Below are 60,948 nucleotides of genomic sequence, written 5' to 3'. Positions count from 1 at the left end.
CTTTCAGAGTGGCCTTTTATTGTGGGCAGTCTAAGGCACACCTGTGCACTAATCATGGTGTCTAATCAGCATCTTGATATGGCACATCTGTGAGGTGGGATGGATTATCTCAGCAAAGGAGAAGTGCTCACTATCACAGATTTAGACTGGTTTGTGAACAATATTTGAGGGACATGGTGATATTGTGTATGTGGAAAAAGTTTTATATCTTTGAGGTCATCTCATACAAAATGGGAGCAAAACCAAAAGTGTTGCGTTTGTTTTTGTTGAGTGTATAATATATATATATATATATATATATATATATATATATATATATATATATATATATATATATATATATATATAGCCCAAATGTTGGAGAAAAAGACCGAGAACTTGTTACCTATTTTTCCTGTGTGGGAATGGAAGTAGAGCACAGACAGCAAAAGAAAATGAGTGGGTGAGTGAGTTATTCTCACCCTCCCACAGGTTCCACACGTAAAAAGAACACGGTACAGTATTCAGTGAATCCGTAAAAAAGAAAATTGTAGCATTTGTGGAATAAGAGGACCTCTGTGTCAGACACAGGTGCTGAACTAACAGTCACTGCGTTAGGCGAGTGCGCACCAACGAGCACGTGGGATGAGGACTTTCTGTGGAGTGAACTGTTCAAACATCTGGTCCATTCGTCTAAAAGCATCCGTCAACAAGACGGAGAAAACAACAGGTGTTGATTTTAATCCATGAAGGAAAACTACCACCTTCGTCCTGAGAACCTACAACAAACTGTTTGTGATGCCTGAAAGGAAAAGAAAAAAAAAAAACCTTGGCTCAGTCTGCTGTGGATAAAAAGCTCCTGATGCGTCTCCACCTGCTGCACATGATGCACGGACACATGATCACTGTGAAGATAACGTGGCATGACGGGCTTGTCTCAGTCAGCCACAAATGATCTATGTTCAGAACGTTGGGTCTGAATGCAGCTTCAGATGTCTGACAGTGTGACGCGCAGACAGTCTGCAGAGCTCTCCATTGCCAGCGTGAAGGTGTCCTCATTAGAGTAATGCTGAATTATGTTGTCGTCCATGTTCACCAGCACTCTGAGGAAGAACACAACACAAAGATAATGTGTCATCTTCAAAAAAAAAAAAAAAAGAGTCTGCACTGACCCGCGGCGATTATCAGTGCTCAAGCCTTGTTAATCTCACCACTGACAAGTGCCACTTTTCTGCAGAATGCTTTTACAACGTACGTATAGTTTGACCTTTTGATCCCACAGACAGTAGGCTTCTTAGAGTCCACATGCCCATCACACAAACCCAGTTTGGTGACAATCAGGCAGTTTCAAAAATTACTGCACTCAGACTTTTACAATGTATGCTCCAGTGAACTTGACCTATTGACCCCAAACTTAATGGGCTTCTTGGGGTCCATATTCCCAACATATACCACATTTGGTGACAATTTGGGTAGTATAAAAGAAGTTATTGGGTTCATAACATTTTTACAAATTATGTCCATGACCTTGACCTTTGACCCCCAACGCATCAGGCTTCTCAGGGTCATTATCCGTAATGCATACACCAGGTTTGGTGACAATTACAAGTACAACTGAAGTTATTACACTCACAAGTGAAATACTGACTGACACCCCACACATAGGGACATCCAGCATGTGTGTAGACACACACACAGCCTTCAGCCCTGTTTTCCATCTTATGCAGATCTTAAAGTGCTTTCAAATGATGCCTCTCACACACACACACACACACACACAAAGAGAACAAGAAGAAACACCAATATGTCCTGTACAATTTTCTCCAAGGTCAAGCTCATGTTTAAGAATAGGAAAAGCTATTTTTGTCACTGATCTCCAAATAAGATGACTGCACCAGAGTGAATGAAACTGTCAATGTCCAAATACTTATGGACCTCACTGAATGATGCTCGGCACATTGATCTCGAATCTCACTCACCCTTTTTTGCTCTTTTGGTAAACTTTGGACATTTTCTCAACAGGCACAGAATACTTCTCTGAGATCTGTGGGGAAAGAGTGAAGAAACGAAACAGTTTTTGTTTGATTGATTACAACACATTCTGTCTGACACAGTGAATCCAGTGTGTTTGTTCTGTGATTTCACCTGACAGCAGATAAAAAAAAAAAAAAACACTTACGGCCTCCATCAGTGCCTTGAGGGTTGGAGATCGAAGCATTAAGGCATCAAACACTTCGTCGCCTTCCTTCCTCACATATAGCAGGACTGCAGGGGTCCAAACAAAAGACGAAAGAGAAAATCAATCGTGGGCATCGTAAGCTTTGAGTAGAAATTCTACATACAGTTGTGCTCAAAGGGCAGAATTTTAGACTTTTTTTTTTTTTTTGCCATTTTTCAGAGAATAGGAATAATAAAAACATTTTTCCATTCATGGTTAGTGGTTGTGTGAAGCCATTTATTGTCAAACAACTGTGTTTACTCTTTAAATCACAACAACAGAAACTACCCAAATGACCCTGATTAATAGTTTACATCCCCCTGTTCGTAATACTGTGTGTTGCCCCCTTTAACATTTTTGACAGCTTGGAGTCTTTTGTGGTAGTTGTGGGTGAGGCTCTTTATTTTATTTAACCAGGTTAGTCCCACTGAGATCAAGACCTCTTTTGCAAGGGAGACCTGGGCAATTATAAAGTTTCCAATTCACCTAACCTGCATGTCTTTAAGTGTGGGAGGAAACCAAAACACCCAGAGGAAACCCAAGCAAACACAGGAGAACATGCAAATTCCACACAGAAAAGCCACAGGTGGAAATTGGTCACATGACATTCTTGCTGTGAGGCAACAGTGCTAACCACTAAGCCACCATGCTGCCAGATGTTTATCTTCGCTGATGGTAAAGTTGCCCATTCTTCTGGGTAAAAACCCTCCATTTCCTATAGATTCCTGGCCTGTCTTGAAAGTTTGAGATCTCCCCATAGTGGCTCAATGATATTGAGGTCAGGAGACTGAGTTGGCTATTCCAGAACCTTCACTTTATTCTGCTGTAGCCAATGACAAGTTTTGGATTGTTGTCATGTTGGAACATCTAAGTACATCCCATGTGCAGCTTCTGGGCTGATGAATGCAACTTTTCCTCCAGTATTTTCTGATAACATGCTGCATTCATCCTGCCATCAATTCTGACCAAGTTTCCTGTGCCTTTGTAGCTCACACATCCCCGAAACATCAGTGATCCCTCCGTGCTTCACAGTAGGAAGGGCATACCTTGTTGACTCCCCTCCAAATGTAACGTTTATGGTTGTGGCCAAAGAGTTACATTTTGGTTTCATCACTCCAAATGTCTTTGTTCTCTGTGCTGTTTGGTGTATTGTACGCAAGATACAGTAGTGTTCAGAATAATAGTAGTGCTATGTGACTAAAAAGATTAATCCAGGTTTTGAGTATATTTCTTATTGTTACATGGGAAACAAGGTACCAGTAGATGCAGTAGATTCTCACAAATCCAACAAGACCAAGCAGTCATGATATGCACACTCTTAAGGCTATGAAATTGGGCTATTAGTAAAAAAGAAAAAAGTAGAAAAGGGGGTGTTCACAATAATAGTAGTGTGGTATTCAGTTAGTGAGTTCGTCAATTTTGTGGAACAAACAGGTGTGAATCAGGTGTCCCCTATGTAAGGATGAAGCCAGCACCTGTTGAACATGCTTTTCTCTTTGAAAGCTTGAGGAAAATGGGATGTTCAAGTCATTGTTCAGAAGAACAGCGTAGTTTGATTAAAAAGTTGATTGGAGAGGGGAAAACTTATCCGCAGGTGCAAAAAATCATAGGCTGTTCATCTACAATGATTTCCAATGCTTTAAAATGGACAAAAAAACCAGAGACGCGTGGAAGAAAACAACCATCAAAATGGATAGAAGAATAACCAGAATTGCAAAGGCTCACCCATTTATCAGCTCCAGGATGATCAAAGACAGTCTGGAGTTACCTGTAAGTGCTGTGACAGTAAGAAGACGCCTGTGTGAAGCTAATTTATTTGCAAGAATCCCCCGCAAAGTCACTCTGTTAAATAAAAGACGTGCAGAAGAGGTTACAATTTGCCAAAGAACACATCAACTGGCCTAAAGAGAAATGGAGGAATATTTTGTGGACTGATGAGAGTAAAATTGTTCTTTTTGGGTCTAAAGGCTGCAGACAGTCTGTGAGATGACCCCCAAACTCTGAATTCAAGCCACAGTTCACAGTGAAGACAGTGAAGCATGGTGGTGCAAGCATCATGATATGGGCATGTTTGTCCTACTGTGGTGTTGGGCCTATATATCGCATACCAGGTATCATGGATCAGTTTGGATATGTCAAAATACTTGAAGCACACTAGTAAACGAGCAAAATCTTGGTTCCAAACCAACAAAATTATTGCCTTGCAGATGTGAAGAAATCATGAAAAACTGTGGTTATACAACTAAATACTAGTTTAATGATTCACAGGATTGCTAAAAAAGCAGTTTGAACATACAACCCCTGGCAAAAATTATGGAATCACCGGCCTCGGAGGATGTTCATTCAGTTGTTTAATTTTGTAGAAAAAAAAGCAGATCACAGACATGACACAAAACTAAAGTCATTTCAAATGGCAACTTTCTGGCTTTAAGAAACACTATACGAAATCAGGAAAAAAAATTGTGGCAGTCAGTAACGGTTACTTTTTTAGACCAAGCAGAGGGAAAAAAAAATATGGACTCACTCAATTCTGAGGAATAAATTATGGATTCACCCTGTAAATTTTCATCCCCAAAACTAACACCTGCATCAAATCAGATCTGCTCATTAGTCTGCATCTAAAAAGCAGTGATCACACCTTGGAGAGCTGTTGCACCAAGTGGACTGACATGAATCATGGCTCCAACAGGAGAGATGTCAATTGAAACGAAGGAGAGGATTATCAAACTCTTAAAAGAGGGTAAATCATCACGCAATGTTGCAAAAGATGTTGGTTGTTCACAGTCAGCTGTGTCTAAACTCTGGACCAAATACAAACAACATGGGAAGGTTATTAAAGGCAAACATACTGGTAGACCAAGGAAGACATCAAAGTGTCAAGACAGAAAACTTAAAGCAATATGTCTCAAAAATCGAAAATGCACAACAAAACAAATGAGGAACGAATGGGAGGAAACTGCAGTCAACGTCTGTGACGGAACTGTAAGAAACCGCCTAAAGGAAATGGGTTTTACATACAGAAAAGCTAAATGAAAGCCATCATTAACACCTAAACAGAAAAAAAACAAGGTTACAATGGGCTAAGGAAAAGCAATCGTGGACTGTGGATGACTGGATAAAAGTCATATTCAGTGATGAATCTTGAATCTGCATTGGGCAAGGTGATGATGCTGGAACTTTTGTTTGGTGCCGTTCAAATGAGATTTATAAAGATGACTGCCTGAAGAGGACATGTAAATTTCCACAGTCATTGATGATATGGGGCTGCATGTCAGGTAAAGGCACTGGGGAGATGGCTGTCATTACATCATCAATAAATGCACAAGTTTACATTGATATTTTGGACACTTTTCTTATCCCATCAATTTAAAGGATGTTTGGGATGATGAAATCATTTTTCAAGATAATGCATCTTGCCATAGAGCAAAAACTGTAAAAACACAGAGAAAGTTGGAGCCAGATTGATGAAGAGTACTGTTTGTCACTCATTAAGTCCATGCCTCAGAGACTGCAAGCTGTTATAAAAGCCAGAGGTGGTGCAACAAAATACTAGTTGTTGGGAAAGTGTAAGTACACGGACCCACAACAGGGGGCGCAAATGAACGGACAATGGAATAGGTCAAATAACACACTTTACTGTTGTGAATATGCACAACAAGGACAACAGATTACAATAAAGGACAAAGTCAAATTCACACAGGTGTCGTGTGGGCAGGCTCGAAGATAGGAGACGCCTCTCCAAAGTAGAACCGGAACCACACGGTTTCCTCCGCCACCAGACCCCGGGAATACTGGAGCCGCCAAGTCCCGAACTCCCAGGTGGCCACTGCCTCCGCGTGTCGGACCTGGTACTGCTGGCGAGGAATAAAGAACAGTTAAAGGAGGGCGCGTTCGCACCCAGGAATCCGAACGGCAGGTAAGCTACCTCCACCTCTCGTTGGGAAGTTCTCTCAGAGAAATGCACAAAGTCACAAAGATCACTGTCAAACAGTTAGCTGAGTACGTTACCTTCTCGGTAGAAACGATATCTCGGCAAAGAGGTGGAGACGTCGTCCTGCTGATATACTCCTGCCGATCAGATGATTGGTAACAGCTGTTGCAGGTGATGCGTGACAGCTGTCACCCTGGCTGCTCCTCTGAGGCGGCTGCGCCCTCTGGTGCCTGGAGCCCGCACTCCAGACAGGGCGCCCTCTGGTGGTGGGCCAGCAGTACCTCCTCTTCTGGCGGCCCACACAACAACTAGTGATGTGTTGGAGCGTTCTTTTGTTTTTCATGATTCCATCATTTTTTCCTCAGAATTGAGTGATATTTTTTTTCCTTCTGCTTGGTCTAAAAAAGTAACCGTTACCGACTGCCACAATTTTTTTTCCTGATTTCTTATAGTGTTTCTTGAAGCCAGAAAGTTGCCATTTGAAATGACTTTAGTTTTGTGTCATGTCTGTGATCTGCTTTTTTCTACAAAATTAAACAACTGAATGAACATCCTCCGAGGCCAGTGATTCCATAATTTTTGCCAGGGGTTGTAACAGTTTTGAGTTTGTAGCTTCAACAGCATATGCTACTATTACTGTGAACACTCCCTTTTCTACTTTCTTTTTTTTTTTTTTTTTACTAATAGCCCAATTTCATAGCCTTAAGAGTGTGCATATCATGAATGCTTGGTCTTGTTAGATTTGTTGGATTCCTGTTTTTGGTGTTGTCTCGTTGCCCCTCAAGTGCACCGGTTGTTAATCTCAGCAACAGTAAAGCAGCTGAAACTAATTAACACCCCATCCCCTGGCTGACCAACATCCCAGAAGTTGAATTGATGCTATACTCTGATTGAAAAGGGTTCCTTTAATTTTTTGAGCAGTGTATTATATATATAAATAAAACTTGTATGGCATCCCTACAGTAATAGCATATTAATAAACTTTAGGGGAACAAGTGTGTTCAGAAGAATCTGAAACAGGTTTCAGCTCAACAGGATCACCAGGTGATCAAGGTGCAGATTTGTGAGGGGGAACAAAAAGATATACTGATAGTTTTAATTTCCTGCCACTTTTTGGACTGGACAGACATGTATTAAGACATTCTAGAACTAGTTTGACAATTAAAATGTTAGGCTCTTGGTCAAATTTGACTAACTGACTCAAAACATAATTTGACGTGGTTATTGGAGAACTATAAACCATCCATCCATCCATCTTCTATACCCGCTTACTCCATTTAAGGGTATCCCACCAGTCACAGGGTGTGAGGCGGGGTTCACCCTGGACAGGGCGCCAGTCTGTCACAGGGCTACATATAGACAAACATATTCACACCTGCACACACACCAATGGACAATTTAAAGTTTCCAATCCACCTAACTTGCATGTTTTTGGATGTGGGAGGAAGCCGGAGCACCCGGGGAGAACCCACGCAAATACAGGGAGAACATGTAAACTCCACACAGAAAGGCTGCAGGTGGGAATCGATCTCATCACCTTCTTGCTGTAAGGCAACAGTGGTAACCACTAAGCCAGTGTGCTGAGAACTATAAACCATTTTTAGAAAAGTTTGATTTGATTTCAGTCAGGGAGACCAGTTGGTGCAAATTACCGGTGCTGTGTTTTCATTATATTCCATCATTAATCAATAAACCATGTTGTCAAGCTGAAAGACCAGATTCTTTAACAACCACAGAGGAAAAAACAAACTTGTGATATTTACACCATGAAGTGATTCAAGAGAGGTGAGGAGAGAAAACTAAAGCCTACAGACCTTTCCTTTCCTGTTCTGCTTTGGACTTCTTTGGAAGAGGTGGACAAACCTCTTCCTCGGCGGAACAGGAAACCTTCTTCATCATCACACTGCTAACACACACACACACACATCATTTAAGGGAAATCAACCATTACCTTTAACAATGGGTGGATAATCAAAGGGACTGAGCAGGCACAAGGTCAGGGGGCCCAGGAGATTTTTTTTTTTTTTAAATCTATCATATGCTCAAAATAGCAACAAAATAATAGTGTAGCTGGCATTAGAGAACATATGTATAACTTTTGTCTGGTGCTGCACAGAGTTTCATTTACGGTGGCACCACACAGACCAGAACCTCGAGACACTCACCCATCCCTGTTGGCCTCCTCCGTGTTGAATGCAAACACCTGTAAAAGCAGTGACATGAATGAAACCTGTCGTCACGGCAGCAGGTTAATCTGATGTTTACTCTGCGATCGAGTCCCGACCTGTCCGGATCTCTGCAGGTTTCCAAAGTGGACATCGGGAATGAAGAGGACCGGCTGCAAGTCCAGATCCACCATGGCCTTAAACAGAGTGCTGTCGGCCCTCTCGAAGGGAGGAGTCGTCCCCAAGCTGCTGCTTTTTCCTGATCCAGAAACACGAGCATGAACTCAGTATGTGCATGTTACTGATCGACTGCTTTGATTCAGTTGATCTGATGTCACTGTCTGTGGTTACTGCAGAAATCAGCTTAACATTGGAGAAAAACAAACCTTTTTTTGCAGAGGACAGTAACATGTATGTCAATGGTAAAATGGACTTCAGCCCTGTTTTCCATCTTATGCAGATCCTAAAGTGCTTTCAAATGATGCCTCTCACTCACACACACACACACAAACACACAGCAGCGTGGACCCGCCCCCACCCCCACCCCCGTGTCCTCTGCTCACAAGCCCGCCTCTCTGACCTCGAGGCCAGCGATTCCCTCTGGTGGGCCATGAAGGTACTGCGGGTGAACCATGGAAGTATTTGATTTCCAATTTTGTAATAAACTTTAAAATTACTTTTAAAATACTGACTAGTTTTAAGTTTAATCAGAAGTAATAAAACAAAGACACAGGATACAAGTCACGTTATTTATCTGATCTAGACTGACATATATGTCATCTTAGTCTGGGATATTGATCAAAATTGTGATTAAAGGGGTTTGGGGGTGGGGTTGGATGATGTTCAGACTTCAAAGTGGGCCCCGGGGCCCCTGTCATGGATGAGGTCTGAAGGTCTGGGGGCGGGTCTATGTCAGAGGTTAGTAAATTAGTAGGAATAAATGAATTGTAATAGCAAGTATTGGCCAACAGAGGTCAGTAATTAATATCTTAATTGTAAAAAAAAAAAAAAAAAAAACCCACTGGTAACTTCATAATAAATCTTTTCCAGGCAGTGACGTTTTGTCAGTCACACATGTGTTTAACAGTTTCTTGAATTATTATATTATTCTAGATTTTATACATGTCCAGCTCCACAGTGATAAGTGAGTGACATTGCAGTAGTGGGAGGAGCTTGCAGTCTGACAGTAGAGTGCACTTCAATGAGTGCCTCTCTCATTATTTTGAAGCTTCATCTTTTTAATATCTTGGTGAAAGGTGTGAGGCGATGATCACCACTGGTGTTTAGCTGGTTCACTCAAACAATTAAATCGGATCTAATCAGGATGGGAAACCCTTTAAAATTTGGGGTGGGTTAAGGGCGGAGCCAAAACATGTTTTAACTATTGTAAAATGCAGGCATGATTTTATGATTTTCAGTATCAGGTGTTGTGATGCGGGTTAAAAAAAAAAAAAAAAAAAAACACACAGTCACTGACCTCGTGTCTTCTTTCTGAACTGTTTCTTCTCCTCGTCGCGGAGCTTCCTCTCAGCGCCCTGAAGAACAAACGACACTTTAAGCAGCAGAAGTTGTGAAGAAGGCCTGGTGGTGACGCTGCCTCACCTTGTCACAGAAGACTTTGATCTGGGTGAAGGCCCTGTGGATGGGCCTGCTGCTGCAGCTGTTGTAGCTGTACGTGTCGATCTGGATGATCAGAGGCATTCCCTTCACGCCCTTCTGCGAGGAGAAGTCTGTGCTCAGACAGTTGACTGACACATAGACCTGAGCCACAAAAACCACAAGACAAAGCTGTCACACCAGATTTGTTTTTCTTTGTTTTTCCCCAAGATGCAGATATTTTCAAGGTGCAGACAAAAAGCATCAGCCGTAACTGTCAGGTATCTGCACACTAAAAAAAAAGGGGGTGTTTAAAAAGAAGACTGCAAATTATTTGGTTCCTTCTTTGGTGCTGAAGAAAATTCAAAGTCTGGATGCACAAATAGTGCAAGATGCTCATCCTTACTGATGGTCCAGGTGCCCACCCGCCTGAACCACCTGTGCTGCACCAAGTGCTGCTATGCAGTGGACAACCTCTCAAAACTGCACCGACCTCCATCCTCCAAAGACAAGGCCGCTGGTGCTCTCCTGTGGTTTCTAAATTCAACCATCAGGATGGGAAAACCCTTTATCTGTGCAAGTACTCACAGAACACAAGTGTGAATATCAGTGGTGCCACTTGACAGCCTACAGTACATCTAGAAAGTATTCACAGCGCTTCGCTTTATCCACATTTTGTTATGTTACAGCCTTATTCTAAAATGGAGTAAATTAATTTTTTTTCCCCACAAAAGTTATTCACAACACCCCGTAATGACAACATGAAAAAAGTTTATTATTATTGTAAATTTATTAAAAATAAAAAATGAAGAATTCACATGTACATAAGTATTCACGCCCTTTGCTCAATACTTTGTTGATGCACCTTTGTCAGCAATTACAGCCTCAAGTCCTCTTGAGGCTACATGATGCCACAATCTTGGTGCACCTATCTTTGGACAGTTTTGTCCATTCCTCTGCAGCACCTCTCAAGCTCCATCAGGTTGGATGGGGAGTGTCGCTGCACAGACATTTTCAGATCTCTCCAGAGATGTTCAATCAGATTCAGTTCTGGACTCTGGCTGGGCCACTCAAGGACATTCACAGAGTTGTCCTGAAGCCACTCCTTTGATATCTTGGCTGTGTGTTTAGGGTCATTGTCCTGCTGAAAGATGAACCGTCGGCCCGTCTGAGGTCAAGAGCACTCTGGAGCAGGTTTCCATCTAGGATGTCTCTGTACATTCCTACATTCATCTTTCCCTCAATCCTGACTAGTCTCCCAGTTCCTGCTGCTGACAAACATCCTCACAGCATGATGCTGCCACCACCATGCTTCACTGTAGGCAGGGCTGGACTGGCATCTGAAAAGGGCCCGGGCACTTTTTTGATCACCTGAGGGCCCAGCGCTGTTATATATATATATATATATATATATATATATATATATATATATATATATATATATATATATATATATATATATATGATGTCTGGAAGCATATGCTAAAGAAGGTATGTGAAGTTCTGTGTATGTATGTTTTTGAGGGTGAGAGATAGAGAGAGAGGAGGATAAGGTCACTAACTTTTTTTTTCCTGATTATGAGCCCTGGCCAGTGAATCGCAATGTGAAAATATATATATATATATATATTCATACCATTTTCCTTAAGCAAAAACTGAAAATGGGTCCCACAGATCCAAACACCTCACGAGGGTTAAGCAAAGCAATATTTCACTAACACACACAACACTGTAAGTTGGACGCCAAATCTAGTCAGAGCATTATTTGACACCAAAGCTAAGGCACCACACACACACACACACACACACAGGTGCTCCAACTCCTAATTCCCTAATGTATTATGTCCTTAAATATAGTCATATGAATAACATGGAAACAGTAGGGAAATTGTGCTGCATAGGCCATGAGGTAAATATGATTTCTGTTAATATACAGTAAGGAAAGGGCTGTGTTGTGCACAACTCCATCTGGGCCACTATTCTAAGTCTTACTGAATAATTTCCTAGGTTAAACATTTTCATACTTTCAGCTTATAATTGCTCCAGTCGAGAGATACTGTGAGTGACCTTACTGAATGGAATGTTAATAACAACCAAAAATATTTTATGCCAATTCCACAGCGTATCACACGTCTTTCTGCCCCTTCTCACCAGGCTGGCAGTAGCTACTCCACCTTGGAACGGCTACCAGCAATTGCTAAACAGTAGCACAGCTAGTCGGCTTCTTACCTATCCATCTACCACGCCACGAGGCAGCTAATACTTAATATAAGATGTCTTGATAATGACATGGCATGCCATTACAGAAGGAAAAGATTACAAAAATACATTTTGTATAAAATCATAGTTGCACAACACACGACAAGCAGTAGAGTAGAAATAAGATAATTGGATTTGAGAAAGTGAAAGGGGGGGATGCCATAACTAACACACACTAGCAATGACTCTAGACACACAGCACAGGTCGTCCTTGTGACAGCTCAAGACAAATGGAAGAGTTCTATATGCTGGAGCAACAATACAAGAAAAGTCAAAGTGTATGAAAATAAATCAAATAGGTACATGTTTGTGACTGATTTGAGAAAGTCAGGATGACGACTTAGTCTTAGTGTCAGGCAATAAATGGGAGCCGAAACGCCGAAGCGGTGAATAGCTACACTGCATTGGCTAGCTACTAGCAAGTGTTGAGATGAATTCTAACCTCAATCTCTCCCTGCTGGGTCACGTTTCTCTCCGTCTCCGTCTCCTCCTCCTGCTCACTCTCCACCACCTGTGCTCTCGACGCTGGTCCCGGGCTAGTTTGAAATGACGGACCGGCGGCCCCACTACCCGAACCCGAGGTCGAGCTTGTGGTTTTAAACATATCTGTGATTTTGGCACATTTTGCTGCGTCGTCTTTTAATTTCTGTTTTCTTTTTTCCTTTCGCTTCTCAGCTCCACTCTTTTGCTTCTCCATTTTGTGCACAACTCTCCGCTCTCCACTCGAGCTCAGACCAAATAGCCAAAACTTTGAGTGATGACTTGGGTCAGGTGGGGGTCTGTAGGGAGGGGCGGGCCTTCGAGAACCAAGGAATTTCATTGGACTAGCCCAATGTGCCTCAGGAGAAGCATCCAATGGGCCACTATGTGTTATTTTTTACCATCGCAATCAATAAAAAAAATATAATTATATACATATATTTTTTAATGACAGACCTGAGGGGGCCCAAAATGCACGAGGGCCCTGCGCGATTTGCCCGGTACGCCAGATAAACCAGTCCAGCCGTGACTGTAGGCATGGTGCCTGGACACTCTACCATACAGGCCTGATTGGTGGATTGCTGCAGAGATGGCTGTCCTTCTGAAGGTTCTCCTCTCTCCACAGAGGAATGCTGGAGCTCTGATAGAGTGACCATCAGGCAGAGGTGGGATGATGTCACTGTTAAGTCATTCTCAAGTTATGAACCACTCAGTTTAGAGGTGCGGCCAGCTCGAGGAAGAGTCCTGCTGGATCTGAACTTCTTCCATTTACAGATGATGGAGGTCACTGTGCTCATTGGAACCTTCACAGCAGCAGAAATGTTTCTGTACCCTTCCCCAGATTAGTGCCTCAAGACAATCTCAAGTCTCAGAGGTCTACAGACAATTCCTTTGACTTCATGCTTGGTTTGTGCTCTGAAAACTGTGGGACCTTATATGTAGACAGGTGTGCGTCTTTCCAAATCATGTCCAATCAACTGTATTTACACCAGGTGGACTCCAATTAAGCTGTAGAAACATCTCAAGGATTATCAGTGGAACCAGGATGCACATGAGCTCAATTTTGAGCTTCATGGCAGAGGCTGTGAATACTTATGTAAGCGTGATTTCTTAGTTTTTTAATTATTATTTTTAATAAATTTGCAAGAAAAAAATCTTTTCACATTATGGGGTTTTGTGTGTAGAATTTTCAGGGAAAAAAAAAATTTCATCCATTCTGAAATAAGCCTGTAACATAGCAAAATGTGGGAAAAGGGAAACGCTGTGAATACTTATGGATGCACCGTATATTCATACACATATACATACATATACACACTTGTCGTGGGTGAGAACCTGAATAATCAAAGCAGTGATTCATGATGGCTTAACTGTTCGTGTCTTTAAAAGTCACTAGTGTCACATAACGCAGTGGTAATTGGCATCACTTAATGCAATGCTAATGAGCTAACGTTAGCATGAAAAATCGTGAGTGGTGACACAGTGGTTAGTGCACTTGGTTTCAATGTGGAAGGTTTCCTGTTCAAACCCCACCTCCCACATTTCTCCATGTAATGTGGAGATGTGTCAGGTAGGGCATCTGCCGTAAAATCTGTGCCAAATCAACATGTAGACCCACCTTGGATCTGCTGTGGTGACCCCAAGTCACAATGTGATAGTAACAGGTGAACAGCCTCATAAGAACTCTCTTGCATCACATAGCGTAATGCTAACAATAGCATGAAAAAAAAAACCTTCTGGTATCACGCAATGCTAATGGACGAATATTAGCATGAGATAAGTGCATCCATTGTGTGTGTGGTATTGGAGTTTTTCACTTGACAAACTAATATAATAGGCACACAGATTTTGGCCTTAGAGAATCATTATTGTGTGATAAATTAGAGATTACTATTGTGTCCTGATCATGATAGGGTTTTTTTTGTGTGTGTGTGTCATATCACAATATTTTGTTGACAAAATATTTTATTAAAAAAAAATAAATCACAACTCTTTGTGACATCATGAAGGCTGAATGTTTAAAGGAGGATATATCTGGATTGGCATTAAAATTTGCTCAGCTCTTCCCTGACAGAACATCTCTCCATAAACTGTTCTTTGAATTCCTCCAGCTATAAGCTCACATACTGTATCTTGTACACAAACAGGGATGGTCATATAACCTCCGCCCTCCTCTGAAGATCACACACGTATGATGGGAGCTGCTGGTGAAGTTTTTACATTTCTTAAGATTTTTGAACCGCGCTAACTGCACAGCTGGTGGTGGTTCTTTAGTGGAGGAATCACCAAATTTTTATTTTGGGAGCAAGTCGGAGCATAACTGGCTTTTTTTTTTTTTAAAGCCGGCACCAGGCCCGCGGCATCGACGGGGGCCGCCACCGGGCACGCGGCGTTGTCTGAGGCCACCACCAGGCCTGTAGCAACAGCTAGCTCTTACTAGCCCCTCAGCTACCGGCTAGCCGATGGAGCTAGCCACTGACAAAATGCCACCCAAACAGAGAAATACTGAGGAGGAGTATGTGTCTTTGACTCAGGTAAATGAATTGCTGCATCAACAGAAGGACATGTTTACTGCTACTACAGCAGCAGCAAATTTTTAATGAATTTGTTTAAGTTATCATGGACTTAATCAACATCAGAGTCAATGCTTTAACTAAAGAAATTCATGATTTGAAAGCCAGCATCCAATACACTCAGAAGGATGTAGACGATCTTAAAATCAATCAAGCCAAACAGTCTGAACATCTTAAGATCATTGAAAATGAAATGGTTAAAATGTGTGAGAGTCAACAGGTCATTCTTGACTAGGGTTGCCAACTCTCTGAAAAATAAATAAGGGACACCTCACTGGCAGGGCTGACCGGCCCATGGAAATATAGACTGGAATGGACATGTGCGCCTCTATCTATTAGCGTCACTCGGGACAGGAAGGCCCCATTACTAAGGGTGGAAATGTGCAGCTCATCAATAATAAACTGACCGCTTTTTTTGCACTAGCGTCACTATTTAATGGATTTTAATAAATGTAGGCTTCTTTCAAAGCCCTTTGAAAGCTCTTTCCAATGAACCTATGCATGTGTGGGTGAAAAAAACTTTTATGTAAATTGCAGAAATTTGGGGAAATTACGACAAACTGTGCTGCTTTTCTCGCTCTATTGTCGCTATTTGTTAACAGATTTTAATAAAAGTAGGCTTGTTTTAAAGCCCTTTCATTGCTCTTTATAATGAACCCATACATGTCTAGGTAGAAAAAAATGTTTTATGTAAAGTGTGGAAATTTGTGGAAAATATTCCATTCTGTTCATTTACTGTGATTTTTTTTTCCTGTCATCATAATTCTCGATGGATTTTTATAAATGACGCTTGTAAGTTGTATTCATGCTAATTAAAAGGTCTAATGAACCCATACATGTCTGGATAAACAATCCTTATGTATTAAAATATAAATCTGAAGTCTTGCCATTGTGCTCATTTATCTTGCTGTTTTTTCCACTGTAATATTACTGCTAGTCTTTTAATGACAACAACATATATATGATTTTTACTAACATTTTATTGCAAGTAGATATAAAGCCATTCAGAATTTATGACTTTTGACCCTCAGTCAGGATAAAAAGTACCTCCTCCATCCCCTCCAACCACAGTTAAAATTTAAATGCCTCCTGTGACCACCACGTATATATCTATTAAACAACAGCTACAAGTATATATATATATATATAGACATAAATATATTTAAACATTTTTGTTTCCGCATGTGAACGCAGCTTAATGAAAAGAACTTATGGCGTTGAGTTATAGTCTCAGTATATTGACATTAAATTGCGGCATAACGACTTTAAAATAGACATTTGTTTTACATAATTACATTAAGGCTCTTGTACAGTTCATTTTAGTATTGGAGAATTTGTTTTTGTGGTTCGTGCAGTTGATGGTGAAGCACTGGCTGCCTTTTTTCTCCTCATATCGCTTCTGTTTAACAGGATCAAGGTCTCTCTCCACCCTCAGTAATGGCCGCCGTGCAGCACGCCGCTAGTCACGTGACGTCCATTCCAGTCTCTATTTCCATGGACCGGCCAACTGACCATTGCCTTCACCCTTCCCAGCGTGTGTGTGAAATGATTTTTAACCATTTGACTATTGACTTGACCCTGAATTTAAGTAGATGCACACATGCATTTGTTATGATATGAACATGCAGAAAACAAATTATTTAGCAATTTATTTTTAGTGCAAAATAAATTTTCACTCACAATTTCAATATGAGCATCCTGTCCTGCTTCAAAGTATTAAAAAAGTGTCTTTAAAAATAAATCTTTCTCTGTTGTGTTATTGTTATACAAGTGTATAAATTAACAAAAAAAAAAATCATCCAAAACAATGTAACAGTGAAAGTCTGAAAAAGTAAACAATACAATACTTATAGCTGTTGTCGCGCACCTTTTCCCATTTGCCCATGTATTTTTGCTTTCTTTTTTGTTTTTTTCGAGGAGTAACGACGTTACAGACATTGCTGTTCGTAGGCGTATCTGCAGTGCCAGTGTCGGTATCAGCCATGCTACTATGGTCGTCCGACGACCGTCGTCGGCTCATGATTCTCGTCCGGGATCTTCTTGCGAGCAGATGTCCCTCGACCAATGAGATAAGAGTGATTCTGTATCGTCAACTCGTGTCTGTCAGCTCACTGGTGAAGAACAGGAGAGAGGCTGGGATAAAATTTACCGTAAGTTTCCATATAAAGCACCAGACTTTTTGATTCTCACAGAAATACGGGACAAACTGCGTCCCGTTTCAGGTCAATACGGAACGCACACTTTTATTTCCAAATAAGGGACGATTCCGTTTTTCAAGGGACGGTTGGCAACCCTATTCTTGACAAGCAGGATTACCATGAAGGTCAATCTAGGCGAAATAGCATTGTCATCGAAAGCATCCCTGAATCGCTGGGTGACTCCTGGATGGATTCACAGGTAAAAGTAAGAGACAATTTTAAGCAGAAACTGCAATTACAGAGGGAGATGGAGGTGGAGCGTGCACATTGCACTGGTAAAACAGGAGTCTCTGGAGACAGACCACGTTCTATCGTCGTCAAATTCCTGCATTACAAGGACAAAGCTGCAGTTTTACAGCGTGCAAAGAATCTTAAAGGTACAAAGATATTTATTAATGAAATTAAAGAAAAGAACTAATGCCAAAACTGAAAGCTGCATGCGAGAGAGGTGATATTGCTTATCTCAGACATGATAAGCTTATCATCCGTCCTTGTTCCAGCACTCAAAAGTAATCTCGGAACTTTAAGGTTATGACATCATAAAGGCCTTTTTGGTGTTTTTTTATTATTATTTTTAGATGACTTACACAATCACATCACAACATGTATTACCGAAGGGGGGGCTCAGAATTGCGCATATTAACATTAACAGTCTGAGGAACAAAATCTGTGAGGTTGATAATCTGCTGCATAAATATAAACTACACATACTTCCTATTTCAGAAACTCATCTGGATTCTTCTTTTGATGACACTGAGCTATATATTGATGGCTATAATATTTATAGAAACGATAGAAATAGATTTGGTGGTGGAGTTACTTCTTATATTCAAGATCATTTACCAACACAAATCAGAAATGATATGATGAAATTTAATATTGAAGTGTTATGGCTGCATGTTTATTTACTTCACCGTAAGCCGATTTTGCTGGGTTGTTGTTACCGACCACCAAATGCTAATTGTGAATATTTAGATACAATCTGTGAAATGTTTGATACCTATACTGCTGTGGGTCAGGATACGTACGTTATGGGTGATTTCAACATCGACTGGTTTGCTAAGTTGTTTACTGTCTACTACATCTGGATTTACTCAGGTTATTAATCAACCTACAAGAATACATGTTAAGAATGATGGTGACAGAATATCAACATGTATTGATCACATTTTTACTAATTCCCCTGAGCGGTGTAGTAAAGCAATTTGTTACCATTGGCTGTAGTGATCATAACCTGATGGTAGGTAGACCTGGATCCACAGTTATATTCAAGAGATCATATAAAATGTTTAATAATGAGAAATTTGTTGATGATGTGAACGCCATTTGCTGGTGTGCGGTGTTGTCTATTCATAATCCTGAAAGTGCGCTTGCAAGATTTAATAGCTTATTCCTGCCTTTAGTTGAAATTCATGCTCCTTTGAAGTTTACTGTCAAGAACATCGTCACACTCTGGTTAGATGATGAAATTAAAGACTATTAAAATGAGAGATCAGATGAAAAAGACAGCAACTATAACAAGAAATAAATCTGACTGGGACCTTTAAAATGAGGAACTCTGTCACCAAACTCAATAAAAAGAAAGGGGTTTTTTTTGAGGGTCGAGTTCAGAAAGCAGGAACTGACAGTAAAAAGATATGGAATGTTTTAAATCAGCTGACAGGTAAGAAAAACAAAATCAATCTGTCCTTTCTTGAGGTAGATAAATTCATAACAAAGCCTGTAGATATCGCTCATTATATTAATGAAAATTCAGTAAGGTATATCTTATGTATTATATTCCAATTCTAAGGTGGAACTATGCTAGTATACTAAGGTATATTTGAATATCTAAAAAGGAAGAGTAAAATAGAAGAGTAGAGTAGAGCCACTTAGGTGCCTGGTCTTAAGAACCAGGGATGGTAGGTCTGAGTAATGTAATGTTATGTATATATAGTAATGTTAAATCTTATCTATTGATAAGAAATAAAATTATGAAAAATAAAAACATTAGGTTTAAATTTGAAAAAGTAAGTACAAATAAGGTAAAGGAATTCCTGAAATCCTGTAAAGACAAGCCCCCGGGTGCTGACAGTCTTGATAGTAGGCTTCTCAAACTAGCGGCTGATTGCATTGCTCCCGTTTTAGCTCATATAATAAACCTCAGCTTTACTTGTCTGCAAGCATGGAAACAGACTAAAATTATCCCACTACCGAAAAATAAGAAACGACTTTAAATAGTCGACCCATGAGTATTCTACCTGTGTTAGGAAAAATTATGGAGTCTATTGTATATGAGCAAATTAGTAACTATTTTTCTTCGAATAACTTAATCTCGGATTTCCAACATGCGTATAGAAAGAGTCACTCCACTGCCACGGCGCTGACTCATATGTCCGATGATTAGCTCACAGGTTGAAAAAAAGAATATAGTCGGTGCTGTGTTTCTCGATTTCTCTGCTGCTTTTGATATTATTGATCATGATTTGTTATTGGGAAAAACTCACTAGTTATGGTTTTGAGCTATCAGCTCTTACCTGGTTTTATAGCTATCTAACAGAACACAGACAGTGCTTTTTAATGGCAGCTTCTCTAGCACCAGGAGTGTAGTATGTGGTGTGTCACAAGGGAGTTGTCTCGGTCCATTATTATTTACTGTTTTAACGAATGATTTACCATATATTTATTTATTATTTATTTATTTATTTATATATTTATTTAATATTATTTGTTTGTTTGTTTTAGATTTTTTATCAAGTTAATATAGTGATGTATGCAGATGATTCTACCATTTATGCATCAGCACGGTCACATAATGATTTAGAAACTGTTTTAAATATGGAACTGCACAAGGTAGTTGACTGGGTAAACTCTAATAAGTTAGTGTTAAATACAGTAAAGACTAATTATATAATTATTGGCTATAGTTGCGTTCTTCTGAAAAACCCTGCATTAAACATCAAAATTAATAATACGATGATAAATCATTACATGAGACTAAGCTTCTGGGTGTAATGGTAGACTCAAAACTATCATGGAAAAAACATGTAAATAATATTTTTGTAAAAATGGGCAGGGGTGTCTTGGTTATGAGAAGACATGCAAGGTTTTTAAGTTGTACTACATTGATTCATGCTATTAAAGCATTATTATTAGTATACCTGGACTATTGCCCAGTAGTTTGGTCAAATGCTACTGGGGAAATATATTGCAGATTATTCAAAATGGGGCTGCTCGTATAGCAATTGAGTGCAGTTATAGGACAAATATCATCACAATGCACAAGAATTTAAACTGGCTGTTTGTTAAAGACAGACTTTTGTATTCACTTATCTTTACCAGAAAGATTATTGTCACTAAGTTACCTTATATTTTGTTTAGGAATTTTTCTTTCAGTTCAGAAAATCATAGATCCAGAACCAGACATGCTGTGGTGTGAAACCTTACGCTACCTGTTGATAGAACTAATGCCATTAAGAACACTATCATATTTAGGGGTATGAAGGAATGGAATTTATTACCAGATTACATTAAACTCACTTCTAATGAATGTCTTTTTAAAAATCTTCTGAAACTGCATCTGTTGGTATAACGAGCAATCTGGGTCAAACCTTTAAACATATATATTTAATGCTTCGATCTTAAATATGATCAATCTATCTTTGTTAGTTGGCTATGTACCACAGGCTTTTAAGGTGGCAGTAATTAAACCATTACTTAAAAAGCCATCACTTGACCCAGCTATCTTAGCTAATTATAGGCCAATCTCCAACCTTCCTTTTCTCTCAAAAATTCTTGAAAGGGTAGTTGTAAAACAGCTAACTGATCATCTGCAGAGGAATGGTCTATTTGAAGAGTTTCAGTCAGGTTTTAGAATTCATCATAGTACAGAAACAGCATTAGTGAAGGTTACAAATGATCTTCTTATGGCCTCGGACAGTGGACTCATCTCTGTGCTTGTTCTGTTAGACCTCAGTGCTGCTTTTGATACTGTTGACCATAAAATTTTATTACAGAGATTAGAGCATGCCATAGGTATTAAAGGCACTGCGCTGCGGTGGTTTGAATCATATTTGTCTAATAGATTACAATTTGTTCATGTAAATGGGGAATCTTCTTCACAGACTAAAGTTAATTATGGAGTTCCACAAGGTTCTGTGCTAGGACCAATTTTATTTACTTTATACATGCTTCCCTTAGGCAGTATTATTAGACGGTATTGCTTAAATTTTCATTGTTATGCAGATGATACCCAGCTTTATCTATCCATGAAGCCAGAGGACACACACCAATTAGCTAAACTGCAGGATTGTCTTACAGACATAAAGACATGGATGACCTCTAATTTCCTGCTTTTAAACTCAGATAAAACTGAAGTTATTGTACTTGGCCCCACAAATCTTAGAAACATGGTGTCTAACCAGATCCTTACTCTGGATGGCATTACCCTGACCTCTAGTAATACTGTGAGAAATCTTGGAGTCATTTTTGATCAGGATATGTCATTCAAAGCGCATATTAAACAAATATGTAGGACTGCTTTTTTGCATTTACGCAATATCTCTAAAATCAGAAAGGTCTTGTCTCAGAGTGATGCTGAAAAACTAATTCATGCATTTATTTCCTCTAGGCTGGACTATTGTAATTCATTATTATCAGGTTGTCCTAAAAGTTCCCTAAAAAGCCTTCAGTTAATTCAAAATGCTGCAGCTAGAGTACTGACGGGGACTAGAAGGAGAGAGCATATCTCACCCATATTGGCCTCTCTTCATTGGCTTCCTGTTAATTCTAGAATAGAATTTAAAATTCTTCTTCTTACTTATAAGGTTTTGAATAATCAGGTCCCATCTTATCTTAGGGACCTCGTAGTACCATATCACCCCAATAGAGCGCTTCGCTCTCAGACTGCAGGCTTACTTGTAGTTCCTAGGGTTTGTAAGAGTAGAATGGGAGGCAGAGCCTTCAGCTTTCAGGCTCCTCTCCTGTGGAACCAGCTCCCAATTCAGATCAGGGAGACAGACACCCTCTCTACTTTTAAGATTAGGCTTAAAACTTTCCTTTTTGCTAAAGCTTATAGTTAGGGCTGGATCAGGTGACCCTGAACCATCCCTTAGTTATGCTGCTATAGACGTAGACTGCTGGGGGGTTCCCATGATGCACTGTTTCTTTCTCTTTTTGCTCTGTATGCACCACTCTGCATTTAATCATTAGTGATCGATCTCTGCTCCCCTCCACAGCATGTCTTTTTCTTGGTTCTCTCCCTCAGCCCCAACCAGTCCCAGCAGAAGACTGCCCCTCCCTGAGCCTGGTTCTGCTGGAGGTTTCTTCCTGTTAAAAGGGAGTTTTTCCTTCCCACTGTAGCCAAGTGCTTGCTCACAGGGGGTCGTTTTGACCGTTGGGGTTTTACATAATTATTGTATGGCCTTGCCTTACAATATAGAGCGCCTTGGGGCAACTGTTTGTTGTGATTTGGCGCTATATAAAAAAATTGATTGATTGATATAGACAATTTTCTTTGCCCATGTGTGACGATGTCTTTTGTTTTGATTTCTTTTTTTTTTTTTGCTTATATATTTTTTTAATGTATTTTTGATATATTGTGTTTGTGAATTTGGCTGGACCCCAGGAAGAATAGTAAACAAATAAACAAATCTTGTACACAAACAGGGATGGTCATATAACCTCCGCCCTCCTCTGAAGATCAGTGTGTTGACTGAGAAGCCAAAAAAATACAAATTCACAAGCTTTACCAATTCCTCCTCACTCATTCACCCAGGATTCATGTGTTAGATGGATGTTAAATGTGAGACCCTCCCGGGCCACTCCTAACCACTGTCAACTTCCAAACTCAGTTTTTCCGGTTAAACAGGATGAGCAGGCGGATAACGGTAGAGATTCCTGACTGTGGATCAGGAGAAATTTTCCCACTGTTCAACATCGATGGCGTCATGTCTGAACCTGCAGAGGTGATGAGGCTTTGCGGGAAAAGGCCTGCAGCTCCTGCACACCTCTGCAAATTAAACCTCCACTTTTCACTGCTGGTGCTGCCTGTGGAGCGGCGAGCGTGAGTGTGCATGTGGGAGGCATGTTACACATTAGCGCGAGCACTGAAAATAAAATAAAATATAAAGTTACAAAAATGGTTATTCAATGCCGTCCGATCTGCCTGTTCCACAGTCAGAGTGCAGAATGCAGACCATCGTCCCCACCAACACATTTCACATCATCACTGTTGCCTAGCAACTGCAGTTATGTGCCAAAGCAAAAGCTAATGTTTGATATAATTACTGTAAAACCACAAGTTGATATAAACATATTGTTGTCACACGTCTGTCCTGTCTGTTGCACTTCCTGTGTTGTTTGGTGTTCCTTGTCCGTCTCTTGAGCATTATCAGGGCTTTCTTCCTGTGTCTCCCCAGGTGTGTCTCAGTGTCATTTTGTCTCTGTCTATTTAACCTCCCTCTCCTCCTGTGCTTCCTGCTAGACTTATGTCGAGCTTTGCCGAGTTCTTTGTGTTGTTGTTGTACTCCCTGGTTACCGAACCCTGCCTGACCTCCTGGACTTCGAGCTTTTGCCTGCCCGTCTGGACACTGGCACCTGGTCGGACTGCCTCCTTGGTTTTGAACCCCTGCCTGTTTTTTGGACTGTCCCGTGCTCCCCTGTTCACTGTGTGTCCCACTGTACTGTTACCATTCTCAATTAAAAAACAGCATTTTCACGTACCTGTGTTTTTCCCTGCGAAGGCATCCTGGGTTGTGCTTAAATTGTGAGGAAAATGTGTAAATGTTATGTACTTATGATGGCGATATGATTTTTTTTTTTTATGTAAAAACTACTGATACTGCAGCATCTGCAGAGAGGATGACATAAACATGTGAGAATCCTGTGAAATTATACTGCAACGGTTTCAAAATATAATCTTTACACAGAATTCATGTTTATTACCAAGAATAAGGAGACAGTGTTTTCTGGTCTGTTGGTTAAACATAGAAAGTGTTTTTGATGAAAGTTGTATAAACTTGATGAACTCTATCAGTGTAAAGGATCTATTAGTGTTGATTGATTTGATATAATGCTAACAGGGTTCATTTAACACCAGGCGTGCACATAACTGCTGCTCATGGTGTGCACTAAAAACAAATGATATGCATCAGAAAACACAGAGGGAAGCACTTTTTTTACGATCTGTGGTCATCATTTTCCTCCTGTGAAGTGGTTACTGTCACCTTCTGCCGCGCATCATTCATTTTTAGCATGCACCAGCACCAGTGTGCACTTCTGTTTAACACTATTATGAATGTGTTAATTTAATTTAACACTGCATAACTTAGTTTTGAGCAAGATTTTTGGATGTTGTAGCCCAATAGGATAGGCGGTTACTCCAAAATAAATTTGTTTTAGACAGTGTTGTATAGTAACGAAGTAAAAATACTTCACTACTGTACTTAAGTACGTTTTGGGAGACTTTGTACTTTACTTAACTTTTTTAAATTCAGCTTACTTTCACTTTTACTTCACTACATTTCTGACCTTAATTGCAACTTCTACTCCGATACATTTTCTATGCGCCATGTCGTTACTCATTACAAAAAAATATATATATATATATATAACACACACACACACACGAAAAAAGTTGTGTTTTCACCCAGAGACACCACTGATTACTAGTGACTACAACGAAGTCAGGCCGATTTGTCATGATGCATGTCCTGTAGGCTTTTTTGCAGTTGCCCACTTGGGTTTGTCAGGAAAATGATCATTTCTCTACATTGATTACAGACCTGCAGCGGGTCTGTAATCAACTTTTCTGCAGCGCGGCTTTGCTTTGAACCTTGAACCAATCGAAGCAGTGATTCGCAGGTTGAAGCAGTGCTTCGATCTACGATTCATGGATTTTATTTTGCTTTATCCTAATTTTTTCCCGCTAAAACCCTGAAGAGCATATGTCTGTGAGTAATATTTAATATTTTTATGTTAAACTGACCTGTTATGGTCTTCTGAAACAGTTGAAAGATGTATTTTATAACTTAAAAACGGGACCGATGCTAACGCGTTAGCATGTCTATGGCGTTTTCAGTGTTAAAGTTAGCATTAAGCTGTTCGCATCAGCACGTTTGTGTTGATTTGTTTTCTGTATAATTAATGGTTCAGCGTTCGTTTTCGTAAAAGAGTTAAATTGTAATTTTTTTAATTTATTTTTATTCATATATTATAGCAACAACAATAACAGTCTACATAATAGACAATAATAATAGACTAATAATATTACAATACAATTTTAGAGAAAGACAAAAAGAACCTAATGAAACAAAACAAAAAAGATAAAACCATGTAACAATGAAAATAAATAAATACATATAGAAATAAATAACTGTTTCCTGTGAACACCTAGTGAGTAGCCTACTCTCGTTTAGGTTTTGAAACCTTGTTTCTGAAGTGTGTTATGTGATGTGCACAGTTTTCAGTATTTTGACTAATACTACCAGTCATTTACAAGCCTAGATAAACTTTTATTTTTTAAAAAATCAGTCCGTTTTTGATTATTAACATTTACTTGTACTTTTACTTTCAATACTTGAGTACATTTAGTTGTACATTACTTGTCATACTTAAGTACAATAAATACTAGATACTTTAAGACTTTTACTTGAGTAGCATTTCAATCGGTGACTTGAACTTCTACCAAAGTCATTTTTTTAATGGGTATCTGTACTTTTACTTAAGTGTGATTTTCCTGTACTTTATACAACACTGGTTTTAGATATTTAAATAAAGTTAATCCCTTTAAGTTTTTTTTTTTTTTTTTTTTTTTTAAGGTATTTTCTGGATAATGTCACATTTATTTTTGAAGCATATTTCAAAAGATTTTTTTTTTGGGGGGGGGGGGGGGGCAACAAACCAAAAACAAAGAACATGGTGTAAAGAATACAGGATAAATATTTTAATTTTGTGTTTACTGTTTCCACTGTACTGAGAACACACCTAACAGTGATTTGTGTGGACTGTTACACCTCTATTTTTGATATATAAGTCACAGGGCTTTGCAAACTAGTTAACAACAACATCATTATGAAGACTAACAGTTGGCAGTTAACAGAATTAGGTCCAGGGTCAGCTGGATCTCCATCAGGCGCTCTGGGTCATCATGACATCATGAGTGTGAGATGATACGATCCAAACAGAGGTGACTATTAAGCGTTTCCATGACCTTTAAAATATGAGATGCAAATGATATCATGACTTGAGTCAGTAACCATAAGTATGTTCTGTTCACCGAAAGAAAACCTGAATCAGGATTCTCCAACCACCGGAGCAGCTAAGTGACCAATCACCGGAATGTAGCACCTCACCTCCGAGGACCCAGAACTCCCCCGAGGGCTGGATGGATGCGAGGACTTGTTAGTTTTGTGGATAGTTTACTCATCACTCACCTCAGGAGGAACAAACAGGCAAAAATCACAACTTCATTTGTTTCTTCCACATCTCTTATTACCTTTGCTTCTTCGGTGACGTCCCATGTGAAGGACACAGCGTTGTAAGCGATCTCCTCGATGTTCCCAATGGTGTTGAAGCTCTCTTTGTAATCAGCTGTACAGATAAATGGTAAATGGAATACATTTATATAGTGCTTTTCCATCTGCATCAGACGCTCAAAGTGCTTTACAAATAATGCCTCACATTCACCCCGATGTCAGGGTGCTGCCATGCAAGGTGCTCACGACACACCAGGAGCACCTCGGGGATTAAAGACATTGCCTCTTAGTGATTTTCCAGTCAGGCTGGGATTTGAACTAAGGATCCTCTGGTCTCAAGCCCAACGCTTAACCACTAGACCGTTACCTCCCCTCCCCCAGATGAGAAAAACTCTCTCAGTGGGTGTTAAACTTTAACATTTGGCTTCTGTCCTGTAATGATTCCCAGCTGCAGCACAAACACGACTGACAGAAAAACAAAAAATAACTGGGTGTTGGTATTTATAGGAGCAGATTCGTTCTCAAACATCAGATTCCAATGTTGAGTGATTTTTCAACATATCTGTATCGTACTCACATTTTCTTTAAATAGTTTTGCCAAAAATCAAGTCCTGAACAAAGCCAGAGATTGCATATAGAGCCCCCCTTCAAAATATAGATATTATAAAACTACAACCCCAATTCCAATGAAGTTGGGACGTTGTGTAAAATGCAAATAAAAAAACAATACAATGATTTGCAAATCCTCTTCAACCTATATTCAATTGAATACACCACAAAGACAAGATATCTAATGTTCAAACTGATAAACCCTATTGTTTTTGTGCAAATATTTGCTCATTTTGAAATAGATGCCTGCAGCACGTTTCAAAAAAGTTGGGACGGGGCAACAAAAAACTGGGAAAGTTGATGAATGCACAAAGAACACCTAATTAGAAACAGGTGAGTGTCATGATTGGGTATAAAAGGAGCATCCCCAAAAGGCTCAGCCATTCACAAGCAAAGATGGGGCGAGGATCACAACTGTGTGAAAAAATAGTCCAACAGTTGCAAGGAATTTAAGGATTCCATCATCTACAGCCCATAATATAATCAGAAGATTCAGAGAAACTGGAGAACTTTCTACACGTAAGCGGCAAGGCCGAAAACCAACAAACCAAACCATTGTCAGTTAACACAGTTCATCGTTACATCTACAAGTGCAAGTTAAAACTCTGCCATGCAAAGTGCAAGCCATACATCAACAACATCCAGAAACGCCGCCGCCTTCTCTGGGCCCGAGCTCATTTTAAATGGACAGACGCAAAGTGGAAAAGTGTGCTATGGTCTGATGAGTCCACATTTTAAATTGTTTTTGGAAATCATGGACAAGAGAGGAAAAAGACCATCCAGATTGTTACCAGCGCAAAGTTCATAAGCCAGCATCTGTGATGGTATGGGGGTGTGTTCGTGCCCATGGCATGGGCAACTTACACATCTGTGATGGCACATCAATGCTGAAAGGCACATCCAGGCTTTGGAGCAACACATGCTGCCATCCAAGCAACGTCTTTTTCAGGGATGTCCCTGGTTATTTCAGCAAGACAATGCCAAGCCACATTCTGCACGTGTTACAACAGCGTGGCTTCGTAGTCAAAGAGTGCAGGTACTAGACTGGTCTGCCTGCAGTCCAGACCTGTCACCCAGTGAAAATGTGTGAGGCATTATGAAGCACAAAATAAAGCAACGGAGACCCCAGACTGTTGAACAACTGAATTTGTACATCAAGCAAGAATGTGAAAAAATTCCATCTACAAAGCTTTGTAGCTACAAAGCATCTACAAAGCTAAACAATTAGTGTCCTTAGTTCCCAAATGCGTGGCGCATTATGGAAGCGCACAATACAACAACGGAGACCCCGTTGAACATCTGAAGTCATACATCAAGCAAGAATGTTAAAGAATTCCACCTGCAAAGCTTCAACAATTAGTGTCCTCAGTTCCAAAACACTTATTGAGTGTTGTTGGAAGGAAAGGTGATGTAACACAGTAGTAAACATACCACTGTCCCAGCTTTTTTGAAACATGTTGCAAGCATCCATTTCAAAATAAGCAAATATTTGCACAAAAACAATAAAGTTTATCAGTTTGAACATTAAATATCTTGTCTTTGTGGTGTATTCAACTGAATATAGGTTGAAGACAATTTGCAATTTGCGTGGCTTAGTGGTTAGCACTGTTGCCTCACAGCGAAAAGGTTGTGGGTTCAATTCCCGTGGCCTTTCTGTGTGGAGTTTGCATGTTCTCCCCGTGTTTGCGTGGGTTTCCTCCGGGTGCTCCGGTTTCCTCCCACATCCAAAGACATGCGGGTTAGGTGGATTGGAATCTTTAAAATTGTCCGTAGGTGTGTGTGTGTGGGTGTGTCTGTGTTTGTTTGTCTATTTGTGGCCCTGCGACAGACTAGCGTCCTGTTCTGGGTGTACCCCGCCTCGTGCTCTATGACTGCTGGGATAGGCTCGAGCCCCCCGCGACCCTTAATTGGACTAAGCGGTGGAAGATGGATGGATGGATGGATGTATTCTGTTTTTATTTACATTTTACACAACGTCCCAACTTCATTGGAATTGGGGTTGTAAAATGATGGGCTATTTTTTTTTTTCACGCAGTTGTTCACAAAGTGGTGATCCTCACCTTATCTTTGCTTGTGAACGGCTGAGCCTGTTGGGGATGCTCCTTTATACCCAATCATGACACTCACCTGCTTCCAATTAATCTATTCACCTGTGGAATGTTCCACACAGGTGTTCTTTCAGCATTCATCAACTTTCCCAATCTTTTGTTGCCCCTGTCCCAGCTTTTTTGAAATGTGTTAATTGGAATTGGGGTTGTATATATGTATGTACAGTGACAATAAAAGGCACTTCAACAAAAGTAATAATATACAAGAGCAATCCGAGATTTTTGACGTCCACCAAGGGTTGAAGAAGACTCAAAAAACCAGATATGTGGTTTCCATCGTGACTTGGACTTTACCTGGATCCAGATTCCACAACACAATGTAATAATTGCATACTGATCCACAATGATCTGACTGATCAAGATGTTGCAATCTGATATTTAATTCACAAGCTGAAACAAAATAGTGTCTTCCTGATCTTGGTTTTATATCGTGATGTTGTATCCATGAAGAAGTTTTGACGTAATCCTCCAAAGCCTTTATAAAGTGAAATCTTGATCCAGAATCCAGATCACCTCCAAAATTTAATGGGTGTGTTCCATGGCCTAATATCTATCTGTGGCGGAAATTCTGTCAAAATCTGTGAAGTAGTTTTGATGTTTTGCTGAGGACGGAGTCATCGCAAGAATTTTTTGTTCAAAAAGAAAAAAAAATGTGCAGACTTTGAGCTCGTATGTCACAGTTTCTAAATTAATTCATGCAATATCACTAAAACATTAACAGACCATTTTCGACAAACCGTTAGGAATCTTTTTAGAATGTGGATCTGGACCCAGATGTGGCTGATCTTGGAGGAGGGTCAAACCCCCATTAGACTGTAACATACCGTGTAAAACAGATACCAGACGTTTGTCATTTTCTTAGTTTTTTCCCCCCCATCACTGTTCATATCTTTGGCAAATTTCTTATATGATCTGTGTGACCCTAGACGAGGTCCTTCCAAGACTGTGGCCTGGCTGATTCCGGAGGAGGATCAAGCTTCTGTGACACCCTCATTTGTGTCAAATTTTCATGTGAGTTGCCAGGTAACCAGCTCTCCTCCTGTTTGCTTTCCTCCGTGTACAGTAGGTGCTAAACTCCACCACAGTGTGAGGATGAGTGTGCACAGGTAAAAACACAACACATTCATACACAGGTTGAGGCCTGTCTCCTGCTTAACATAATACATATGGCCTCAGTCCAGGCCCCCGCCTCTTTCTCCTCTTAACGACTATTCAGCTCATGACGCATTGGCTGTCTGTGCACAGAGCCGCTGTGGGAATCAGGAAATGACTGTTATACAAATTGTGTCGGGTTTCACGCCAGCAAATGTGATTTTGACATTTAAACTTGAAGCGTGTTGTGAGTTACACCGCTGGAATAACGTGACGGTTGAGTGTCGCTTGGAGTCAACACACTTGGGAAAGGCCACCTATTCACAAAGCATCAAACCTAAGGGGTTTTATTTGATTTTTCTGAACACAATGAGCCCTGTCCTTTCTGTGTGGAGTGTGCATGTTCTTCCCGTGTCTGCATGGGTTCCTTCCATGACATGCAGGTTAGGTGAAAAGGAATCTCTGAATTTACTGTAGGTGTGTGTGCAGGTGTGAGTGGGTTTGTCTGTCCTTATGTGGTCCTACCATAGACTGGCGTCCTGTCCAGGGTGTACCCACCTCATGCCTTATGACTGCTGGGATAGTCTCCACTAGAGTTATTCAGAGTAATGCAACTCAAGGTGTTAACAGAAGAGACAGAAATTAGTTCACCCTAAGGACAGGATCCCTAGTTACAAACAGAGCAATGTAGTATATTCTATCAGGAATGTCAGGAAAACTGTAACGAACACTACATAGGCGAGACTAAGCAACCTTTACACAAAAGGCTATACCAGCACCGCAGAGAGGGCTCCGGTGGACCTCAGTCTGCAGTTCATCTCCACCTTAAAGACACTAACCACACGTTTGAGGACAAGGAAGTTAAAATGTTAGCCAGAGAGAAGAAATGGCTTGAGAGAGGGGTGAAAGAGGCATTCTATGTGAAACACTTGAAACCCAGCCTTAACCGGGGAGGGGGTCTGAGACACGCTTTGTCCCCTGTTTACAATGGGGTACTCAGATCAAAGCAGTTTCAGTCTTTTGTTCATGGTAATGAGTCATTCACGCCATCAGGAGAGGCATCAGTCCCATTGTTAGGAGGGACAGCTACCCTGTCATTAGGAGGGTGCTAACTAGAGCACAATAGATGCTAATTAAAACAACTGTTTAGTCACTAGCCAATAGCAGTCTGCCTCTCAGTAGGAGTTGTCTGGTTAGGTTTAAAACTCCAGCTTTTGTGGCTTCTGGTTGTTCTTCTCGACAAGGGTCAGACAGAAGTCAGACTACCAGAGCAAGAATTTTAGCTGAGGAAGCTTCTGCGATTTGAAGCGAAACATCGTCGCGTCAAGCAACCCAGTCCAGTCAAAGATTCAAGCTTCTCTACTATGGAAACCACCTGGACAACTGAGAGCCTACACAGATACATTCTCTAATTCAGAACAGTTTATATTTAAGGATTTTCCAAAATTGGGACATGTGCCACAGCTAGCTAGGGTGGGTAGCTTGAAAGCAAGTTTGGTTGCCGACTACTAGATCCATTTATACGAGCTACTCTTGTCTTGCCATTGGCAGCAAATTACATTGATCTGTTTTTGGAATAGCTTACATTTTAGCAGAACAGAATTTTTTAAGTACACAGCCAGGCTAGCTAGCTGTTGTAGCTATTAGGCAGCTTGAATAGCTAATTTAAGGTGACCAAATGTCCCGTTTTCCCAGGACATGTCCTATGTTCATGTCCTATCCTGTCCGCCCTGGCATTTTTTTAGAAAGTGATAACAATGTCCTGGTTTTCATTGGGCCATTAAATTGACCGGCATTCGATGAGCTACTAATTGCCGGAACAACTGGTAATTGGCAGAATGGGTCATTTTTGCTTATATTACACCCAAAACAAGTATTGATGAGATGATCTGGTTATTTAGCCACTTATATAAAGCTATAGGTCAACATTAGAAGCCCCAAACTCTTGACAGAACAGCAACGGAAGGGCACAACAGTAGCTTGTATGGCGTCATCTAGTATTAGTGAGGGCAAATTTTCCAATATGGCAATCTGCTATCCTGGCCATTAGTGCTATTTGGGACAGAAAAGAGATAAGTTTGTGCTTTGAACATGATGGGGGGAGGGGACATTATCTTGAGATTGGTTATCAATAACTGGAGAGTAAGGGGCATAGTAAGGTGCTGTTCTGTCAATCATTCCATCAATTGTATTATCATTCCGGTTCTGCGAACAATTCCGGTTCTGTTTATTAGTACCTGCTGCCAACCAAGTATCACTTGAGGATCTCATTGCCGGGCCAAGTGTCCTGGTTTTTTGGTAGTCAAAATATGGTCACCCTAAGCTAACTTGAAAACAAGGTTGGTTGCTGACTATAAATATTACTATCTTGAAAAGTCAGTTACTTGAAGGGAATATACTCCTGCCATGAACAGTTTTCTTACCAGTGTTATGAAACTACATTGATAGGTGTTTTGAACAGTTATCTTTCAGTATAGCAGGAACTTCTGAAACTCGTTTGTGTCCCTTTGTGCTAATATGATAGCCAATGCCATCAAAAGGTTTTCAGCCTACACCCGGAAAACCTCACAAGAGAAAGATTTAGTTATTTCAACACAGTCTCCCTTAACTTCAATAAATGTGATCCACCAATCTACAAGCTTCGCTATCCCTTCGTGAAAGAAAGTCACAGCTTGAGTTTACAAAGACTTTTCTTTCACCACTTCTATGTCAAATTTTGATCATCAGATTGGAAATCAACATACAACACCAGAGCAATATCTTCTTTGAGCAAGTTCGCTGTTTACCCTGAATTATACTTAAATGAACTGAACCTTGCTTCAAAAAAGTGCCTGCAATAGAAAAGTTCTCTTACCAATGTCGAGGACTCTCTGCTTGGCGGTGTGTTGGCGAGCGTGCCAGTACTTCCAATTTTTAAGCTGCTCGTCTCTACACTTGTCTTCTCCAAAGACAACCATGATGACACTCTGTAGCCCAAAAAATAACTTTAAAAAAAAATTGCAAACATAGGCTGAAACACAAGAAAAATCATGTGGGGAAAAAAGCTAACTAAAGTTTGAAGTGGTGTATTTATATTAGTAACCTTCACTAGGTTTACATCCAAGCCCTCACCTGTGCCCTGCTCTACCTGTCCAATACCGCAGTGATCGTCTACCCTCCCTCACCTGTACAACATTGTCCCGCTGCAGCTCAGACACTCCCATGGTGCATTTCTCACTAGTGGACAGGCTTCCATCAGGCCCCTGTGACGGTGGCAGTCCACTCACCCGCACTTTGCCTCTGGGCTGGTGCAGGCAGGATCTGACACCAGTCTCAGCCAGCGTCACAGCGTAGAACTGTCCTCGGTTCAAGTAGGCCATGGGTCCTTCTTCTTGCCGCTGCCGCAGCGACATGCTGGCCTCCAGATTATACTGGAAAGTGTCTCTACGAAGATCAAATCAAATCAATTTTATTTATATAGCGCCAAATCACAACAACAGTTGCCCCAAGGCACTTTATATTGCAAGGCAAAAGCCATACAATAATTACAGAAAAACCCCAACGGTCAAAACGACCCCCTATGAGCAAGCACTTGGCGACAGTGGGAAGGAAAAACTCCCTTTTAACAGAAGAAACCTCCAGCAGAACCAGGCTCAGGGAGGGGCAGTCTTCTGCTGGGACTGGTTGGGGCTGAGTGGAGAGAATCAGGAAAAAGACATGCTGTGGAAGGGAGCAGAGATCAATCACTAATGATTAAATGCAGAGTGGTGCATACAGAGCAAAAAGAGAAAGAAACACTCAGTGCATCATGGGAACCCCCCAGCAGTCTAAGTCTATAGCAGCATAACTAAGGGATGGTTCAGGGTCACCTGATCCAGCCCTAACTATAAACTTTAGCAAAAAGGAAAGTTTTAAGCCTAATCTTAAAAGTAGAGAGGGTGTCTGTCTCCCTGATCCGAATTGGGAGCTGGTTCCACAGGAGAGGAGCCTGAAAGCTGAAGGCTCTGCCTCCCATTCTACTCTTAAAAACCCTAGGAACTACAAGTAAGCCTGCAGTCTGAGAGCGAAGCGCTCTATTGGGGTGATATGGTACTAAGAGGTCCCTAAGAAATTCTATTCTAGAATTAACAGGAAGCCAATGAAGAGAGGCCAATATGGGTGAAATATGCTCTCCCCTTCTAGTCCCCGTCAGCACTCTAGCTGCAGCATTTTGAATTAACTGAAGGCTTTTCAGGGAACTTTTAGGACAACCTGATAATAATGAATTACAATAGTCCAGCCTAGAGGAAATAAATGCATGAATTAGTTTTTCAGCATCACTCTGAGTCAAGACCTTTCTAATTTTAGAGATATTGCGCAAATGTAAAAAAGCAGTCCTACATATTTGCTTAATATGCGCATTGAAGGACATATCCTGATCAAAAATAACTCCAAGATTTCTCACAGTATTACTAGAGGTCAGGAAGCAGGAAATTAGAGGTCATCCATGTGTTTATGTCTGTAAGACATTCCTGCAGTTTAACTAATTGGTGTGTGTCCTCTGGCTTCATGGATAGATAAAGCTGGGTATCATCTGCGTGACAATGAAAATTTAAGCAATGCTTTCTAATAATACTGCCTAAGGGAAGCATGTATAAAGTGAATAAAATTGGTCCTAGCATAGAACCTTGTGGAACTCCATAATTAACCTTAGTCTGTGAAGAAGACTCCCCATTTACATGAACAAATTGTAATCTATTAGATAAATATGATTCAAACCACCGCAGCACAGTGCCTTTAATACCTATGGCATGCTCTAATCTCTGTAATAAAATTTTATGGTCAGCAGTATCAAAAGTAGCACTGAGGTCTAACAGGACAAGCACAGAGATGAGTCCACTGTCTGAGGCCATAAGAAGATCATTTGTAACCTTCACTAATGCTGTTTCTGTACTATGATGAATTCTGAAACCTGACTGAAACTCTTCAAACAGACCATTCCTCTGCAGATGATCAGTTAGCTGTTTTACAAATACCCTTTCAAGAATTTTTGAGAGAAAAGGAAGGTTGGAGATTGGCCTATAATTAGCTAAGATAGCTGGGTCAAGTGATGGCTTTTTAAGTAATGGTTTAATTACTGCCACCTTAAAAGCCTGTGGTACATAGCCAACTAATAAAGATAGATTGATCATATTTAAGATTTAGAAGCATTAATTAATGGTAGGGCTTCCTTGAGTAGCCTCGTAGGAATGGGGTCTAATAGACATGTTGATGGTTTGGAGGAAGTGACTAATGAAAATAACTCAGACAGAACAATCGGAGAGAAAGAGTCTAACCAAATACCAGCATTACTGAAAGCAGTCGAACATAAAGATATGTCTTTGGGATGGTTATGAGTAATTTTTTCTCTAATAGTTAAAATTTTATTAGCAAAGAAAGTCATGAAGTCATTACTAGTTAAAGTTAAAGGAATACTCAGCTCAATAGAGCTCTGACTCTTCGTCAGCCTGGCTACAGTGCTGAAAAGAAACCTGGGGTTGTTCTTATTTTCTTCAATTAGTGATGAGTAGTAAGATGTCCTAGCTTTACGGAGGGGTTTTTATAGAGCAACAGACTCTTTTTCCAGGCTAAGTGAAGATCTTCTGAATTAGTGAGACGCCATTTCCTCTCCAACTTACGGGTTATCTGCTTTAAGCTGCGAGTTTGTGAGTTATACCATGGAGTCAGGCACTTCTGATTTAAGGCTCTCTTTTTCAGTTGTGCTCAATGAGGATGTAAAACTACTGACGAGATAATCTATCTCACTCACAGAGTTTAGGTAGCTACTCTGCACTGTGTTGGTATATGGCATTGGAGAACATAAAGAAGGAATCATATCCTTAAACCTAGTTACAGCGCTTTCCAAAAGACTTCTACTGTAATGAAACTTATTCCCCACTGCTGGGTAGTCCATTAAAGTTAATGTAAATGTTATTAAGAAATAATCAGACAGAAGGGGGCTTTCAGGGTGGACTCATTTACATTTTGAGCAAAGCCAATAGAGTCTAATAATAGATTAAATGCAGTGTTGAGGCTGTCATTCTCAGCATCTGTGTGGATGTTAAACTCGCCCACTATAATTATCTGAGCTAAGCACTAAGTCAGACAAAAGGTCTGAAAATTCACAGAGAAACTCACAGTAACGACCAGGTGGACGATACATAACAACAAATAAAACTGGTTTTTGGGACTTCCAATTTGGATGGACAAGACTAAGAGTCAAGCTTTCAAATGAATTAAAGCTCTGTCTGGGTTTTTGATTAATTAATAAGCTGGAATGGAAGATTGCTGCTAATCCTCCTCCTCGGCCCGTGCTACGAGCATTCTGACAGTTAGTGTGACTCGGGGGTGTTGACTCATTTAAACTAACATATTCATCCTGCTGTAACGAGGTTTCTGTAAGGCAGAATAAATCAATATGTTGATCAATTATTATATCATTTACTAACAGGGACTTAGAAGAGAGAGACCTAATGTTTAATAAACCACATTTAACTGTTTTAGTCTGTGGTGCAGTTGAAGGTGCTATATTATTTTTTCTTTTTGAATTTTTATGCTTAAATAGATTTTTACTGGTTGTTGGTGGTCTGGGCGAAGGCACCATCTCTACGGGGATGGGGTATTTGGGGGGATGGCAGGGAGAGAGAAGCTGCAGAGAGGTGTGTGAGACTACAATTCTGCTTCCTGGTCCCAACCCTGGATAGTCACGATTTGGAGGGTTTAATAAAATTGGCCAGATTTCTAGAGATACGAGCTGTTCTATCCAAAGTGAGATGGATGCCGTCTCTCCTAACAAGACCAGGTTTTCCCCGGAAGCTTTGCCAATTATCTATGAAGCCCACGTCATTTTTTTAGACACCACTCAGACAGCCAGCATTTCAAGGAGAACATGCGGCTAAACATGTCACTCCCGGTCCGATTGGGGAGGGGTCCAGAGAAAACTACAGAGAGAAGATATGAGCATGCACATGAATGACGACTTTCACAAGCGTGATCGTGGTTTTTCTGATGCAAGAACATACCATGTTTGCATGTATGTAAAAACCTATAGTGGAACGCTCAGAACAGTCAGACATTACAGGACCCGCTGTATGAATTTAATATCAAGTTCATTTCCAATCTGACAGGATAGGATCAGTTTATGTTTATGCTGGCATGTCTATACTGACCTCAGATTTGCCCCTGATAATAGATTTGCCCCCTACATAATAATCAATACAAATCCCGCCTTTGCGGGATTGTTATGGAGCACGATCCGTGGTCACAGCGCTGACTGCAAAGACAGCGCTGCTCGCCTTTTTCTCCAGACTTCGAGCCTGGAGCCAGAGCAGCGCTGAGCTTAACTTCATGTGGTGTGATCGTTTTAGACAATGAAACTGATAATAACAACTGTAGTTTTGTCATTCCCTTAATTCGCCCGTGCTGCAACCAGGTTTTGTCGTCTCCATTCGGTTGTCACAATAAAATAAATACAGAAATACATTTAACAAATAAAGAAATCTGACAGATTAGGCGTGTCTTATTAATTGAGCGAGCAAATATCCACGTCAAGAATTATTGACGTGAAAAGAGAATACAGTGGTCCTTCGCTATAACGCGGTTCACCTTTCGCGGCCTCGGAGTCTCGGAGTATTTAGTCCAATTTTGCATGCCTTTTTTTTTTTTTTTACAGTGTTCTGTGTATCTGTTTATAAGAATCTTGTTGCCCAGAAGAGAAAAGAGCACCAACAACTACTCATAACTGTGTTTGTCACACGGAAACAAACACCTGCAGCCAGGTGTGAGTGGAAAAAGGCACGGCGTCAGGACGCAGAGGCCCGATCTGTGAAATACTGGTCACTATTAATAATTTCTTATGTGTCCGACCTCATTCGTTGATCATTAAAATTAATTCGTTAGTTCTAAATGCCATCATAATTATTTATAGGAAAACATTCTATTTTTATTTCTCAAACAAATGTTTGGGCCTGAAAACAGTTTGGTATTATTTTCCTACTAAGGTTTGAACTTTGAGAGTGTTTACATACGAGAGAAAAGTGAGAGAATGTTCATGCCTGATTGAGAAAGTGTATAAACTGTGTAGTGAGGGGTTTTACAGCTTTGAAATGTCTATAATAATTGTAAAAAATAACGCTGACTACGTCGCGGTTTCGCGTATTATGGGCTATTTTTTAGAACGTAACTCCAGCGATTAATGAGGGACCACTGTAACACTTTATTGATTATATACTACAAAACAATTGATACGACGGCCGCTTTTGACGCTCTACTGGCACACGTTGTGATTGGTGGAGTTCTTTTTCATTGCCGTCTCTCGGCTTCCATGTCGTAAAATGAGGGTGCGTCTGAAGCGGAGTCTGAATATTTATGGGCGTGTTTATTATAATTACGATCGCTTCCACCCGCCGCATTTATCAAGATCACGTCAGACGTACGCCGGAAATGGGCAGGTGCGCACTGCTTGATACATGTCACGGTGACTTTGGTGTATTTCAAGTTTACGCCATAAATTTACGCCACAAGTGTGCAACATTGATACATGAGGCCCAGTGTGAGGCACATTGGTGTAGAAACAGGAAGTCATAATCCCTATGTATCACCATACAGACACTGATGTGTTTAAAAAATGTCTGTCTGCATGAAAAACTACAGCATTCTTGATTAATTGTAGAAATTACAAGGGAGATAATGGACTCTCTAATGTGCCACAATCCTGACAGAATTTGACTTGAAGGCAGAGCTGCGATCGGACATTATGTGCGCGCACAATCAGAACCTGAGAGTGAGTGGACCTGGACATTATTCTATGGCCGAGTGGACCTTGAAAATGATCTCTGGCTGTGGATCTGAGTGAGGATAAGTGGACCGTTCCATGGCTGGCAATCGCAATTGCAATCATGCGCGCATGAGGGCTCCTTTTTGTTGTGGACTAATTTGGAAATCTTTTCACTGAGGTGAGTGGAATGTTAATTTTTTTCATCTTTTGCTTTGTGTTCTTTTCAGTGGCGCTTTTAATGAAAGTACTTTTTTTTTTTTTTTACTTTGAGCAAATGTGTGTGTGTGTGTGTGCGCGCGCGCAGCAGCTGTTTTAACCCCTAATTTAGACAGACATCTGGCTGAATTTGAATAATATATAATCAGTATTAAGCTTGTAGACTCTCAAATGTCAAACTGTCAATCTCTATAAGGAAGTTTTTAAAAAGAGAATTAATGTTGAATAATCCCTTTAAAAAAAACAGCTGACGTGGATTAAAATGGCTGTTACTTTGTTTTAACCCACGTCAGCTGTTTATTGCCACTTAATGGACATGGAATGTCTCTGTGACATTTGTACAGGCAACATGATGACACAGATATATATATATATATTAGATTTTTCAGTTATATACAACACTTAGTGTTTTTAACAGGCTGCATTTATGACTAACTGTCGCAGGTGCAAAAAAAAACCCTTCTCACAGCTGCTCCTTTTACCGTGACTGCATCAAAATGAACAGTTATCACTTAAATATGAGTCATCACAACACAACATCACACTTGTATAAACTTTGGAATTAATCTGTGCCTCAGTTCTTAACATTAGCAGATACATTCCATTGAAGCGCACACTGGGACGCTTCTAGTTGCGACGTCATCTGTCGGAAACACAGAGTACTTTGTGGACGTCTCCGTAGCTGTTTGATGTGAATGCCGTATACTTTGAAACCGGTCACGGAAGTGCACAAAGTAATCCCGGTGGATCATCGGATGGCCACCAACAGCCTAAATCTATATTGTTATGATTTCAGTGTGACATGTCCGTTTAACATGTAAATAATTAAATTATGGAGGGGTTGACTGCTAAATATTTGTGACCAGAGCAAGAGAAGGAAGCAGTCTGGCTGTCTTTTATACATCTACTCTGTCACATGATGGAGCAGCAGCAAGGTGAAGGTGGCAGTGTGTGTGTGTGTGTGTGTGTGTGTTGGGGGGGCAGGCGTCAGGTCTCAAAGTCAAAAATCCACCCCCACATCCCTTGAAAATCCCTGGTTACAGCCATGAATTAAGTCTGTAATTTGATATATATGAAGAATGGGCACAATGGGCTTTAAACCCAGAACCTTCTTTTTGAAGCACTTTGTGCTCTCTGGACCTGCCACTGGTGAAAAAATTGAGTGTGTTCTCCTGCATTTCAGAGATTAATTAAAGCCTGGTGAATCTCGTTGACTTTTATTATCTTTAATTATATATGTTCAGTGCTAAATGGACTGCATTTCTACAGAGCTTTTCCATCTGATGGAAAAGCTCAAAGCAACTTGGGCATTAAGGACCTTCCCCATGGAAGGAGTTCTGACTTACACGGGTTGGCTGTAGCAGAGCTCTTCAGTTCCTGGAGAAGGACTCCCCTGGTAGATCTGTGGAAGAAAGACTGTTTACGAAGATGGTTCAAAAATATGTGAATCAGAAAAAGAGCAGTCTCACTTCTCCTTCATCAGCGTCCTCATAGGTGCTGTCTGGAGTGCTTCTGTGTTCTTTCAAATAGCCATGTAAGGCCAAGTCCAAGCAACCCTGCTCATAAACCATCCTGATCGGCTCTCTCGGGTCTTCACGGTAGGAAGCCACAGAACAGGACACAGGTGTGGGCACGTGGCCCTCAGCCTTCGCTACAGATGGAGTCTGCCCATGTTTGCCTTCTGCTGAAGCTCGGTACTTTGAGTTGTGATGTTCTGTTGTGGCGGGGCTGTTCAGAGAGAGGTTGACTGGCATGGACCTCAGAGCTTGAAGGTGGTGATCCAGTATCCCCAGACTGCTAGCGTGATCAGACCCGAGAGAGGAGGACGCTTTGGGTTTAACGCCACTGCCGGAGATGCGTTCCTTCTCCCTGGGAACCTGCAAGATCACAAGCAATGAGAACAGAGCTGTGGTTGCTTACAATCAGGTCATTTTTGTCAATTCATGTCTTGAAAATTAGGTTGCGTTAAATAATGTTAATGGCTGTGATGCTAATGGTTTACCAATAGCACAAAAACCCATTAGCCTTACATAATGCAATGTTAAGGGCCTCACATAATGCGATGCTAACAGCTTGCTAGCTGTTAGCATCGCATGAAAGCTGCATGAAAACTTGCTAGCAATGGGTGTCACATAACGCAATGGTAATGGGTTAATATTAGCATGAAAACTTGCTAACATTACATAATGCAATGTTAATGGACATCGCATAACACGATGCTAACATTAGAATGAGATGACTGTGTCCGTTATGAGCAACGAGATTCATAATGTGGTGAAAAGCATACTAGAGTTACAGTTTTGCTTTGAAAAATCTTACTGCACATCTTCATGTAATTTTACATGTCTGAAAAAAAATGACTAATCTAACTATAAGTGGTTTTTGAGGTTTTTGCTGGACAGACTAATCTGGGCCTTAGAGAATTTAGGTATAGAAGTTTAAGGGTGATTCTTTAACTACGGCACTATTGGCCTTGTAAATGTAATTTCCACCACATCTTTGCCTTACAATATAAAGCGCCTTGGGGCAACTGTTTGTTGTGATTTGGTGCTATATACATGTGCTCTGATGTCACTGTTTATCTCCATAGAAACTACCCAAACAATCTTTCATACAAACTGTTTAGGGACATTACAGTGTTGTGGTGGAAATTACGGCAATAGTGTGGGACAACTACATTTTGTTTAAAAAAAAAAATCACAACAGTTGTATGACATTGAATACCCCAATTATGTTTTGATTATTTTACTGATATTTTATTCAGAGATATTTTAAAACATTAGAAAAAACGTTTCTTTACCATTCATTTTTATCATTGAAGATCAAAAGTCTGGGTGTGGGACAAGCACAAAACAGCAATATTTGCATATAATGATGCTGAAAAAAGGTGAAAAAGTCATCATAGACTACGAGAACAAATTTCTTAACACACTTTCATTGTAAAGATAACTATAAAAGTGTGAAATTTCCCATTTTTTCTGTTTTTCATACAATATGATCAAAGGACATAATAAGTGCCCGTAGTCTAAGAATCACCCGTAAATAGTTGTCTTAAATTTGAGAATATTGCAGTGATTACAGCCCTTTTTGTGTGCGATTTTTTTTTTATGAACCAAAAGTAATTGGACTGTTCAGGTGATTGGTGTGGCTGGTTCAATGAACAGATACTTTTGCCTGTAAAGTCCCTTTCGCACCGGGCCTGCGTAGACAAAGTGTTCTTGCGCAAGACACTCAACCCCATGTTACTTGCAGTGTGCAGGTGAGCATGTTTCTTGGCGGCTCCCGACATGTGCGTGTGTGTGTGTGTTTGTTAATTGTAAAGTTCTTTGATTGTCTGCTATCAGATGGAAAGCTGCCACAGAAATCCCTGACATGTCAGCATATCAAAAGTGTTGAGTGTATTTTAAGTGTTGCATTTGGATTCTGATGCTGATAATTATGATTTTCAAAGAGCTGCCACTGCCGGTGAAGCAAGCAATTAGACTGAAGAACAAAACAAACTCAACGGAGAGGCTGCAAAAACAGGAAACAGAACTCAGAAATACGGAAAGACAAAGGATAAAAATTATTTCTCTGATAGGGGAAATGCCTGATCGAGAACACCTCCCCCCCCCCCCCCCCGGGAGGTAGTACGGTCTGTGTCAAAATCAACAATAAAGACTTGTTTTCTACATAGTGGAAGCCATCAATAAGAGTCTAAAACAGAAAAGCTGTATGAGGACATGCAGAAAGTCTTATAGAAAACCTATAAAAATCCTATAGGAATTTCCTCCTGGAATTGTGTAGGTAATTCTATAGGAAAGAGGTCTCACATGGTTCCAAAACTTGGATGGGTATGATTCCTATTGGGTTACAATGGGAATCCTATCGTACTTTGAGTAAGGTCATTCCAGACTGATGACGGTGAAGAGGAGGTGATGACAGTGTTAGATGTATTATTGTCTGATTCATTCCAGTCCGGTAACTGGAAGAGGAGGAGCTCACATTTGTTGTTGAATCTGATTCATCCTTGTCAAACAGGAGGAAGAACACTGTCATCTCCCATTGGTGGAAACCAGTGGTTTGGGTTCTTTTGTTGGTGAGAACATTTTACTGACTATGCAGATGATGCTGTGATCTTTGTGGAATCAATGGATGCCCAGATATCAATACTTGACAAGCTTGAGTAAGGAATTTGAATGTCTGGATTTAGAATCATCCTGGATCAACCTTTGAGATTGGGAAACACTTGGGAAGAGCTTATATAGAGTCAAAAGTTCATGCCAATACCTTTGCAGGAAAACAAAGGTCCAAGTTTTTAGGAGCATAATGCTTCCTGTCTTACTTGTTGAACAACTTTGGCTGAGGGGTTCAGGAACATACCCCCTGTTGCAGAATGCATTTTGCATCTTCTCCAGGTTTGATTCCTGATATATATATATATATATATATTTCATTATTTATTGATGAGTATCGCGTGCATTGTGAGAGAATGTCAGTTATGACATTTTGACTATGCAGCATGTTTCTTTGGAGATGATCCAGCATGCAGGTGTCTCAGTGTTGAGAACCTCAGCAACTGGGAAAAAAAAAAGAAAAAAAAAAAAAAAAAAAGAACTGGACAGTCAAGTTTCACTTGTTTGTGGCAGGTAGATGGTAACTTTTGAGAGGTATATGGACTAGATGTCTGTCTGCGAGGTTGCTATCCAGGACCCGAGCTGTTTCTGTAGTGTGGTAGATGTGGCTACGTGCTCCCTGACCTGTTTGTTCGTATTAAATACCTTCATTCAGACTTCACAATTGTTCTGTTTGTTGTCTTACTTTTGGGTCTGTTTCCTGACATTCTTAAAGTTTTCCTATTATTTCTTATTAAGAAATTCCCGGCGTAAAAAGCCATTCCAATTTCTGAGACACCTCACTGAATTCCTGTTGGACTCCCAGATAATTCTTTCAGGACTTTTTGCATCAAGAAGTTAAAGAACAGCTTGTTCCAGGATAACGAGAAAAGAAGGATCGTCTGGATCATCAGGGAAACGTGGTGGAGATATGGCTGACCAAGGAACTGAAGCATTTCAGGTTGGGTTGTCTTCAGGGAAAATAACAAATAAAAATCAAATGTTAAGGGCAAGAATTGGAATGCTCTGTAATGGCCAAGTCAGTCACATGACCACAATCTGACTGAGCTGCATTTCACTTATTCAAAGCAAAACGAGAACAACAGGACCTGATGACAGCTGGATGGTCACCAGGAAAGAAACCCAATATGCAGGTTCCAGATTTCAGCAAAGGCTTTACAGCCAGGTATGAAAAACCTGTTTTACGTCTAATTATGCTAGTTTGTTTTAATCCGTTAAAGGCGGTTCCTATACCATCAAATTACAGATGAAAGATGATCATTATATGCTTTCTACACCAATACAATGCGACAAAACCCTTCCTAATGGCCAAATATTTATAAACCTTTAAACTTGTGAAACAAATACTTCAATACATTCTGTATTTGTTCATGGTTTGAAATACAGAACTTTTGTTTTCTCAGCTAGGAGGTCAGACGTTCTTGAGTTCAGCATAAACATGTTGCACATCACACCTGTGTCTGGCCCACAGGTGTGATGTGTCTGCCCTCTCACGAGTGCTTTTTCTCATTTAAGAGTTTTTATTGACCACTTCCGAATTTGTGCATTTACTTGGAAGTAAAACAAGCTCATAGAATTTGGAAATTATTCCCATGCAGATCCAGTCTTCAACTTAGTCTTGAGCTCAAAGCAGTAAGAAATATTTAATAGCTTTCTGCTTCCTGGGTGTTGAATGGGGGTTTAGGATTTAGACTATAGCTAGAAGAACCTCTCATGATCCAAATCCAGTCCAAAATAAAAACCCGATCAAACCAGCCTTAACCTTCTTGTTATGTTCATGTCCAATCTGACCAATTTACAACTTAAAGCACTCAGAAATATTGTGTTTTACATGCGACTGCCTCGAGGCCTCGTGATATCCTCCACACTGTGCACCTGAACATATAAAACTGATGATCACCACTTTTATTGAATTTTGAGTGGTTTAGTCAACCTTGTTACACCGGTGGTGGTGTTCCCGGTCAAAAGTGACCGCCATAGGAAATTGAAGGGTATCCATATTATATTCATCCATCAGATGAGAAAACATCCCCATACACGTCAGACTGAACAATGTCTTTTGTGGGCACACGTCTCTGTCCTGCGCTTATGTGCAGATCCTCCCACGTGAACAACCTTCCTGATGAAACAATCTATCATATCTTCATACAGACCTCCAAAATATAGCTTGATGTTTGCCTCTCACTCCTTTTACTCTCAGCACAGTGAGGAGGCGACTGACTGGGCGGTTTTCTGTCAGAGAGGTTCTGGACCAGGTTTTAGAACAAGATGAAGAGGGAACTGAAGTTGAACCAAAGACAGAGGAGGATGGAAGTTGAAGACAGCACTGATTTTGATCCAGACTTTGAGGAGATTGACCAGTCAGCAGATGGAGAGGAAGTGTCACCTGAGGAGACATTCCAGACCAAGAGTGGAGATGTGCCCTGGTCTTCATCCCCACAGGACAGAGGAGGTGGAGTGAGTGGAAATCATCATAAAGATGATGCCAGGGCCAACACGGTGTGCAACATCTAGATGACATCAGATCCAGCTTCCAACTCTTTTTACCAGAGTCCATTCAGGGAATTATACTGGAGATGACAAACCTGGAGGGGAGGTGTGTGTTTGAGGACACCTGGAGACAATTAGACCTGGTAGACCTCCAAGCCTACATGAGTCTGGTGATTCTAGCAGGACGATGCCACTCGTGCATGAATTCACATGTACCCAAGCCCACGTGCACACACGACTTCATGTTGAGGAGTTTGGTCTCTGGTTTTCCAGGAATACATTTTCACCACATATTTGTACTTTCACTGCAGTTATTCATGTGAACCATGACTCAGACTCACAGCTAAAAAGAGTATTAAGCAAAAAAAAATGGTGGTGATTAAATTTTTTTGTGTTGATTTAAGAACAGTTAAAAACAGACCGGTCAAGGGGAGTGGGGTGAACACAGCAGGAGGGTTAAACATTTCACCCCATTTGTGGACTCTGTGGTTATGATCAGATCTGCTGGACTGGAACAGATTTGTGGTCACTTCAGCGTATTGGCAGAAGAGTGCTCTCTGAGTGCCGCTGTATGTGTGGCCTTCCACACCTTGTAGTAGTCGTACAGCAGGCCCAGAGCTGTTGCGCTGTCCTCGTCGCCATTGATGCTCATCATGGCCTTGGTGGCGGCGGTCAGCGGGTTCTCCAGGTAGCTCTTCCAGGCCTCGTCCTCGCTGCTGAACACTCTGCGGGACGGCGCCGCCACTTCGTTTGGCACCACCACCACCAACCGTTTACTGGCACAACAAGACAATGAAACCGGACAATGAGCCATGTTATTAGAGCAACGTGTAAAAGAAGAAGGAACACCTGCCAAGCCGCAAAATCTGCCCCGGGCTGATTCTCACCAAACTTCAAACTGAACACTGTCTCCGTGCACAGTGTGTTTATTTAAGTTCACTTCAGAGATAAAATTGTGCAGCCTGAAAGTCATTCAACACTCAGCTCCCTCTTCAGAAGTAGAAATTACATTCTTTAGATACAGGTTTTAATCAATCAATACAAAAATAATTTATCAAAGGCAAAAATGTCACATGATTGCATCTTGAAAAAAGGGGGATTTCCTGGAGACAATTCCTTTATGTCATCAAAGTGTTTGGCTGTTGATCAGATAAAATTCAGAGACAGTAATTTCAAATCAGGGATTCTGATGCACAAATGTTCATGTTTGTCTGTGAAATTAATTCATTATAACTGTGAGCTGTCATTTGCATTTCTATAATCATTATTGTTGCTGCTGATCTTTTTTTTTTTTTTTTTTTTTGCAAATTAAGCACATAAAATGTCACAAAAATCCAAATTTTAGCATTCTGCAGACCAGGGTGGCAATTTCAAATGTATGGGGTTTTTGTATGTGTTTGTTTTTTCCTTTATTATGAAAAACACGATCTTTGATCGACTTTGCATTCCCTAATGTGAGGATTTGTTTTATATTTATTTATTAAATAATTGTAGTCGGGGGAAGAGGGTTTCCAGTTTGGTGGGCTCAGGGTCTCATCACTGATTTTTGCAGATGATGTGGTCCTGTTGGCTTCATCAGCCTGTGACCTCCAACACTCACTGGATCTGTTCGTATTCGAGTGTGACGTGACTGGAATGAGGATCAGTACCTCTAAATCTGAGGCCATGGTTCTCAGCAGGAAACTGAGGGCTTGCCTACTACAGGTAGGGAATGGGTCCTGCCCCAAGTGAAGGAGTTCAAGTACCGTGAGGTCTTGTTCACATGTGAGGGGACAGTGGAGCGTGAGCTTGGCCAGAGAATCAGCACAGCAGGGGCAGTGTTGCATTCGCTTTACCGTACTGTTATGACGAAAAGGGAGCTGAGTGTTGTGTGGGCCGCTGAAGAGGAGGTACTGCTGGCCCACCACCAAAAGTCAGCGCCCTGCTTGGAGTGCGGGCTTCAAGCATGAGAGGGCGCCGAGACAACAGAGAGTGACAGCTGTGACTCATTTACACCAGCTGTCACCAATCACCACCTTCCCTACAAAAGCCGGATTATTACTCCACCTCCTCGCCGAGAAATCAGCTACCGTCTAAGGTAATTTTCTCTGCTGTGATTATTCGTTGTCTGAAAACAGAGGTCTGTGTGCAGCCGTGTTCCTGCGGGGTCTATTGAAGGCTGGATTGGCGGACAGTGAGAGGACGACGGTCTTCGTCTCTCACTCCATCCAGGAAGGAGACCAACAGGAGCTGCACGTGTGACATTGTATCTGGAGGTGGAGGTTTTCCCTCCTTGAAGACCTGTAGGTGAAGAATTACTGGGTGTGTGGATACACACTCACCATTAACTGTTTTCATCTTCTGCCAGCAGTACCAGGGTCTGCAACAGAAGACGGTGACCACCTGGGGACTCAGGACTTGGCGGCTCCGGTGTTCTTCAGGCCGTTGGTGGTGGAAGCTGTGTGGGTCCCGGCTCTTCGATCGCCAGAGGTCTCCTATCTTCGAGCCTGCCCGCACGTCACCTTGTGTTTAATTGGCATTATATTTTTGTCTGTATCCAGTTGTGCGTTTCACAACATTAAATTGTTACTCTTTGTCTTATCCATTGTCCGTTCATTTGCACCCCCTGTTGCGGGTCCGTGTTACGACACCTTCCCAACACTGAGCCAAAAGGCGAAGTTCTCGATCTACTGGTCAATCGGCGTTCTTACTCTCACCTACAGTCATGAGGGTTGGGTCATGACTGAGAGAACTAGATCGCGGGTACAAGCAGCTGAAATGGGCTTCCTAGGAGGGTGGCTGGTGTCTCCCTTAGCGCTAGGGTGAGAAGTTCGGTCATCCGTGGGGAGTTTGGAGTAGAGCTGCTGCTCCTTTGTGTCCTTTGGGGTTTTTACGTAATTATTGTATGGCCTTGCCTTACAATATAAAGCGCCTTGGGGCAACTGTTTGTTGTGATTTGGCGCTATATAAATAAAATTGATTGATTGATTGATTGAAAGGAGCCACCTGAGGTGGTTGGGGCATCTGGTAAGAATACCTCTTGGGCGCCTCCATAGGGAGATGTTCCAGGCACATCAATCTGGGAGGAGACCCAGGACCAGGTGGAGAGATTATATCTCCACAGTGGCCTGGGAATGCCTCGGGATCCCCCAGTCAGAGGTGGTCTATGTGGCACTGGAAAGGGAAGTTTGGGGTCCCCTGCTGGAGCTGTTGCCCCCGCAACCCAATCCTGGATAAGAGGTTGAAGATGAGATAATTGAAGATTTTTGGATTAAGGGCACATACACTGAACAAAAATGTAAACAACACTTTTGTTTTTGCTCCCGTTTGCGCCGCTGAGCTGAGCTCAAAGAGCTAAAGCATTTTCTACATATACAAAAGACCAATTTCTCTCAAATATTGTTCACAAATCTGTCTAAATCTGTGGTAGTGAGCACTTCTCTTTTGCTGAGTTAATCTTTCCCACCTCACAGGTGTGGCATATCAAGATGCTGATTAGACAGCATGATTATTGCACAGGAACATTTAGCTTGGGACTCAGGCAAGGGCAGTCGCATCTCCTCCTCCAACTGTGCTCCAACCTTCAAAGTCCCTATCTCACCAGACTGTGAATTCTTCAAACTATATTGGATTAACCATGGAATTGATCAGCTGGTCTCTGAACGCTATTGACATCATTTTTTCTTCAAGAAGATCAGGGCCGGGGGACCCTGGGTGCCCAGATGGAATCTACCCTGTGGGCTATGTTCTCGACGCCTGGGAGACGTGGCGTGTCACATGCTTTGCGCCATTCTCTGTGGAGGACGTCGAGGATTTATTAATATTTGGTTTCATAGTAGGAGGGCTGGTACTTACTGGCTTATGTGCTGCCCTGACCTACCAGAAAATTGGCAAGATGGCTGCTGCCAAACCACGACCCCTCACTTGTCCGTCATGATTAATGAGTTGGGCAAGGCGATGCATTCTCAGACTGCATTAACCCTTGAACTCAGACGCAAATTGGATAACATCTTGGAGCAAATGCGCACCTTGCAGGGGAAGGTGAAAGATTTCAGAGACCGGGAATAATTCATAAATTGGTATCTGGTTTGTTCATGTGAAGCTGTAAAAGTGTTTTCACTGCTCAACCACAAACATGGCAGGCTTATCAGCCTTTGAAGGACAAAATGCCCCATTGTTTCCTCCAGAAGAATCTCTACGGCCTTGGGAACATTGGCTGCCTCCTTATCTCTCCATAACTTCAGGCACAAGAACAGATACTGACTCACACATGGATAAAAACTGAAGCATGCGCCACCTCCCCCCCACCTCCCCTCCTGCCCCCATCACACACCCCATCCCGGCCACCGCTCACGCCATCCCTCCCCTCCGGGGGCTGCGCAATTTTAGCTGCGGCAGGTCCCCGTTTCCCCCCAAGCTGATGGCGGCGCGACTCACGCTTGCTGCGGCCTTCACCCACTTTGCCTCAATTCGAATGATGGACTGTTTCAAATTTAGTGCACATAAACAATGTCAAATGTATATGTGTTGTCTTTAATTTTGATGTGTGCCATTATTATGGTAAACAAGTAATAATTGTGGATTAATTGCTGTATTCTGAGGTAATTGGAGTGTAAACATAATCTCGTTGTTGTTGCATTTTTAATGACAATGATAATAATAAATCTCATTCCATTCCATTCTCATTATCTCGGCAAAGGAGAAGTGCTCAGATTGAGACAGATTTGTGAACATTATTTGAGAGAAATAGGTGCAGGGGTGGTGGCCAAGTGGTTAATGCTCTTGGTTTCCCACCGCTGCCACATTTCTCCATGTAATGTGGAGTTGCATCAGGAAGGGCATCCGGCATAAAACCTGTGCCAATTCAACATGCAGATCCACCTTGGATTTGCTGTGGCGACCCCGAGTGCAAACAAGAGAGCAGCCGAAGGGACTTACTTTTATTTGAAAGAAATAGGTCTTTGTGTATGTATAAAATGTTTTAGATCTTTGAATTCAGCTCATGAAAAATGGGAGCAAAAAAGTGTTGAGTTTATATTTTTATTCAGTGTATGTGCCCTAAATCCAAAAAAAACTTCAATTATTTAATAAATAAAAAGTAAACAATGCTCAAATTAGAGAATAGAAAGTCAATCAAAGATCTATGTGTTTTTCATGATAACGTAACCTAAAGGTAGAACAATCACAATAATAATCATTTTGATGAAATGAAAAAAAGATACCATGAATAAATAGTTCATCAGGTCTGTGAAACACATCAGAGACAAATATAAGGCTATAACTTAATAACCTCAGCAAAATCAACAAGGCATAAAATATGCTTTCAAAATGGAATTATATTAAAAAAAATCCAAAATGATGAATAGAAATTACAACAAACAAATTTAATAAATCTGATTTTAAATTGAGCATAAGATAATTATGTTAAATTGAAGACTATAATTCAGCACACAGACCTTAAATCAACATTTTAAGACAGAGATAAAGAACCCCTGACAACAAACAAAAGTGCTGAGTCACAGAAAGGTGGGGCTGAATAAATGAATTAATTAAATGTACAAGTTATTAATATTCTTATTATATTGTATCTCATCAAACTAAAAGGGCATATGATGACAACAAATGCATAAAAAACTCTTGTTAGCTTTGATGAAGCAGATCAATCAAAAAGCCAACTTTTTTGCTTATGTAAAATCTCAGACATGTCTGCCACCTAGTGGATGGTTAGTGGATGCTGGATTGATGATGGATTAGCAGAAGGTGTAGTCGTCAGTAAACTGTCAATAACCATCTCTGCACCGAAATGTGCTAAATCATAGACACAAACAGATTGCTGTTTCACAATATTTACATTCAAACACTTAAACTAAACAGCCACACACCACCATAGTACCGCACATAGTTTACATTCTAAAACTCAAATAACACAGTCAACATAACCCTGCAGAAAGGATTTTATATGAATGTGATTTTATGTGAATGTACCAGAAGCAGGCACTTCTTCATTCTCTCTCTTGCCACGTTAGGTTGAAAATACCTTGATCAGCAGTTTCTTTCAGTTCCAAAACCTGGATCTGTTGGCCACAAAGACCACTACTGCTCATGCAAAAAAACAAAAAAAAACAAAGTGATTCCCAATCCAGATCCTGTGATGAGCAGTTTGAGCACCAAATTTATCATCTGCACATTCGTGAATTACTCTTCTCGTCGTGCTGTTATGTGTTATATCTGATTAGATGTTTTATGATATTAATGTCTCCACAATGAACTTCAGACATAATGTTTTTCTTGTGCTTCATGGGTGCAGCAAACTGAATAAATATTCTGATGCATTATTTCCTAAAGTAGATGGAAGCAACAGTTTTGACAGTAATATCATTACAGATCATGTCTTACCTGTCCAGGTCCATGTAGCCTCCAGGTCTCTTCAGTGTTTACCAGGACTTGCTTGAGAAACTGGACTTTCTAGTCAGTGCAGGTGAGGCAGACGACTTGTTTGAGAACTAGACCCTGAAGAGACGGCTGGTCGTCTGTGTCGAAGCAGCCCATCAAATCATCTGTGACCACAGACTTTCAGGAAATTTGAGTCCAAATCAAGCCAAATGGTAAAAATGTGCTCAATGGCCTACACTTCTGACTGTTTGGAGAAGTGACTTAACAGCTGAGCAAAGCTGCACCTGAAGAGGCAGAGTAAACAAGGAAATAAATACAGCTTCTCTGATTGGTTAGATGTTCCTTCACAGGTGAGACACATGTTTTCCTATTGGTGGAGCACAGATGGTGGGGCGTTACCTGCAATGAGAGAGGGTTTCACACAAGACCTGATATTTTTTTGTCTTTCAACATTTAAAAAAAAAAAAAAGACATTTGGTTTATACCCAATAAATAGAGTCAATACTTTAAAAATAGAATTTTCTTGTGGACGATTTTCTTGTCACTCCAACTCTGAGTTTATTTAACTGTACAATTATCCACAGCAGACACTTTTGCACTATAATGGTCCTACAGCAGGGATGGGTATCGATGTTGCGTCGCCGCCCACTGAAGCCAATGATGTCAGTGATGATGTCACTGAGTAGAAAGGCATCAGAGAAATCACTGGGTCAGGGTCACACCAGCGTGGACTGTCCTCGATTTGGGTGTTCCTACATGCTTAGGATGTAGGAAAAACAAATCTTTATTTACATATCCCACAGTGAAATTTATTCAACTTAATTTTTTTTAATTCAGTTCATTTATGTAGTGCCATGTCACAACATAAGTCACCCCAAGGCTCATCACATGAGTAAGGTGTAACCTTTCAGGTGTTATCATCACAGGAAGAAACCTCAAGCAGACCAGTCTCTGTGGGGTGACCATCTGCTTTGGTCATACTACCAATGACAGAATATCAAATAAAACAGGACATAACTGTCAGGGTTTGAGTGTTTGTTTGGTTTTCTGTTTTATTTTGTTCTGTTAGGTATTTTGCATTTCATTGGTTTTTGTTTGTTTATTCTCTTGCTGGGTTTCTTTGCTTTGGTCTGTCTCTGTTTCTCTTGTCTCTCTCTTGGTTCTTGGTGATGGGTGTTTCTCTCTCTCTCTCTCTGGCCACGCCCTGGTTCTGGTGCTTCCCATGCACACCTGCTTCTTCACATCTGCTTCTGCTCATTTCCTTCTGGGGTTATATAAGTTCACTGGGAGTGTTTGTCCCTTGCCAGTTTGTTGGGCCTTGTGCCTCCATTCCAGTTCTGTTCCTGCGTTCATCTTCCTGCCTACCTCATAGTGTGTATCTGACCTCCAGGCTGTTGCCTCGACCACGCCGTTTGCCTGATGTTTTTGTACTGCTGCGTTTTCTGGACTGCTTACTCGTGTACCAACCTCTGCTATCCACCTCAGTAAAGCCTTTTAAAAACCAGAGCTGTTTGTATGAGCCGTACATTTGTGTCCTGCAATTCCTGACTATCCAGCCTGATAATAACAAAGAATTGTCAATAATGCAAAGACAGAAATAGTTAAACAACCATATACAAGTAGAGTCTATTAGTCACAACAACCACCGGCTCAAAAAACATCCAAATAGTGCAGAGTAGTCCCAACGAAAGGAATTTAGATGGTGAGTCAATGTTCAAGTAGGTATCTATCTATAGTAGTAGCAACATTCTCCAGAATTTGTCATTTAGGGTCTTTATAGTCATTAAATATAGATGAATACACACAACGAAATTTGTCTTCTGCATTTAACCCATTCTAATTACAGTTAGGCACAATCCAACCACTAGGAGCAGTGGGCAGCCACAGTACATCACCCAAGAACCACCTCCAGATGTAGAGATGCTGCCTTGGTCAGGGGGCAGGGAAGGAGCAAGTTTTTTGATTGTGGGTGGAAAATGAAGTGCCTGGAGGAAATCTACACAGACAAAACAAGCAAACTCCACAGAGAAAGGACCATGTGGGAAGTGATCCCAAAACCTTCTTGGTGTGAGGTATACACAGTATGTATGTGTGATTTCGTGATTATTTTTAAGAAATTTGTCAAAAAAAAAAACAACAACAACAAAATCAAAACATTTTTCACATTGTCATTACTCTGTGTTGCATGTACAATTTTGAGGGAAAAAATGAATTTCATCCATTTTGGAATAAGGCTGTACACTGCATCCAGAAAGTATTCACAGAGCTTCACTTTTTCCACATTTTCTTATGTTACAGCCTTATTCCTGAATCCGATTGAACATCTCTGGAGAGATCTGAAAATGTCTGCGCACCGACGTTTCCCATCCAACCTGATGGAGCTTGAGACGTGCTGCAAAGAGGAAAGGACAAAACTGCCCAAAGATAGGTGCACCAAGCTTGTGGCATCATATTCCAGAAGACTTGAGGCTGTAATTGCTGCCAAAGGTGCATCAACAAAGTATTGAGCAAAGGCTGTGAATACTTATGTACAGGCAATTTCTTAGTTTTTTTTTATTTTTAATAAATTTGCAAAAATTTAAAAATAACTTTTTTATGTTTATGTTAGGTGTTGGGTGATGTTGATATCTTTGCTGAAGTATGAAGCTTGGAGTCTTTGCGTTCTCGGTGCTTCCTGTCTTACTGTATGGTTGTGAGACTTTTTACATGTTAGCCAGAAACCTAACTAGATGTTTTTTAAATTTTTATATATAAATATATATATATATATATATATATATATATATATATATATATATACTAGCTCTTTTCAGAGGACCCTTGGGTACTGCTGGAATGACTTTAGAGGACTCAAAAGAGAAGTATCATGATCCAGCATGCAGGTACCTGAATGCTAAGAACTCCAGCGGCTGGAGAAGACCAAAGACAAGTCCACATTTCACCTGGCTGCACTGGACAGATGGTTATTTTTGAGAGGTAGCGATGGACCAGTTGTCTGCTTTGTGGTTGCCAGTCTATAGTGTTGTGGATGTGATGATACATAGCCCCAGCACACAACCCAGACCTGACCTCTTCCCTTAACCTTGGTCAGCCAGCTGTGTCTTAAGGGTGTAGAAACATTCATTATTGTGAGCAAAGTCCATCTGAGTTTTTAAAGATGTCAATCACCTGTTAAACCAAACAAACAGCTGCAGCCTCCTCCAGACAGATTAAGCACACAGCACCGTGATGCTTGCATTTCTGAATGACGGACATTTTTCATTTCATTTTATTTCTTTTATATAGCACCAAATCACAACAAAGCTGCCTCAAGGTGCTTCACACAAATAAGGTCTAACCTTACCAACCCTGAGAGACAGAGGTGTAAAACTCATGTGTCACTTCTACCTGGCACCTAAAACAGGTGATCTCAATAATTAGCTCATCCACCTGCCAGAAGAGATGAAGTAATTACAGTTAGCTGGTTTATTAGGAAGATGGAACAAATATGTGGCTGGACTTTTATTTTTTGAAGCCAGAGTTTCACACCTCTGTCTACAGCAAGCACACAGGTAGTGCAGCAGATAACAGAATATTTACAGAGGAATCCTTCAAATCTAGAAACAATCACCAAAGTTGGCACAAATACTCCTTAGACATTGCTCTTTTGAAAAAACTGAGTATCCACTTGAATTTTCAGTAGGCGGCCCAGGTAGGGGTCAATTGAAGAATTACACAGGGGTCAAAATTTTAAAATGTTTCAATCATATTGAAAGCTATACCACATTATTTGTCTGATCGCAATGATATTCTTGTTGTTTTTACCTCATAACTCCATAACATTCAGTCATAGATAGTCCAAACTATACCTTTTTGGTATCGGTGTGATCAGACAAATAATGTGGTATAGCTTTCAATATGATTGGAGCATTTTTAAATTTTGACCCCTGTGTAATTCTTCAATTGACCCCTACCTGGCCGCCTATTGAAAATTCAAGTGGATACTCAGTTTTTTCAAGAGTAATGTTTGAGGAGTATGTGTTCCAATTTTGGCGCTTGTTTCCAGAAATGAACAATTGTTACCGTTATCTGCTTCACTAAGGTGAGAGTGGTAAGGAAAAACTCCCTCTGATGATTTGAGGAAGAAACCTCAAGCAGACCAGACTCAAAGGGGTGACCCTCTGCTTGGGCCATGCTACCCACACATTTGACAAATGATAAATATGCAGGAAATTTTGGTAGTCCATGCTGGTGTACAGGTCAGGAGGCCTGCAGACAAAGACACCAACTCTCACTTCTGGATGGAGCCGCACCTCAAACAGGGAGGAAAAAAAAACAGAATCAGGTGGCAGAAAGACAACAAATACAGTATAATTTGTTAGCATTAAGCAACAAGAAAAACAGAAGAAATATTCAGGTGATCGCCGGCCACTAGCCCCAAGCTTCACTAACAGACCCAGATTTTAAATAAAGTTGAGGCCGTGAAATAAAGTTCAAAACACATTCAGTGACTTTTAAATGTTCATGTACCCATGCGCTGACGTATCTAAAGAAAACTGGCTGTAAAAGTGATGGTTTGTATTAAAACTAATCTTTACATTTTTTGTTCAGTTACTACGAGCTGTGAAAACTGGGGCAATGTGCATAAAAATGACATCATTTCTAAATGGTAAATGCAGTGTTTTTACAGCTGAAAGTCGACAGTGCAAGCACATCGACTGTTTCACTTCAGCTCTGTTGTGGTGGTGTACAGAGGTGAAATTACAAACATTCTGTCATTTATGCACCTGGTCGTATGCTTATGCCTTCTTGCACAGGTATAAATCTCCCAATTTATGCACTGCAAAAATGCTGCAGTATTCAGCTTTAAAAGAGGATGAAATCTTTGGTAGTGTCTAGTGTCTCACTAGTTCACCAATGACCTTCAATCAGGGCTATTACTTTAGGTAATTAGTATAAAAGTTGTACTATATAATTAGAAACAGTGAGCAAACCGGTATTTTACGTATGAACATTAAAAAACTTACAAGAAAATATAACTGATTGAAGGTTTTATTTCAGACATGAAACCAAAACAAATAGATAAAGAAAGCAACAACAAACAGAAAATATAAGAATCTTTTCTCTCTGACGCAGTTTAACGTGTTGATCTGCTGCTTCACACTACAATCCAATAGATGGCAGTAATTCACTTATGAGCTGTTTATCCAACCGCTGAGACTCGATAGAAAAAGAACCAGTGTCTTTATTTTATTTATTTATTTATTTTTGTTCGCTGGCGCGTGCGCACCACGGCAGCGAGGAGCGAGTGTTGGAAGCTCGATTCAAGCGGAGCTTAGATTTTATTTTTTTTGTGGCAGTTTCCCAAATAAAATCTATATTCGTTCCAACGGTAAGATGTTCATTTAGTTGTTTTTTCAATCTTTTAATAAATACGGGTAATATTCTACGGTTTCTGTGGGGGGGGGGGTTTATAGTTGGGGTTAGCTAGCCTAGCTGTGGATAATAGTGTAGCGTTAACAGATGATTATGAGTTAAGAATTATTTGTCACTGTATTTATTGTGTAAATGTGTTAAGAGATTTTGTAACCGCCACAGGCTGCGACAGTAGTCTGTGACTTGCTTAACTCTGGATTCAGACCTCTTCCAGTTCATTCTCGACTATCAAAAACAGCGTGGCTCTGTCCTATTTGTGTTTAATCATTTGGATTGTCGTCTTTCTTTTGGGAGTTTTTCAGTTTACCAGTAATCACTTTTCTCCGTGACCTCAAAAACGTATAATTAACCCACTTAGAAAAGATGGATACCATTTCTAACCCTAACCCCTTCTCTTAACCCATAAGAACCCAGATCCATTTTTCTTTAAGGGAAAATTATGCTGGATATAAAGCAGACTAGATGGACTACATACAACATATTTCTGATATTATTTTGGATAAAAGCACCCTTTGTTGCCAAGATCTGTCATGTTACATATATGACACATTGGGTGTCTTAAGGAAATTTATTACAGATTATATATGTTATTTGAAAGTAAATCCACTTGACAGTTTCTTCTTTAGAAATAAAGAGTTGCCTTTTTATTTGCATTTCCATAGTATAAATCAAAATTACTTCTTTGTTAATAAGATTTAGTAACATTTTTTAATTATAATTTGTTTTACAGCACCAAAATGTGCAAACTGAACAATAAAACAGCCTCATATTACAGGTACTGTGAATAACATGCTGTTACTGCAGAAAACTGAGCTGCAAATATATACAGTAAACATTAAGACATAGTGCAAAACAAAACACTGAAGGTAACCTGAACATTTGTATGATCTACACCATGTCTGAACTGTTCTTTTCAGTTCTTATGTCAGTAGACTGTATGGTAGCTTTTGAAACAATTTCTTTCCTCAGTGAAGCAAAATCGCATTTGTCACAGAGGGTGGTGGTTGCATTGACTTTGTAGAATTTGCAGCGGCCACATTTATCACATTTCGCAAGCCAGTGTGCAACGTTGTCAATGTGAACATCATCTGGAACTCTGCACGAACTCTCTTGGGTGGTGGAGGTGGAGGAGATGTGGCGGTAAAGGTTGGGCAGCCTCTTTGTGAACGCACCAGGATCAGGCTCGTGGCAATTTCTACCTGGAAGCTTCTTTGTTTCAGTGGCTTTTGGACACCAAGTAGTTTACTTTCACGGCAGTAGATTAGCCACGCATTGACAAGGCCTAACATGATGGTTTGCCAGAACAGGTAGAGGTACCACCTCCGTGACCTCTTGTGGTACTTGTACCTTGCAACACAAGCAACCAGCCAAGCGATTACTATGAAGAGTTCCTACAAAGTAGATCTGTCGCTGAAGAAGCTTGTGCACCAGTTGTACTGAAGAAAAATAGTTGTCAGCAAATACATTGTAGTTCTGGTTTGATGGGAGCTTTTCACACAGTTTGGTGGTTGGCTCTCACTGCGGTATTGTATCACTTCCTGTTCAGGAGCACAGCGGTGTTTTGCTGTATCTGTTAGCTGTTTAATCTGCGCAGTTAGATTGATCTAGTTATCTAGATTACGATTTGTTTCCCAGTGTAATCTTTATGTGCCTTAACTAAAGCACTCCTTCTGCTGAATCACCTCTAAATTATTTACACATTATTCACTTTGCGTGTTTTTAGGAATCCGCTAGCTTAGCGTAGCTACTAGCTCTTAGCCGGTTTAGCATGGCGGCTTCTCCTGTCTCTCCCGCACTTTTCTGCTCTGGGTGTGAAATGTTTAGTTATTCCTCGGCCTCCTTTAGCAGTAATGGTACTTGTAATAAGTGTAGCTTATTCATAGCTTTGGAGGCCAGGTTGGGCGAATTGGAGACTCGGCTCCGCACCGTGGAACATTCTACAGCTAGCCAGGCCCCTGTAGTCGGTGCGGACCAAGGTAGCTTAGCCGCCGTTAGTTACCCCCTGGCAGATCCCGAGCAGCCGGGAAAGCAGGCCGACTGGGTGACTGTGAGGAGGAAGCGTAGCCTTAAACAGAAGCCCCGTGTACACCGCCAACCCGTTCACATTTCTAACCGTTTTTCCCCACTCGACGACACACCCGCCGAGGATCAAACTCTGGTTATTGGTGACTCTGTTTTGAGAAATGTGAAGTTAGCGACACCAGCAACCATAGTCAATTGTCTTCCGGGGGCCAGAGCAGGCGACATTGAAGGAAATTTGAAACTGCTGGCTAAGGCTAAGCGTAAATTTGGTAAGATTGTAATTCACGTCGGCAGTAATGACACCCGGTTACGCCAATCGGAGGTCACTAAAATTAACATTAAATCGGTGTGTAACTTTGCAAAAACAATGTCGGACTCTGTAGTTTTCTCTGGGCCCCTCCCCAATCAGACCGGGAGTGACATGTTTAGCCGCATGTTCTCCTTGAATTGCTGGCTGTCTGAGTGGTGTCCAAAAAATGAGGTGGGCTTCATAGATAATTGGCAAAGCTTCTGGGGAAAACCTGGTCTTGTTAGGAGAGACGGCATCCATCCCACTTTGGATGGAGCAGCTCTCATTTCTAGAAATCTGGCCAATTTTCTTAAATCCTCCAAACCGTGACTATCCAGGGTTGGGACCAGGAAGCAGAGTTGTAGTCTTACACACCTCTCTGCAGCTTCTCTCCCCCTGCCATCCCCTCATTACCCCATCCCCGTAGAGACGGTGCCTGCTCCTAGACCACCAGTAACCAGCAAAAATCTATTTAAGCATAAAAATTCAAAAAGAAAAAATAATATAGCACCTTCAACTGCACCACAGGCTAAAACAGTTAAATGTGGTCTATTAAACATTAGGTCTCTCTCTTCTAAGTCCCTGTTGGTAAA

General features: G+C 40.8%; 2 protein-coding genes across 6 annotated transcripts in view; one reads left to right on the top strand and one right to left on the bottom strand.

Annotated features, from left to right (window-relative positions):
- Positions 1-354: 354 nt before the first annotated feature.
- Positions 355-53,454, bottom strand: LOC117513633 (grainyhead-like protein 2 homolog). Of its 4 annotated transcripts, none has more exons than XM_034173861.1 (15): positions 52,633-53,167; positions 46,847-47,033; positions 41,122-41,529; positions 40,999-41,054; positions 33,828-34,086; positions 33,518-33,629; positions 26,875-26,969; positions 9,896-10,054; positions 9,771-9,828; positions 8,413-8,552; positions 8,294-8,331; positions 7,943-8,034; positions 2,159-2,244; positions 1,959-2,023; positions 355-1,082 (listed from the first exon to the last, which is right to left on the bottom strand). In XM_034173861.1, exons 1-15 carry the CDS (start codon positions 52,644-52,646, stop codon positions 968-970), a joined length of 1,884 nt encoding a protein of 627 aa, XP_034029752.1. In that variant the 5' UTR covers positions 52,647-53,167; the 3' UTR covers positions 355-967. The 4 variants fall into 4 exon arrangements, with proteins under 4 accessions (XP_034029752.1, XP_034029755.1, XP_034029753.1 ...); XM_034173864.1 differs by having other exon boundaries at positions 7,943-8,031; positions 33,930-34,086; XM_034173862.1 differs by having other exon boundaries at positions 968-1,082; positions 7,943-8,031; positions 52,633-53,454.
- Positions 53,455-57,889: 4,435 nt separating this feature from the next.
- The window catches only part of znf706 (zinc finger protein 706), a 17,795-nt gene continuing 14,736 nt past the window's right edge, over positions 57,890-60,948 (top strand). Inside the window, exon 1 of one of the 2 annotated variants that reach the window (XM_034173859.1) lies at positions 57,890-58,000. The gene's annotated coding sequence lies outside the window, so the exon portion shown is untranslated. The remainder of the gene's footprint in view (positions 58,001-60,948) is intronic. The other variant, XM_034173860.1, reaches the window with a different exon arrangement.

This window comes from Thalassophryne amazonica, chromosome 7 (genome assembly GCF_902500255.1).
Source record: "Thalassophryne amazonica chromosome 7, fThaAma1.1, whole genome shotgun sequence".
NCBI lineage: Eukaryota > Metazoa > Chordata > Actinopteri > Batrachoidiformes > Batrachoididae > Thalassophryne > Thalassophryne amazonica.
The sequence above is the reverse complement of the archived record's forward strand: the minus strand, read 5'-3'. Positions and strand labels throughout refer to the sequence as shown.

Coding starts and splice junctions, on each gene's coding strand:
- LOC117513633 (XM_034173861.1), bottom strand. Junction 2,024..2,158: donor TCAAGGCACTGATGGAGGCC/GTAAGTGTTTTT, acceptor CTTTCCCCACAG/ATCTCAGAGAAGTATTCTGT. Junction 1,083..1,958: donor TACCAAAAGAGCAAAAAAGG/GTGAGTGAGATT, acceptor GTTCTTCCTCAG/AGTGCTGGTGAACATGGACG.